Genomic DNA, 72,089 nt, shown 5'->3' with positions numbered 1-72,089 from the left:
TTATCGTTTCTCCATGTAGTAGTTCAACTTTGATAAGTTACTTAAGATTTCTTTTCCCTGTTTGCCTTCTCAAGATTCTCTTGCTTCTTGTATCTGAATGTCAAATTTTCTATTCAACTCTGTTTTTTTCATCAAGAATGCTCAAAAGTCCTCTATTCCACTGAATTTCAATCTCTTGAAACATGATACTCAGTTTTGCTGGGTAGGTGATTCTTGGTTTTAATCCCAGCTCCTTTGACCTCAGGAATATCATATTACAAGCCCTTCAATCCCTCATGTAGAAGCTGCCAGGTCATGAGTTATCCTGATTGTATTTCCACAATATTGAAATTGTTTCTTCCTGGCTGCTTATAATATTTTCTCCTTGATCTGGGAATTCCAGAACCTGGCTATAATATTCCTAGGAGTTTTCTTTTGGGGATCTTTTTCAGGAGGTGATTGGTGGACTCTTTCAACCTCTATTTTGTCCTCTGGTTCTAAAAACATCAGGGCAATTTTCCTTGAGAATTTCTTGAAGGATGATTTCTAGGTTATTTTTTTGATCATAGCTTTCAGGTAGTCCAATAATTTTTAAATTATCTCTCCTGGACCTATATTTCAGGTCAGTGGTTTTTCCCATGAGATATTTCACATTGCCTTCTATTCTTTCATTTGTTTGGATCTGTTTAATAGTATCTTGATTTCTCATAAAGTCACTAGCTTCCATTTGCTCCAATCTAACTCTGAAGGAATGATTCTCTTCAGTGAGCTTTTGAGATTCTTTTTCCATCTGGCAAATTTGGCTTTTTAAGGCATTCTTCTCCTCATTGCCTTTTTGAGCCTCTTTTGCCATCTGAGTTAGTCTATTTTTTTTTTAAAGCAATAGGGGTTAAGTAACTTGCTCAAGGTTACATGGCCAGTTATTTCTGGGTGTGGTGCTGAGTATCCAAGCCCGGATTTGATCCAGGTCATCCCAACACTGGAGCCGGTGCTCTTACTCGCTGAGCCACCTGGCCGCCCCTTAGTCTATTTTTTAAGGTGTTATTTTCTTCAATCAGGTTGTTGACTCTCACTTCATAATTTTCTTGCATCGTTCTCATTTTTCTTCCAAATTTTTCCTCTCTTATTTGATTTTCAAAATCCTTTTTAAGCTCCTCTATGGCCTGTAGCCAGCTCATATTTTTCTTGGAAGCTTTTGGTGCAGGAGTTCTGACTTTGTTGTCTTCCTCCTGTTCCATGCTTTGATCCTTTTTGTCCCCAAAACAGGAATGTAAATTTGGGTTGCTCTGCTTGCTTTGCTTCCTTTGCCTGCTCATGTTGCCACTCAATTGCTTGCCTTTTGGGCTTTTTGCCACAGTAGGACTCTGCTACCAGAATCAATCGCTGGGGTTTTCTCAGTTGCCAAAGGTATTAGTTGGGTGCCCTCTCTGAAGCCTCCACATGCTCTGACAGACTGCTCATGTACCCCAGAACCTCCACCCTAGACTGCAATCCAGATCCAAGCAGGTTAAAACAAGAGTGATTACCCCTCAGACTGGTTGCTTGGTCTCCCTACATTCTGCAGGCTAGGAGCTAAAGCTGCCCCGAGGTGGCAGTCACACAGCCATGGGGCCTCAGCTGCTTCTTGCCCCTGGGGCAAAGGCCAGATCACACTCAGAATTCCCAGGTCCCAAAGTCCATGCTACACTAACCTCTCACTTTGTCCTTGGCATCTATGGGTTAATAATTCTGGAAACCATCACAGCTGCTGGTGATCTGAAGTCCCTCCAGCCAGGGACTGGTCAGGCCTGCCCTGAGGCTAAAGCCTCTTGCTCAACTTGGGCTGGGTCAGCTCCCAGAGCACTGTGCTGGCCACTTGCTGCTGGCCACTTGCTGCCGGCCTGCTGGGCTGTCCTCAGTGGAAGGTTAGCTTCTCTGTGTCATTTTGTGAGTTCTGTAGCTCCAAAATTTGTCTAGAGTCATTTTTTATATGAATTGGGGGAGCTGAGAGGAAGTCCTGTTTCTACTCTGCCATCTTGACTCCCCGCCCGCTCCCCCCGCCAAAAAGATATTATCAGCCCTGTACTGTAGGGAGATAACTTTGGCTGCTGTGGAGAGGGTGTAGTCCCTTACCTGCCTGTGCTCTGCCCAAAGGCAATGTAAATCTTAATCTTTGAAACTTTTTTTTTTTAAGACCAGTCAACCCTAAATCACTGTGGTCTCAGACCTACTTGGTCACTGTTTGGGCCCCAACTGGCTCAGAATAAATGTAAATAACAACTGTTTCTGTTTTGACTAGAAACCCAGAGTCTTCCTCTCCCTTATCTTTTTTTTTTTTTTTTTGAGGCCATTGGTTGCCTAATTTTTCAAAGCCTTAATCATTGAATGGGCATTATCTCAGTCAAACTAAGACCTGTCAAAGACTTTAGCCTGTAAAGGCCAAGGACCCCCATTGCATCCTGGGCCATTTCCAGTTGTCCTGATCCATATCTGGCCACAGGACTCAGATGGCTCTGAGAAACTGAGGCTGGTGACTTTGCACAGCCCTCCCTCACTTATATCCAATTCACTTTCATGTCATGGTATCATCTTCCTGATGTCATGGTTCTCTTCAAGAACAAAGGACAAACAATAAGAGGGTGTAGTAGAGTGGGAAAAGACTTGAGACAGGGAGACAAAATAGTGATGGGGTGATGGGACGTGGACCCCTAAAAGGAAAAGATCATGTCTTTGAAAGCAACCCAGTCCCAGAATTTTCCCATACATTTCAGTAGCCCAGATCACTGGCACTTCCACAGGAGGCATCTAGTCCACCCCACTTAAAAACACTTTTAACTAGCTTACTTGACATTCCTTTCACTTTAAATCTTGGCTGTCCACCAGACTCCTTGCAAATGCCTACCACTCCTTAATCCCATCCAGATTCTTTCACTGTCTTTTTTGTATATAAAAATCAGTGTAAACCTCATCAAACTGCAGATTCACTAGGAGTCTAGCCCACTGCTATTGGTGTTATAAAAAACCTTACTATTTTGACTGAAAGAAGACTTGAGCACTTGAATTCTTTCTAGGCAGACTCACTCTGTACCCTGATATTTCAGAATTCCAGCAACCCCAAATCATATCAATGGGAAGCTCTTATAATAGTCTAGGCAAGAGGAGAAAAGGGCATGAAATAGAGTGGTGGCTATAAATCAAAAGAAAGGGATGTGTGTAAGAAATGACAAAATTTGGCAACTAATTGGATATGTGGAGTGAGTCTGAGTAAAGATAAGGATGGTGCTGAGGTGTCCAACCTAGGTGATTGGGAACGATAGTAGATCCCCTGATTGTAATAGGGAAGAAGAGTGTTTTTCCTTAGAGGGTAGGGTGATGGTGAAAATATCAAGTTTTGTCATAGAGATACTGAGCTTGAATTTTAAAAGTCCAAAGGACATTTGGTGATGTGAGACTAGAACTCAGGAGAGATACTAAGACTGAATATAAAAATCTGGGAGTTATCTGCATAGAGATGATCATTGAACCATAGGACATGATGCCATCATGAAGAGAGAAATTATAGAGAGAAAAGAAAATGAGGCCTAGGTGTGACATGTATGATCCAGCAAAGGAGAGTGAGAAAGGAGCAGGCAAAATGTGTAGGAGGAGGAGAGAGTGTCCAAGTGGAGAGGGTGGCTAACCATGGCAAATGCTTTTGTTGTTGTTTAGTCTTTCATATATAACTCTCCTATTTGGGGTTTTCTTGGCAAAAGATACAGGAGCAGTTTCCTGCTGCAGCTCATTTTACAGATCTGAAACTGAGACAAACAAGGTTAAGTAACTTGCCCAGGGTCACATAGTCTGAGGTCAGATGATTCTTAAGGTCAGATCCCTGGCACTCTATTTATTGCTCAACCTAACTGCCCCCAACCACAACCCTCCCCGGCAAATGCTACAGAGATAGATAAGGATGAGGATGGAGAAGAAGCCATTACATCTAGCAATTAAAAGTCAGTGGATGACTTTGGAGAGAGCAGTTTCAGTTAAGTGCTGATGTTGGGGGGGGGGGCAGATTACTGTTGATGTTACAGAGGGCTTAGAGGAGATGGAAGGGAAGTACCTTGTACTGATGGCTTTTTCAAGGGTTTGGTTGAGAAAGGAAGATGCAGGATGTTAGCTAGCAAGAATTTACAGAGGGCTTTTTAAAACCTGGGGAGACTTGAATATGTTAGGGAAAGATTGAAGATTAGAGAGAAGAAGGATTTGATAGTGGGATCAATCTCCCAAAAAAGACTAGAGGGGATGGAATTAAGGGTACATGTAGATGGGTTTGCCTTGATGAGATTAGAGCCAATTCATCATCAGACACTGAAGTAAAGGCAGAAATAATAGGGGATGATAATACAGGGTTATAGATGAGGAAGAGAGGAGAAGAGGGAGCTCACATCAAATGACTTCTGTTTTCTATGCAGAGTATAGGCAATATCTCAGCTGAGAGAGGAGTTATTATGGGAGGCTGAGTTCAGAAGGAAAGGGTTGGAATAGCTACTGTGCTGAACAGGATAGAAAATCAGTTAGGGAGTTGTAAAAGAATTGCCTTATTTCATTTCCACTGAGATTAGACAAACTACATTTTAGTAAATTGAGTCAGTGCCCTTGAGTGACTTTCTCTGGCTTTGTTCAACAGCACCAGAGTAGTGATGGAGGGGGATGGTAGGAATACTACATGTTGGAGCTTGGCCAGGCATGAGTGGCAATAAGTCTAGGAATTTAGGGATCTGAAGGTAGAAGGCAGTAAAAAGTTGAATTGATTCACTAAATGGTAGATTAAGAAGATTATGAAGGAAAGGGAGTGTAGCCAGAGAACAGGAAATACACTGAGCAGCAAAGGTATTGGAGGTTTGGGAGGAGTAGGAAATGGGGAGGGGTGGAATGAGAAGAGATCTTTGTTAGATAAAGGGATTTCAGAGGTCTTGATCAAAGAAGCAGAACAGGTTAGGGTAATAGAAAGACCAAAGGTATGTAGCTGAAGTGGAGTGGACATGGGAAATAAGTAGCCTGAGGAATTGTGAACTCTGTTCCATCCAGGCTAGTCTATGGGTAATACTTTTCTACAAATTTTGCTAATTCATATCTTTTCTTTGCCCACAGCAAGGATATAAAGTTTGTTAAATTGAATCAAATTCCCCTACTATAAAATGCCTCTCCCTTTATTTCCTCAACCTGTTCACTTCCTTAAAAGCTCAGTTTAAGGGAGTATGCAGTTGGAGTCAGAGGATGAGGGATAGTGAGGCAACATTTTGTTCATCTAAAAGTAGAGGTGGTTAGGTGTGCTGAGACAGAGAACTTCCCAAATTTTATCAAGCCTGATGATTACTATGCATTCCTGGTGACTGTAGTGAACACAAATGACAGTGGAAAGCAAGTAGAAAGCCCTAATATCAATTATGATGTCATGGCCTCAAACTGAAGACTTTAAGAACATAGTGGGTGTTTTTTTTTTTTAATTACTGCTGCCTGGTGAAGCAAGTACACTGGTACAATCAGTTCTGTTCTAATTCATATTTTGAAAATACACACTTGTTCCTATGGGATCGATGTGTTAGGGAATATTTTAGCATAATCAGATTTGGAGTTTGCTTCTGCCCAATCTCTTCTTCAAGAAACTGCAGAAAACCGGACCACTTCACAATAACTCACAAGCTGAAACCTAGGCCCACTTCCACAGGCAAACATCAGGTCTTAGTCAAGGCAAAGTGACTTATTTGCTATATATCTTCTGGTGCTGTAGGAACTATGGCTGGAGAAGGGTTATTCATCACTATTTCTACCCCTACCCACTTCTGACCTGGCCTCTGGCTAGGGTATAAGGGCCTGACCAGCTTGCTAATGCAGCCCAGGGGCCCAGGTCAAGCATAAACACAGAGCCTCTGAGGAGCAACCACTATTTGTTGTAATGGTTATGTATTACCTAACCACTTAACATGTGTAAAACTGTGCTGCTCTTTATTTTTATTAGGTTTCATTTTCTTTCATGTGTCACTGATGAAGTTTTTGAGCATTGTGTCCCAGTTCCACTTTCCCCAAAAACTCTTTTTTCTTTTCATGGTGTGATGTTTTTGGGGGAATGACTGTCAGGTTATAGATAACTTAATGAACAGTTAGGTAAAGAACCAGGCACATACATCTTTCCTCTCAAAATCCTCCCCTCTTCTAAATTCCCTCATTATTATTATTATTATTATATTATTTTAAAGCAATTGGGATTAAATAACTTGCTCAAAATTACACGGCCAGGTGTTTCTGGGTGGGTGCTAAGTGTCTGAGCCCGGATTCAATCCCAGGTCATTCTGACTCTGGGGCCAGTGCTCTTACTCGCTGTGCTACCTGGCTGCCCCTAAATTCCCTTATTATTATTGAAGATACTACCATCCTCTCACCCATGACTCTTCGCTTTCCCTCATCCCACCCTGCCCTTTTTTTGTAATTTGTCACCAAGTCCTATGGATTCTACCATGACAAGATGTTGAGTATGTCTCCTTTCCTCCCCTAACATAGCCACCACCCTAGTGCAAATCTTTATTACCTCATGCCTGGAATATTGCAATAACCTGATGCTTGACTGACCGGCCTCAATTCTCTCTTCCTTCCAATCCATCCTCTGCTCAGCTGCCAAAGTGATTTTCCCCAAAAGCAGGTCTGACTCTATCATCCCCCTATTCAATAAACCCCAGTGGCTCCCCATTACCTACAAAAATAAAATATACAATCCTCTAATTGACCTTTAAATCCCTTCACAACCTGATTTTTTTTTTTACCTTTCCAGTTTTCTTATACCTTACTCCATGATTGAGTACCACTGGTTTCTTTGCTTTTTCTTGATCATGAGACCCCATACTCTGTACATTTTAATATAGACATCCTAGGTGATGGATTTTATTGCTGGCTCCTTTCTTGAATTTTCTTACATGTGAGTTGCTAGACATCACTACTGCTTATTTCTCCAACATTCTAGCTATATGGCTACATGTAGTCCATTTTCTTCTTTACCTTTATTTTATATTTTAAAGAAAAAACCAGAGGAGCTGGGTTCAGATTCTCCCTTGGACCTTTAATATTTCTGTGAATTTGTACAAGTCACTGAACCTTGCTGGGATTCAGTTTCCTCATCTACAAAACAAGGGTGGTAGATGGCCTCAGAGATCCTTTTTAGCACTTTATAGTATTATCATTTTATCATACCTTTTAATAAGATCTGCAAGTCTATAAGCAAATTTATTCTTACCAGTCCTTGTGAGGTATACACTATTCCTGGCTAATCTCCTCTCATTCCTATATTTTAAGCCATGATCTCTAACTCTAAATCCTCTCCTCATATACTATTTTCTTAACCAGGTATTCACTAAAATCAACAATAAGATATTCACTAAAATGAGCTTTATGCCAGGCATCGTGCTAAGCCTGAAGTATGCAAAGAATGGTAAAAACAAAACAAAAAAAAAGTCCCTGTCCTCAAAAAGTTTACCTCCTAATGAAGGAGACAACATGAAAACAAACTGCTTACTATATATATGTATGTATGGAGAGAGAGAGAGAGAGAGAGAGAGAGAGAGAGAGAGAGAGAGAGAGAGAGAGAGAGAGAGAGAGAGAGAGAGAGAGAGAGAGAGAGAGAGAGAGAGAGAGAGAAAGAGAGAGACAGAGAGAGAGACAGAGACAGAGTGTAGTGGCAAGAACCCCAGCATCCCCAGGCTGGCTGCCAACACAGGTTCTTGGATCTGCTTTGATAAAGGAAAGCAACTCAAAATGGGTTAACAAGCTTACTTTAATCAGTCAAATATGTATCGTTTACCTAGTTCAGGGGAAAAAGGTCAGTACCCCGAACTTCAGAATACACAGACAGAATTATCAAGACAGAGAAACAGATCAAGTAGACAGTTTCCAAATTGTCCAACCATTACATCCATACCAAATCAACATCTGGGTTTCAACATCTGGGTTTTTCAAAGCCGAGGGGGGGCTCTCAACAACGGCTTCCCAGAATCCAGATCAAATCACAGAACACTTCTCAAAGTGAGCCCCAAAACAAAGCTACACATCAGGGCTTATATAGCCTTCTCCTGGCTCAGAGAATGTAACAACCTTATTGACTCACTGGCCAATCAAGAAGTATCTACTGAAAAACAAGCCTCCCACCCCAGGCTCCAGGTGCACTTTAGCCTAGGGGCAGGGAAGATCTTAAAAATTTACATTCCCATGGCATTTGGCCCCAAGATCTTTCATGCCCATAGCATAGTCAATTTACTTTTGAATTAGCACTAAACATCTCTTAGGTCACATTTTCAAGATACAGAACTGAAGTTACCAAAGTGGCCACTGGGCCTTAAACAAACACAAAGTACATTGCATTACCACCTCAATTCAAAACAAGAGTCCAAACAAAGTTCTCCTGGGCAGAGGGGGGTGTCCTTCCCCTCACACAGCTCCAGCCCCTGCTTCCAAGTACAGAGAGGGGGCTATGCAACAAAACCAACAAGGTGGGGTCCTTGGGAGTCCAAGGCACTTCATCCCACCCACCATAGTCACAAGTCCATCCTCCCCCTGGGTCCCAAACTGTGGGATGCAGCAAGGAAACACATTCAGTGCCCCTGCTTTGTTGCTCAGTTCTTATCGTTTCCTGGGGCTGAATTCCCAACTCCTGGGTTCCTTCTCCTCCCACAGGTGGCAGCCACTCCTGGCTTCTGCCCAGGTCCCGATGCAGGCAGCTCACCATTCCTGCTCTCAGAATGCAGGCTGTTCTTCTCTCCTGCTCCATGGCTCCACAGAATCACAGCTAACACAACTGGGAAACAAACAATTATCCCAGTCCCCATACTTTCCTTTTACTCTGCAGATCCTGTTAGTGATGCCATTTTGTAGCAGCAAGCACCCCAGTGTCCCCAGGCTGGCTGCCAACACAGGTTCTTGGATCTGCTTTGATAAAGGAAAGCAACTCAAAATGGGTTAACAAGCTTACTTTAATCAGTCAAATATGTATCGTTTACCTAGTTTAGGGGAAAAAGGTCAGCACCCCAAACTTCAGAATACACAGACAGAATTATCAAGACAGAGAAACAGATCAAGTAGACAGTTTCCAAACTGTCCAACCATTACACAGAGAGAGAGACAGAGAGAGAGAGAGAATAAATGGGAGGTTTATAAATGGAACCATTTTGCAGTCAAAATCCCTACAGAATTCTAGCATGCTCACAACCCTACCAAAAATTAAAATAATTACTTATCAACAGAGAAAGAAAAGGAGTGCTTGTGTCCTAAGAAATAAAATCTCGTTTTCTTAACATTCTCCCCTTCTGACCAGAAATCAATCATTGATCCTCATGCTTTGCTTGAAGTGGCAGGTTTGTGAGTACTAACTACTTTTTAATCTATTTAAAATGAAACACCATGGCTTCTTTTGCTCCCTCAAATGTCAAATTAACAAGGTTTTAATGAATATACATATTATCATTCTCATTTCTAGATGCAGAAAATGAAACATAAAGGGATTAAGAGATTACCAAGCTACAAAGTGAATGATGACCAGGGTGGGAATATTGCATAGTCTGGCCCCAGTGTACAAACTCTGAACTTGCAAATGACCCATGTACACAACCAGTTCACCCTGCCCCTATTGTGTTCTCTTCTCTTTCCCCACAGCTAAAGTCTCCCATGCCACTGTTTTGAAAGCTGTCTAAAACAAAACAAAACTTGGAACTTTTAAATAATTCCTGGACTTAGTGGAAGAGGAAAAAAAGCTTCAAGGAGCTGACTCCAAGATAGATTCCAGTCAAGGCTGTCTCTGTATTGTGGTTGGCTCCAAAATTTGTTTTACATACTGCCTGACTTTTTGTTTCAACCTCCTTTACTTATACTGCCTGAAATTCTACCAATTGGAAATTAATTTGTGCTAAAAAGTAATCCTCTTTTAATAATCCAAGTCCTTCCAGTTGGGGTACATGACTATCAGGCATGCATATATTAATGTAACTATCCAATGAGATTGCGTTCCTCTTAATACCTTGTTGAAATCCATGACATTTCAGAGACACCTTGATTGGGAGTGAGGTACGTAATTTTGTAAGAGGGAAAAACTTTCAGGGATAGGTCAGTGTTGGGTGGATCACTTCAATGTGAGGCTGAGAAAAACATAACTTGTTCCTCTTGTGCCTGAGTAGAGAAATAATAAGAAATGGGAGTGGGTAAAGAAAAGAAGATAGAAGGAGTAGAAAGATGTTGAGGATTAACTTTGTCAGTTTCTTAATTTTGTCTAAGGTCAGCCAACCAATCCTATGGCTAGAAAAGGAGACAAATCCCTATTTCTTCTGTTCTTAATTCCAACATTATGTGATCCATTGCTTCTGGAAGATAGAATAGAGCCTTTTAGTAATAGTATTATAGTTTAGTGACGGTATAGGCCTTACACATAGGCTTTGTCACCATCTCATTGATAATTCCTAAGTAGAAATGCATCCCAAGTATAAAAAAATTGAGATAACAAAGACTGGGACAAAAACTCATAGGTAGATCAAAGTATGATTGGACTATAGAACCTCTTCAGGGCCTGATCTTTCCTCTTAATCACTAAATACCTTTTTTTTCTTCTGAAAGTAGTCTTTTCTCAGTAAGACTTTTCTCAGTGATAAAAGGGGGCTTAAGTTACGTGGTTACTATTTTTTCATGCATTGATTTGCTTTATAATATCTTTAAACTACGTCTTGGAATGTTTCAAGTTTTTATTGGCAAAAATTTGGGCGTACATTTCAGTCATGAGTGATGAAGTGTGTCTTCCAGGTCATATTAAAGTTGTGCCAATAAAAACTTGGTAACTCATCACCACATATTTTGCTTAGATAATCACTTTTTCAGAACCATTATATCGAAAGAATGTGAATAATGACTTTAAAACATTTCCATTCATACATTTGGAGTTTCTTGACCTATAAACTTAATTATTGTCATACCTACATGCTAAGTTCAGGCACAGTAGAACAAATACTAAATCAATCATAGTTCTTTGGTAAACACTTAGCAATTAACCGTGGTCTGATACTACTAGTTCAAGATTTACCCTCACCACTTTTCCCCAAGAGATGTTAGGTACAAAATATGTTATTTTGTTACTCAATGATGTTCTTATCATGTAATATTCAGTATTTTAGCTCTCTGCATTTTGTATTTTGTCCCTCTCCCAGATTATAAGCTTCTTGAAGGCAGAAATTCTGTCTCATCTAAACTTCGTAGCTACTCTATGTCTATTGCATTATTCTCTACAGAAGTCATTTATTAAATGTTCTATTGTAATGTGCATAATTCTCCTCCTTCTTTCTCTTTCTCTCTCTCTCTGTCTCTGTGTCTGTGTCTGTCTCTCTCTCTGTCTCTCTTTCTCCCCTCTTTTTAGGGTTTGGAGGCTGAAAGTCTAGGTAAATTGTTAACTGCTTCTATATAAGATGAAGCCAAGGACTGAAGATTCTGAAACCAGAAGACCTAATTTCCATGTTGATGGTGTTTCTGTAGATTTGGTCTGAATATTAAACTATTGCTGTTTCTTTTCATTTACAAGTTCATTGATACCTCTACCAGCTCTACACAAGCCTTCAGATCAGATGCTGCTTTTTTGCTAAACAAAATAGCTAGTCCAGAGGGAAGTACTTAAAGGACCTGTGATTTCTTTGTTGTGATTTCATTCAGTAGTAGTTTTGATGTCACAGATTACAATCCCTCGCTGTTGCGTTGATATACTTAGAAAGTTGGTGCTGTCCCAACATTTACCACCTTGGAGCCAACCTGATTTTGAGTCTTTATGAACTTAACCTAGGCGAGTGCTCAAAAAACATACAACACCCCATACCTGAAGCCTTTTCAGCTTGGCAGGGCTTTTTATGATTTGTGGTTCACTGTTATGAAGGCATAACCTTCAGGAACCTAGGGTCACATCCACACCACAATGGGGTCTCTAAGTAGACCTTCTATGAAGGGAAAAATAATATGGAGACAGAAAAATAAAGCTCTTTCCCTCTATAAGTTTGTGGAGAAGTGAAAGAAGAAGAGGAAAGGAAGGACACACAAAGTGAGGTCGTGGGAATAAACAAGTATCTATGTCAAACTAGCATTCAAAGTTCCTCCAAGATAAGCAGCCAGTTTAACTTTTCCTATTTCTCTTTCTATAACATTCTTTCCTGACCTCCAGCCCCTCCTGTCCATCCACATGACCCCTCCCCATCCTTTTCCACCCTATTCCTTCTTTCCAGATAACTCTAACCTTTGGCTAAAGAGCTAAAACCAAATAGTATGGAACTCTAACCACTGGTCTCCACAAGGAAAAGCCAGGGGGTGGGAGGGAGTAGGCTCTCAAAGTGATAACTGCTCATGGGGCTTGCCTCCAGTACAGACACACTTACCCTAATCCCCCAACAATCCTTCACTCCACCCCTTCCTCTCTATATTACAGCACCCTTTCTTCCCTTATGAGGCAAGAATCAACCCCTTAGGGCATTTATAATATAAATTAACTACCATTCAAAGCAACCACATAGATTCCATTAAGAAAATTCTGCCCTCCTCTACCATTCCTCAGATCACGTCATGCCTGAGGCAGGTACCCTTTCAAGCAGGGGCTATATACTTGAGAACAGACCGATGTAATTTATAAGAGCCCTAGTCAACTCCTTTTTATATTTAGGAGTGGCCAGAGTGAGTTACATAGGCTGAGCAGAGTATAAATATATAGAGTACTTAGAAGTTTGCAAAGTGTTTTACAAATATTATCTCCTTTTGTCCTCACAACAATCCTGTGAGGTAGGTGCAATTATTATCCCCATTTTAAAGATGAGGAAAATGAGGCAAATAGAGGTTAAGAAACTTGTCCAGGATCCCACACCTGTTAAGTGTCTGAGGCCTGCTTTGCACTCAGGTGTTACTAACTCCAGGTCCAGTGTTCTTTGTGCTGCACCACATTGCTGTTTATTATGATCTGGATTGCAGACAAAATTCTATTATCTTTCCTCCACAATTTACCTTTTTCTAGATTTTCTTTTTACTCACAAGGACTTTATTATCCTTTTAGTTACCCAGGTTTTTACAACTTTGGCATCATCTTTGAATCTTCACTTTCCCCTGACTGCCCAGCCACATATCCAAACAGTTACACCAAATTTTGTTGATTCTGGCTCCCAGATATGTCCCTTTATCTTTTACTCACATTGCCACCATCTTAAGTGAAGCCCTCATCACCTGTGGCCTTCTATTTGGCCACTCTCCTTCAAGTCTCTCTACATTCCAACCTCTTCTCTGTGCATTGGCCAAAGTGATAATCCCAAAGCACAGGGCTGACCATAGCACTGCCAACTCAATATACTCTGTTGGCTCTCAATTTACTCAAGGATAAAAATATTATTTCACCTTTTTCTTATTCTTTTAAAATGTTTAAATATTTGTGTAGTACTTGTGTTAAATACATTATTATTAGTACAGGAGTGTCTATACAAATATGTATATATAGATATACATATACATGTATGTATATTTACACTTTTGTTTGTCTTTTTCAGTCATGTCTGACTCTTCATGGCTTCTTTTGGGTTTTTTTTGGCAAAGATACCAGAATGGCTTCCAATTTTCTTCTTGGCTCATTTTACAGATGAGGAAACTGAGGCAAACAGGATTAAGTGACTTGCCCAGGGTCATATAGCTAGTGTTTGAGGCTGGATATGAACTCAGGTCTTCTTGACTCAAGTGCTCTATTTACTGTGCCACCCAGATGCTCTAATATATTTGTAGTTGTTCAGTAGTTTTTCAGTTGCTCTTTGTGACCCCATTTCGGGTTTTCTTGGAAAAGATACTGGAGTGGTTTGCCATTCCCTTCTCCAGTTCATTTTACAGATGAGAAAACAGAGACAGACAGGGTTCAGTGATTTGCCCAGGGTCACACAGTTAATCAGTGCCTGAGGCCAGATTTGAACTAAGAAAGATGAAGCTTTCTGATTCCAAGCCCAGTATGCTGCCTTGCTGTCCCCTAATATATCCATATACATATATGTATACCTACACATATTATATATATACTCACACACCTACTAATATATATGAATAGGGCCTGGACCTGTGATTTCACTGGGATTGGGAACTCCCTCTCCTAATACAGGTCTACAACTTGTTTGCATCTTATAGTTACCCCTGGAGCAATGAGATCTTGTGACTTGCTCAGTCACATGGACAGTTTATATAAGTATGTGTGGGTACTGTATTTTGGTCTTCCTGACTTCGACATTGGCTTTTTACTTACTACACTGCATACTGTCTCTACTACATGTGGATAATTGATAAATATACACATAGTGGAGGTGCATCCTGAAATACTTTTTTCTGATAGTCAAAAAAGTTTAGAAACAAGTACGCTAGGTAATAAGAAAAGGAGGACTCCAATAATTCTAAACTAGGAACTACTGCTTGACAAGTACAGAAAGACATGTTCTCTGCATGTACTGAATGTACTGGCAATGGAATAGAACTGATTTTGAGCCATGAACCCTTTACTCTTTCTCTGTGGAGCAAAATGAGCAGGCAGAATAGAGGAAAAGGTCTAGAGGTTAAAATAAAATAATTTTACTCCATCGTTTACAGTTCCTCCACTGGTGTGTAAAACACAGGAAGGCAGTTTTTATGGCAGTTAACTAAAATGTGTTTCTTGAGCAAGCGCTCTAGAAGCCACTTGCTGACTGACCTACTTTTCCCCCCAGCTGAACATGCTGTGCTAAAACTGACACATGGGAATCTAGGGGTGGGCAGTACCATCTTGGAGTTTTAGGGTCTGTCCCCACCAGTTTGGAAGGGGAGAAAGACCACCTCATCCCCTCTTCTGCCACCCTGCTGGAGTTTCAGATGCCCAGCCAAAATGGGAGAAGGGGAACATTCGAGGGGGAGAGAGAAGGGGTGCAATCAGGAGGAGGCAGACCTCAAGCAAGGCTGGATGATAAATTTGAGTAAGGTGGTAGAGAGTGAGAAAAAGTAAACTTTCCCCTTTTTCTGGTTGTCTAGGAGACTGTAGCTAACAAAAAGTTGTCAATAGAATATCAGAGAAAAGTTCCATATGCAGATAAGCTTATAAAAGTCATTACACATAGCATGAATAGTTTATATGGTATTTCCATCAGTCAAAATGTAATAGTCCTTTGGATATTTTAATGCTTCAAGCATCTGTGATTTGTAAGGATTTATCATTCTTTCCTGATACAGATTGCCACATTTCTGTGCTTTAGCATAGCAGTTCTCAGTATAGGCCAGGACCTTCCCACCCTAACCCCCTTGACCCTTTCAGAGGGTTTTCAAAGTCAAAACTATTTTCGTAAAAATATTGGTATTTTAATTTCTAACATAGAAAATATCAACATATTTATAACTCACATAAAAAAGGTTCTTGTAGGAAGTTCCTCAGTAATTTTCAAGGGTGTAAAGGGGTCCTGAGACCAAAATGTTTGAGAACTACTTTCTTAATAGAAAGTCTAAATGTTCTCCATGTGTTGCTGTCCTGAAAGAATTCATTGCCTGGTGGTTAAGCCCCTAATTATGGAACTCAGTAAGATTAGTCTCCAGATAGCCCAGCTTGTATTTAGTACTTTCGGAAATGTGATAAACTTCCCTTTCATTTCCATTTTTTCTCCAAGGTCAAACTCAGATACCATTTTCTCTATGAACATTTCCCTGCCCCTCTGTAGGTGCATATGTTTTCTAGTCCCACAGCTGAAAACAATTTCTTCCACCTTAGGTTTTTTGTAGTATTGTAAAGGGGTCAGAGGGGCTCTGCTGGTGTGTCCTCAGGTGGAGATGCTGGGAAGCTTGCTACTGGGAAGAGTCTTGATAATGTGTTGATGGAAGTGCCTTGAAGAGACTACAGACTATGTGTAGAGATTCTGAAACTGGTTCCACTTGTGTGATCATGTGATCATGAATGGGAAACCTTTTCTGGCTATGTTGTCAGAACTCTGTGGGGCTTCAAAAAGGCTGAAGTCAGACTTTGCCTAACCTCTCTGGCTGCCTTCTGGTAACTTAAATCTTTCATTTATTGCATATGATTAAAAAAAAACCCCAAACAATCATATAAACGGGAAAGACCTTGGGGCCTTCTCCCTTCTGAGGCCACAGACCCTGTCAGACTTTGGCCTCTAAGTTTGTTATTTTCCTTGCTAGGTGAACAGATTGGATCTTTAATTCTGAAAGATCAGGAGGCCTACCTGCAAGTCCAAGTTGTACAACTCGGTCAGTATGTCCCAAAGACCAATGAGTGATCTTGAGTAACCTTTGGGATCTACCACAGGGAAGCCTGAGATGAAGATCTATTAGGTAGTCATACCACATGGGGCAGTGAACTTGGTGTGACCAAAATAATGAAGATACTGAAGAATGTATGTTCAAGGTACTGGGAGAAATGTTTGTACTTTGTTCTTGCTTTTATAGCATTGAAGTAAATATCCTTTTGCATAAACAATTTGATGTTAAGTGGTTAAATGGAACTGGGGCTCTGCTTCCTGGTACCCAACACCAATGGGGAGGGGAAGGAAATAGTGGGGGTTCAAGCTGATGATTCTAGACAAGAAACTCCCCCCAAGAGTGGGATAGGATGGAGGGAAATATAGTTAGTCTTTTACAACATGACTACTATGGAAATATTTTGCATAACTACACATGTATAACCTATATTGAATTGCTTGTCTTCCCAGTGGGGGGCAGGGTGAGGAGGAAAGAAGGAGAGAATCTGGAACTCAAAATCTTAAAAACAAATGTTAAAAAGTAGTTGTTCCATGCAACTGGGAAATAAGATATACAGGCAATGGGGTATAGAAATCCATCTTGCCCTCAAGTAAGGGGGAAGGGGGTATAGAAAGGAATGGGGGTGATATATGAGAGGGCAGACTGGGAGAAAGAGTAATCAGTATGCTTGCCATCTTGGGGTGGCAGGTAGGGGACAGATAGGGAGAAAATTTGGAACTCAAAATCTTGTGGAAATGAATGCTGAAAACTAAAAACAAATAAATAAATAAATAAAATCTGAAGTGGTGTGGGGGGAATAAATAAATAAACTCTTCCCCAAAAAGTCATACTCGTTACAATATTTTGCCTGGTTCTCTTCTGCCTGTATTATGTTCTATCTTGTATACTACGGAGTACACAGACTCCCTGGTGCTCTGGCTAGAGCACCCCTCATGGACTACTGAGTCTATTATCTCTTATGAACATTTTCAACTTTGGCGATTACCTTGTGAGTCTAAAAGTTTGGGAGCTCACGTGTACTCACAGGACAGGACACTCCTGTGTCCAGTCAGAACTGGCTATATTTTGAAACAAGCCTCTGATAACTACTCCAGAGCTTTGGTTGGCAGGAGGATGAGTCCAATTCCTGACCTTGCTTGCCTGAAGGAATCTGTATATACAGGGATCTGTGAAGGAATCTCCATAGTTTCAGAATCAAGGTGAAGATGAAATGCAGATTCCTTTACTAAGAGCTCAAATTTTTTTGAAGTGGTTATACAAAATATTTGCAAATTATAAGTGTAAATCCTAATAAAAAAACAATCCTTCAGTAATGAGTTATCTTGAGGAAGTTGCCTGTCTCTAATAAAAAAAAAAATGCAGTATAAAAAACCCCCCCAAACTACTTGGCTTTATTATAATTCCACAAGGGATGGATGGATGGATCTCATGGAAGAACTGTAGCACTGTTCTGGACTACTGCTGTAGTAAGACATGCTAGCTTTTTTGGCAGTGGAGGGGTGCTTTTAAAATTGGTATCCATAACATCATTATGAGGAGGGAGGGACAGGGACAGGAGAAGGGAAGGGAGATGAAAAGAAAATGAGCATTTATATACCATCTCCTATGTACCAGGCATTGTGATAAGCACTTTACAAATCTTATCTCATTTGATCATCACAAACGACCCTTCCAGGTAGCTGCCATTATTATCCCTATCTTACAACTGAGGAAACTACAGGTATCTCTTCCACATCTGGACTTTCCCCATCACAGTTTCAATGAATTGTTGGAGGGCATTGTAAATTAAATGGGATTTTTGCAGGAGTTTTTCGGAAGCCACAGATGGTAGGCAAAGGACAACAGATGACACAGAACCTATGACCACATACTTAACCCAAATTTGACAATAAGATACTGCAAATGCCCCATAAAAGGGGAAAAAAAATTCAGACTTCTTCTCTGGTACAAAAATTTTATGCAGATTTTTCATATTACCAGGGGTGTCACACCCCTTACTTGGTGGTATGGATGGGATAGCTGTAAAGCAGACAGAAGTTAAATGTCTTGCCCAGGGTCACACATTTAGTATGTGCCTGAAGCTGGATTTTATTCAGTTCTTCTGAGAACACATCCAGTGCTCTATCCATTGCACCACCTACTTGACTCTAGGTAGGAATATTATTATTATTATTATTTTTGGTAAAAAAGTCTGTCTATTACAAAGTCATCTTTTCTGTCTCTGCTTTATAAAGTAAGCGATGCTGGAGGGCATCTAGTGGAATCCTTCCTCCAGGGATGAGTGCAAAAGGGGAGCCCATGGATCGGGGATGTCCCTTCAGTGAGTAGACGGAGGGAGCTGCTGGAGGCCTCCCGTCTGTTTCAGACAGACAGACACACACATACAGAAAAGGATTATTGCCAGCTTGGGTACTTTCACAATGTGATTTTTGTATTTCGAAAACTTGAATTGTCCCCTGGGTGTGAGAGAGACAGAGGGGGGAGCGTCCGATCAGCGGCCGCTGCTGTTCACCAGGCCATGAAACTCCTCCCAGGCCTTGATGCTGTTGGTGTGTGTTTTGTATTCCATTATGGCGTTGGGAGGTAGGTTGAGCACTCGACGGAGCGTGTCCCGGATATGGGCCGTGGTTGCTTGGTCACTGGGCAGTCTTGTTCCATATTGAAATAATGTCCTCCTGGAAACGGACAGAGACAACTGCCCCGCAGATCTCCTCGCCCACCATGAACTGCTCCCCTAGCATGGCCAGTATGAGATTTTCCCAGCACCTGGACGCTAAGCCCTTGCGGAGGCGGATAATCCACGTGCCACCATTTTTGTTTGCATCATCCTCCCACATGGATTTGATGCCCTCTTTGAAGAGATGGAAGTCACTATGGCCTGTCACTTCCCCGGGAAGTACCATGTGGCTATAAAACCTCCAGAACTGCTCAACGGAGGTGAACGTGCCGATCTGCTTAATGTTCTGCTCGTAGCTCTGTGAGCTGATCGGCCGGCCTGGCATCCTCCGGGAGTACCAGAAAGTGTGGTTGTACTGCAGGGGGTGTTCTGAAGGCCCAGGGACAACAGCCGTCTTTCTGTGTGCTGTTTTCTTCATTCTGGTCATGGTCCCCACTGTCATCATCCTTCAAGGCGTCAAACTTGCTGTTCATCCTCTCACCCTCGCCTCCACCGTTGTGTCACTCCGATAGGAATATTATTAAATAAAAAATAATAATATGAAATAAGACTGGAAAGGTAACTGGGATCCAAATTACAGATGGCTTTAAAAGCCAGACTGGGGGCTATTACTTTATCCTAGAGATACTAGAGAACCTCTGAAGACTTTTGAGAAGGATAGTATTGTGGTCAGATCTCTATTTTATATCAATTTGCAATTGTGTGAAGGATATATTGGGGAGAGGGTAGAAACAGGAAAGACCAATTAGAAGGCTAGATAGACCAGGAGAGAGGTAATGAGAGCCTGAATTAGGTTAAAGGTTGTATTACTGAAGGGAAGGGGGTAAATGTGGAAGATGCCATAGAGATAAGACTGATAAAATGGGGGTAAATGAGACAATATTGGGGGAAAGTTTGGAAAAAGAAAACTCAAGGATGACGCCAATGTTGCAAACCTGAGTAGCTGGAAGGGTGATGGTGCGCTCCATTGAAAAAATGGACCTTTAGAGGAGAAATGGCTTCAAAAGGGAAGACAGTGAGTTTGAGTTCAGACATAAGATCATAGATCTAGGAATAGATAGGGCCTTAGAAATCATCTAATTTAAACCTTTCCTTTTACAAATGAGGAAAACGAGGACCAGAGTGATAAAATGATTTTATCAGTGTCGTAAGGGTAGTCACTGGCAGAGCTGGAGTTTGGGATGGCTCTTAGATGTCCATGTGATGTCCACAGGGCAGCTGATAATGTGGGATTGGGGTTCAAGAGAGAGAGAGAGAGAGAGATTAGGCTGTAAAACATAGATTTGGGATTAATCTGCAGAGAGATGATAATTGAATCCATGGTAACAGATGGGAGGAGACAGAAGAGGAAGAGAGAACTGTAGGGAATGCCTTTTACACATTGGCTGGAGGAAGATGTCTAGCAAAAGATATTGAGAAAGAAAGCTCATACAGATAGAAGTACAATTAAGAGAAAACAGTGCTATAGATATTGACTAAGTACTTGCTAGGTTCAGATGGAAAGATGAATGAGACTGCCTCTATCTTTAAGGAATTTATAAGTCCAGATATCAAAGTTCCTATACTTTACTCATAAGAGAATCTCTTACAACCTTAGTCATAGCTTGTTTATACTTATTTCCCCACAATTCTATCAGTCTTAGTTATCTGGTTTCCAAGAGCTCAGTAGATTTGAAGTAAATTTAAATGGGCATGACAGTAGGGAGAAGAGACACAGATTTAAAACAAAAACAACCAAAAAAGGTCTACGTGCAGAAGAAAAGAATTTGACTCACAAAGTGCCACAGCTATCTAGCACAAACAACCTTCATCTTCATGGACATTATTGTTTTATAATATATTGACTAGTTGCTGTTCATATTGACATTCAGTTGTTTTTCAGTCGTGTCTGACCCTTTGTGACCCCCATTTGGAGTTTTCTTGGCAGATACTGGAGTGGTTTGCCATTTCCTTCTCCAACTTACAGGTGAGGAAACTGAGACAGAGTTAAGTGATTTGCCCCAGTGTCACACAGCTAGTAAATGTCTGAGGCCAGATTTGAACTCAGGAACTCAGGAAGCTGACTTAACACCTAGCACTGTACAATTTAGTGGCCTTCCATTCATATTGATAATTGAGTCATTAAGAAAACGTTTTATTATATTTGATATCCTGTGTTTAGCAGGCCGTGAAGCACGTAAGACATTTTACAAAGATTTCTGTTCAGATGGCTAACTAAAAGAATTCTGATGCTTAAAAAGGTAACCTCAGTTATCCAGACAACTCAGACCCAGAACATTATTCTCTGAAGACTCCAGATAACTGTAGTCTAACTATAGATAGGCATGTCTGTGATTTCATCCTTTATAATATGAAAAACATACACAAATACACACAGAAGCATGATTTAGTGACCTATGAGATTTTGTGGAGCTTTTTTCTGAAAATCTTGATGGAAATTTATTTACATCACAGTTTCAGGCTTCCCAAAATATCTTGTTTTTATTTCATAATCTGAATGCCAGTGATTGGAATTAGAATGTAACTTATATTTAATTTAAGATGTGAGTATGCTACAGAGACAATGTATATGACTCAATACAAAAGGTGAATAAATTTACTCTTAAGAGTAATAGTTATATCTTTGTCAACAGGAAATGCAGACTTTAGAATGACCAAATTTCCATTTGCTTGAGGCAGTCGGCATTTTAACCAACTCAGAAGCAAAACCAAAGCGACAATCTTCTCAAAATATACAGTGTAGATTTCCTTTCAACTAGGAAACTCTAACCAGCAATTTTTTTGAACTGGACCTGTGATTTAATCAATGTTCTAAATTCCAGGTGAGGAAAATCCCTTCACCTACAAAGTTTAACAATGGTCTGTAATTTACTGGTTTAGAGAACTCCCCCAGGACTGAGGTGACCAGGCAGCTCATGTTAATCAAAGGCAGGCTTGAATATTCTTGAATCTAAGGCCAGCCTCTCTCCAGTAGTCCACAGAGTCTCTCTATCAGCAACCCACACAAGTATTTTTTTAGGAAATATTTTAATACAATGGAAGTAGTGATACTCAGGAGAATAAACAGAAAACTAGAATTGTAGGAGCTAAGACTCTAGTCAGGGCTCTGCTGCTATTTTTTTCAATTAACTAAGATTAATTAATTGCTAGCTATCTCAGTTTCCTTATCTGGAAAAGATGCTAAAAGGAGCTTAGTTGAACAACTGAGTTCACATTCCAAAGGAAAAGTAAAATTGTGGTCACTTGTCCTGATAATGACTTGGACAATCCCTTAATTGAGGTCTCCATTTTGCGTTTGATCAGTTTACAGGCTTTTTCCCTACTACATACTTAGAAAATGGGTTTGTATGTAATGGGGAGAATGGTCAGTAATGGCCAGACCTAGAAACATTCTCTGAGCTGGGCCCCTCTATTCCACATTATCACACACACACTTTTAGAAGAAGGCTTGTTGTTGTTGTTTAGTCATTCAGTGTTCAACTCTTTGTGACCCCTGTGGACCACAGTGTCCATGAAATTTTATCGCCATACACTGGAATGATTTGCCATTTCATTCTTCAGTGGATTAAGGCAAACAGAGATTAAGTGACTTGTCCAGGGTCATACAGTTAGTGTCTGAGGCTGTATTTGAATTCAGGACTTCCTGACTCTAGTCCCTGTACTCTATCCGCTAAGCTATCTAGCTATCTCCCAGAGGCAGGATTTGAACGGAGATTTTCTGACCTGGAGTCATTATACTTTCCACTGTAACATTCTCCCTCTGAAGACAAAAGCTATCCCATGTCACTATCTCTGATATTGAAGGGCCTCTAATTTCAGGGTGCTTTTTCAGAATTCCTTGAGTATATAAGGTTTCATTTTGTGTCACAATGGACCTTAAGAGGGAAATGGGCTGCTTAAGATCAGAATCCCAAAGGTAATTTTCAGCTGCAGTAAAACTTCATTAATATGGATTTAATTAATTCTTACTCTAGGATCATTTGAATAGAAGTTAGGCAGTGGTTTGGAATTATTTATTAAGAAAGGGTTTGCTAAACAAAATATTATTATTAAGTGTAAAGTGGGGAGTCTTTAATTGATTAATCTAAAAATATTTATTAATCACCAACTATGTGCCAGACTTGGCTAGGGGCTGGGAATATGAATTAAAAAACTGAACCTGTCTGTACCATTAAGGGGCTCTCATTCTAACTGGGGCAAACAACATGTACAATGAGTCAGCACAAACACATACAAAGTAAACACAAAATAGTATGAGAATAAAATGTTTTTAAGTACCCTCAAACACTTTAGGATATCCATCTATACACATGTATTATAAATTATAAATATAATAATTATACAATATATAATATATTAACATTATATATAACATGTATAAAATATATAATAATTATAAAAAAATAATAATAAGCCATGCTTCTTTCTTTTGTTTTTGGAGGGGGGAAGGCAGGGCAATTGGGATTAAGTGACTTGCCCAAGGTCACACAGCTAGTAAGTGTTAAGTGTCTGAGGCTGGATTTGAACTCAGATCCTCCTGACTCCAGGGCGGGTGCACCACCTAGCTGCCCCAATCATGTTTATTTCTTAATCAAAGCAGATCCTTCAAGTACTTCTAAAGAGGAAGCAATATGTCAACTTACTATCAACCAATCAATAAGCATTTATTAAACACCTATTAAATATGTACCAGACACTGTGGTGGCAATGAGGCTAAAAAACCAAAATAAAGCAGTTTCTGTTGTGAAGAAGCAACATGTTCTCATATACACAATATTGATAGAGTCAAAGTAATTTTGGGGGAGTAGCTCAGTAGCAGCTGGGGGCTGAGGGCGGGGGAGGGGTGGCAGGAAAGCCTTCCTAATGAATGTGGTACCTGAGCAGGGTAACCCTAGAACTTTGAGGGAGAGATGAAGCTGGTTTTGTTTGGAGAGAATAAGCTGAGAGCCTTCCTAAGGCTGACTCACTACAGGGACAGCTGCCCAGAGCATACTCACTACATAGTGATCATTTACTTTGGTTCTGTCTTAAGATACTTTTAAGGAAAAAGTTCCAATCTTTTAATGTGATTAGTATCTTATTGAAACCAAGAATTCTTGCTCTTTTCTAACTGTGGTGGGGAGGAAAAAGGAATAGCCGGATTTAGCTTAGCTTCCAGTAGAGTCTAACTAATTCTGTGAGCATTCAGGAAAATTTTGGTGGTGATGATAAGGCACTTTTTTCAGTTATTAAAATCTGATAGGAATAGTCAACTGAGAAATACACACTCAGCATAGATTAAATGCATGAACAATGGGTGAACTTGCCTACTTAAAAAAAAAATAGGCTGCGAACATTTAGTTCTCTGATTATTTCCAATGGCTTTGAGCCATGAAAATGGACTTTCCGACTCTATGAAACAAATGAAAATGTGCAGTGAATTTTCTGCTGAACAGTAAGTTCAAGAATACATGGAAAACTACTTGGAAACTACAGGATGAATGTATAATTAATTACAACAGATAAAAGATCTTGAAAACACTAAAATGAGCCTGTTAAACATAAATACAGGATGAAACCATAGGAGAAAAGGAGAATTGTTACAGTATTATCACAGCTTAGTTCATATTTCCTATTCAGAAGCCCATCCTCCAAACATAACTTATTTTGCACAGTTCCAGTTTCTGACTCCTTGTTCATTCTATGGCCTAAAAAGGAAAGATATGAATTTTAATACTAACTTGAACCATCATTCTTGTTCTATTGCTATAGGAAATTTACCTAACATTAGTTTTCTTTGTATGTTTCATCCAAGAAGAATATTTATATTGTGTTTTATATACGGTATCACATATATTATACAATGAATATGTTATACAGTGAATATATTATGTGATAAAGAATATTTATTAGTCATCTACCTAGCTGTAGGGTTGTAAAGAAAAGGTTTACAAAAATAATAAATCAATCAACAAATATTTACTTAGTGTCATGTTCTCCCATTAATTTTGTCCCATGGAATTCACCCAATGTGCCAATGGTATTCTCTCTTTTTTAAAAAATGAATTTGTAGTTCTATCTTTTGTTTTTACATTTCTTATATTCTGTGTGTTTCTACTCTTCCATATAAGAAAGAATTTCCCTTGTGTCCTCTTAATGCTAAGTGTCAATATTGTGTATATGTTGATATAAGAACATGTACAGGTGTTTGGAGGGGTTTGGGGGAGACCTCCCTGCTTTTACTCTGTCATCTTTTGTTGACAGTTTTAAAAAGCATTTGATTTTGTAGAACAAATCACTACCTTAGATGCTTTACTCCAGAAAGGTCTCTCCCATGTATATGTCAAAATACTACAAGATACTTTGAAGGATGATAACTTTGTTAGATGACCTTCTAATTATTTATATTACTAAGACATAAAATAGGGGGATGTATGCTTGCCAAAGGTATTCATCATTGCCATGATAGGGGTTCAGGCTGGAATATAAGTCAAAGGTGATTCTCTATAAGTGATGCCTTCCATATGCTCTTGTTTGTAGATGACATTATGGTGATTATGACAGCAACATTACAAACTTCCAAAATGAGATCCAGAGTCACTCAAAAGTGTTTGGCCTAGTTATCTACACAGGAAAATCCAAGTGAATGAAGAAAGTCTACTGTTCAGATTATGTTATATAGTTCAGAGGTATTAAATTCAGCCCCTGGGTGGCCTGTAAAACTTTGGGCAGGAACTTGATTAAAACATAACTGGGAAATGTTTAATAAAATAAATAAAAGTGCAATACAACATAGATAATGTTCATTTGTGGCTCTCTAAGTCAATATGGGCCTGTGGGGATGTTTCTATTTGAGGTTAGCACCAACGACTTAGGTGAATATACAAACTATAGAATTCATTCACGAATATGTATAGCTTAGACATTGCAAATGGAACAATAATTGGATCAAAATTGAACAGGATGAGATCTGGTTGAATTGTCTTTGGGAAAATGCAAAAGTCTTTTAAGGACCCAAAGCTTCTCTGTGAAACAAAAGGTCATCGTTTTAATACTATTATTCCTGCAGTGATGTGTATGGCTGTGAGATATGAAATATAAGTCTATGAAGAATTAAACTTGAGGATAATTGTAGTTATTTTTCTTTAAAACTAAAGGGATTCACTTTTATAAATATGTGAAAGTTATGAAAAATTAGGCACACACACACTCAAAGAGTAGTGGGCAAGGGAGAAAGAGGAAAAAAGGGTCAGCGAGACGAGAGAAAAAGAAAGAGACATAACCAGAGAACATGAAGAAATTTCTAAATGATGAATATGACTATAAAAAGTATAGCTGGATAATCAGAATGATTACTTTTGGGCCTTTTGTAAACCCCATTTTTCAGTCCAGGGAAAGGGATAAATGGGAGTATATTTGAAATTTAGACATTCTACTCTTTGAACTCTCACACAAGCAAAAGTCACCTTCATACAGAAAAAATTTTTAATAAATGTATTTGCAAGGAAGATTCACTTTTAGCTTAGAATGTTAGAATGTCCCTAATTCACTAGCTACTCACTTGAATCTAATAAATAGCTCTAAATAGGAGTAGGTGTCAGATGTGATTCAAGTTTTTATTCCATGTTAAAGTACCCATTAGCTTTTCTAGTACAAAATTTGATCATAATGAGCCCAATTAAGTTTTTTTTTTCTCCCAAGGTGAAGGGTCTCCAGCTCTTTCAATGAAGATGTATTGCAGTAGAGGCCATTAAGACTATAAAAGCTATTCTGGAACAAAATTCAAGGTCTTTCAAGGTGAGAGGTTCTGAGCAAAAAGAGATCTACAGATTCATTTTAATGAAAATTTGCTGAGAGTTTCTTTCTAAGTGAATAGAACATTAGAATTTTCAAAGAAAAACCAACAAATACCACTTTATACCAACACTGCAAAAATATAAGCACCCAACAACAGAGACTGAGAGCCAAAGAATGAACACCTGCCAACTGCTACCCACTGGGGTTGGACTCTCCTCACAATTCAGTTATTGACTATTGTTGGGGTACCCCCAGCATTCCCAGGAGAATTTCCCTGGTTGGTAACCCATTGCTGCTGCCTCTCTATTACTTCCTGGAAGGCACAGATAGAATAGATCATTTCAGAAAGCACTGCACAAAGGCCTGATCGCCCTATTCAGGGAGATCCAGCTCTATTGACTAAATCTTGCTCTACTCTTCATGAATTTGGGGTCACATTATTCCATTTTTGCAAAGTTCCCTCTGCTTCAGAGTCATGACAGTGGAGGGTAAGTCACATAATTTATGGTCAGAGTCTGTTAGTACTGGCACAATTTTACCACCCTGGGCAGGTCATAGATACTCTGGGGTTCAAGGATGCAGGTTTTTAGAATCATTGGTCCTTATAGCTAGAAAAGACATATGGGTTCTTTTGGAAGACAGAACAGTGCAGTGGTGTGAAGAGTAGATGGGCAGAAAGAGGACCAGGACTTGAAACTGAGAGAAATTATTATTTCTCTCTCATTTTAAGAGTCAGTTATTAAAATTTGGGAGACTCCAGTTTTTCCCCCTGCCTTTTTCCCTCGTTCAATCTCTCAAAGGCAGGGCTAATGGAAGACAGGATTAACACTCTCCTCATTTTGGGTATTGCTGCTCCTCCAACTAGAACAGACTTCTAATCCAAGGTGAAACTCACTTCTATACTCATTCTTGGCTGGAGGATAAATTCGTTGAATAGACTGCCCAAGCTGGGGGTAATTTAGAAGTAAATGAAATTATCAAAGTTTATTAGAACAGGTTTATTCTCTCATTGTAATATTCATTTTCATTAATTGTTAACCAATTAGAGTTCATTGCCACTCTTAGGAACACCCCTCTTCCAAGGGCATATTAGCCATGAACCTGCTGTCATGATTGTCTTTGGCATTCAAGAGTGCCATAGACCTTCTTTTATAAAAATGGTAGCATCATTTTTCTTTTTAAAAAATTTTTTTAATCAAATGCTTTATTAACTTCCAGTTTACATCATCCATTTCCCCAAGATTTTGAGTTACAAATTTTCTCCCCATATTTCCCCTACCCACCACCCCAAAATAGTTATCCCACTGGATATCCCCTCCTCCAATCTTCTCTCTCCCAAATCTTCTCCTATACCCCCTCCAACTTTCCAGTAGGGCACGGTAGATCTTTATGCCCCAGTGCCTGTATATCTTATTTCCCATTTACATGTAAAATAATATTAATAATGCTATATATACATATTTTTAAACATTTGATTTTAAAACTTTGAATTCCAGATTCATTCCCTTCCTCCCTTGTCACCCACCCTTACTAGGAAGATAAACAATTCAGTATAGGTTGTATATGTGTAGCTATGCAAAACATTTCCATAGTGGATATATTGTAAAAGACTGACTGTATTTCCCTCCCTCCTATCCCACCTCCCACTTGTTCTGTTCTCTACTTTGATCCCGTCCCTTTTCTTTCTTTTTTTTTTTTTTTAAAGCAATTGGGGTTAAGTAACTTGCTCAAGGTTACACAGCCAGTTATTTCTGGGTGTGGTGCTAAGTATCTGAGCCCGGATTCGATCCCCCAGGTCATCCTAACACTGGGGGCCGATGCTCTTACTCACTGAGCCACCTGGCCACCCCAATCCCGTCCCTTTTCAAAAGTGGGTGCTTCCAACTTCCCTCCCTCCCAGCCTGCCCTCCCTTCCATCATCCCCCCTCTCATCAACTTCCCCCCTACTCTCTTGTAGGGTGAAATACCCTATTTAGTGTATATGTCATTCCCTCCCTAAGCCAAATTCAATGAGAATAAGGTTGACCCATTGCCTTTTGCCTTCCTGTTCTTCCCCTCCATTGTAACCATTTTTCCTTGCCTCTTCTATATGAGATAGTTTACCCCATTCTGTCCCTCCTCATCTCCTCTCATTATATTCCTCTCTCACCTCTTAATTTCACCTTTTAAGCATTATCCCTTCTTATTAAATTGGTCCTGTGCCCTCTACTTGTGTATACCTGTAAACATATATACACACATTCACATATGTATTCATATGCCCATATACCCTCCTGTATAGACATATACACATTTCTATTCCCTTCAACTATTCTCATACCGAGAAAAATTTCATAAGTTACAATGATCATTTTTCCATGTAGGGATATAAATAGTTCAACTTTGATAAGTTCCTTATGATTTCTTTTCCCTGTTTACCTTCTCATACTTCTCTTGCTTCTTGTATCTGAATGTCAAATTTTCTATTCAACTCTGGTTTTTTCATCAAGAATGCTTCAAAGTCTTCTATTTCATTAATGACCATATTTCCCCTGAAACATGATATTCAGTTTTGCTGGGTAGGTGATTCTTGGTTTTAATCCCAGCTCCTTTGACCCCTGGAATATCATATTCCAAGCCCTTCGATCCCTCAGTGTAGGAGCTGCCAGGTCCTGTGTTATCCTGATTGTGTTTTCACAATATTCAAATTGTTTCTTCCTGATTGCTTATAATATTTTCTCCTTGATCTGGGAATTCCAGAATCTGGCTATAATATTCCTAGGAGTTTTCTTTTTGGGATCTTTTTTAGGAGGTGATTGGTGGATTCTTTCAACCTCTATTTTGCCCTCTGGTTCTAAAACATCAGGGCAATTTTCCTTGAGAATTTCTTGAAGGATGATTTCTAGGTTCTTTTTTTGATCATGGCTTTCAGGTAGTCCAATAATTTTTAAATATCTCTCCTGGATCTATTTTCCAGGTCAGTGGTTTTCCCAATGAGATATTTCACACTGCCTTCTATTTTTTCATTTGTTTGGGTCTGTTTAATAGTATCTTGATTTCTCACAAAGTCACTAGCTTCCATTTGCTCCAATCTAATTCTGAAGGAATGATTCTCTTCAGTGAGCTTTTGAGATTCTTTTTCCATCTGGCAAATTCGACTTTTTAAGGCATTTTTCTCCTCACTGCCTTTTTGAGCCTCTTTTGCCATTTGAGTTAGTCTATTTTTTAAGGTGTTATTTTCTTCAATCAGGTTGTTGATTCTCATTTCAAAATTTTCTTGCACTGTTCTTATTTCTCTTCCCAATTTTTCCTTCACTTCTCTTATTTGATTTTCAAAATCCTTCTTAAGGTCCTCTATGGCCTGTAACCAGCTTGTATTTTTCTTGGAAGCCTTTGGTACAGGAATTATGACTTTGCTGTCTTCCTCCTGTTCCATGCTTTGATTCTTTTTGTCCCCAAAATAGGAGTGTAAATTTGGGTTGCTCTGCTTGTTTTGCTTCCCTTGTTTGCTCATGTTGTCACTCAATTACTTGACTTTTGGGCTTTTTGCCACAGTAGAACTCTCCTACCAGAAACGGGAGCTTTATCCCAAATGCTGGGGTTTTCTCAGCTGCTGAAGTTATTAGTTGTGTGCCCTCTCTGAAGCCTCTACACACTCTGGAAAGCTGGTTGCACACCCCAGGACCTCGACCCTAGACCACAATCCAGATCCAACCAGGTTAAAGCAAGAGTGATTACCCCTCAGACTGGTTGCTAGGTCCCCCTACAATCTGTAGGCCAGGAGCTGAAGCTGCCACGTGGCTGTGGCTGCACAGCTGCTGTGCCTCAGCTGCTTCTTGCACTGGGGGCAAAGGCCGATCGCACTCCCAAACTACTGGATCCCAAAGTCCACACTACACTGACCTCTCACTTTGTCCTTAGCAGGTATGTGTTGATAATTCTGGAAACTGCCACAGCTGCTGGTGATCTGAAGTCCCTCCAGTCAGTGGCTGGTGAGGCCCACCCTGAGGCTAAAACTTCTTGCTCAACTGGGGCTGGGGTCTGCTCCCAGGGCACTGTGCTGGCCACTTCCTGCCGGCCTGCCGAGCTGTCCTCAGTGGGAGGTTAGCTTTTCTGTGTTATTTTGTGGGTTCTATACCTCCAAAGTTTCTTCAGTCACCTTTTACACAAATAGGAGAAGGTAGAAGATGGAGCCCCACAGAAGTCCTGTTTCTACTCTTCCATCTTGACTCTACCCCCACACTAGCATCATTTAAAAAAAAACTTATTTTTTTGGGGGGGTATCATTAATAAAATGGCTAATTACCCAGAAATTATGTTTCTCCAACTTTTTATATCACAAATCCTGACTTAGTTACTTATTAACTGTGTGACTCAGGACAAGTCATTTAACTTTTGGGGACCTTGATGTCTTCATCTGTAAAATCAGGGAGTTAGACCAGAGAACATCTAAAGTTTCTTCAAACTCTAAAGTGTATGATTTTGACCAGAGCTATCAAACACTTGAACCATGGTTGGTTCAAGTTGCTAGGAGTTGTCCAAACCAGATTGAAATGTAACTGGGAAATATTTAACAAAATCAGGGAAAATGCAATAAAATATAGATAACTTTACATTTTAAAACTAAGTCAATATGTGTCTCACAGGAATCCTTATGTACAGATGAGTGGTTCCTGTTTCTATCTGAGTTTGAAACCACTGGTTTGGGCCAACCTTTTTGAGCAAAATTACTCCTTTTTTAAAGAGTCTAACAAGATAGCAACTGTATTATTAGTGCAGTTTGACTGAGGAAATACATAATGGGAGAAAGATATTATGAACTGAATGTTTTAAGTGAATTGTTAATTTTTAATCATAATAACATCTACACAGAGTTGGAAAATATTTCATACATATATGTGTGATATGTTATGTATTCAGTTTATAGAAGGCATGTTTGTTCATTTATAATAATGAGTCATTTAAGGAAATGGACTTCTTGAAATGACTATATGGCTCCTCCCAGAAGCCACCATCTAGAAGTTAGAAACTCATGGTTAATTGAGGCAGTATGGTATATCTGAAAGAGTGCACGGCTTAAGGCAGGATGTGATAGGAGTCATAACAGACGTACAGAAAAAATAAGATTTTCTTTCATTCCCACTGCAATTTAGTTATTTAGTATGAAATGAGTCAGGTGAGGTACAAGTATAGCAGGTATCCTCATATTTTGTCAATTGACTCACAATTAGACTTTATTAGACACCTACAGGAAAGGCACCACCCAGTGGCTTGGAAAATAATAAAATTTATAAATATGCTCAAAGTTCATTGACCACTCCCTGTGTTTGAAAACAAGAGACAGACTCATCGAATAGATGTTATTCTGAATGGATGTAGAGTTGACATTTAATTCCTTTATTATTAGAAAATAGGTTTATTTCTTGTGAAAATTCATTGGTTTACCAATATCCAATTTTACATTTTTATTTCTTTAAAAAAAAATCTTAATTGATCTTCTGTTTTTACATGACCTTCATTTCTTAACATATCCCTCCTCTCCTCTTTGATTCAGTAAGACATTCCTTGCAGCAAAACTAACCAAATCTAACACAAGTCTGATGTGATGTTCCACACCCATAGCCCCCACTCCAGCAAGGAAGGGAGGGAGGTATATTTTTTTTATCTCTTCTCCTGGGCCAAGCTTGCTTGGTCATCATAATGGTGCAATTTTCAATTTTGTACTCACACTCTATATTTGGTCATTTCCATCAGCATGTATCATGTCCCCATCATAGAAAATGGGTAGCTCTATGAGGTATAGATACATCAGGAGACTTGACCTATGCATACTTAGACTGCCTAATATAGAAACACCTTTCTTCCTAGTTCTACTACCACAAAGGTTGAGAGTGCACTCCTTTGATTGTCTGGTAGCCAGAACAGGCTTCTGACTTGAAAACTGGCCGCACAGACATTTTCTCTCTTTTTCCTATGTTTTTTTTTCCTCCTCCTATCTCCAGAAGGTGAAGACTACACTCATGGGCACTAAGAATTGAACCAGGAGAGGGGATGTCTTATGCCCTTTCTATTTTACCCCAGCTCTCAGAAATGGGCCTGGGAGTGTTTCTGTTTAGTTTTGTTTGTCCGTTTCAGTTTTAGGTTCTGGCGTTGATCCCCACAGGAACTGAGACTTCAAGCCATGGCAACCTTGGAGTCAGGATGCCAGGAGGGATGTTGCAGCCAGTCCATTTGGCAGGGATGCCTGGAGAAGCCAGGGTGCTTGTGACTTAAGCCTAGGAGGGGTTTTGGACTGAAACTGGATCTGGGCTATATAGAAACTGAGCTAAATTGTTTGTATCTTTGTTATTATGCATTTTGAAATAAACAATCCTTTGTAGAGTATAATCTGATAGTGGTTACACAGGGGACTGCATTTGGGGAAATATCATTGGTAGTGACTGGAGCCTTTTCAGAGAGACTAAACATTCTCCAGCCCTCTCTTAAGGGTATTGAAGAATCCTGGGGGAGGGGTGAAATGGAACATACTTGACCTTTAGGAAATGGGGATCAAGGAAGTTAGTGTTACATGTGAAGCCTTGTCTAGGATAAAATTTGACCCTTCACTTTTGAGGGAGATTCTCTGTCCTGGATGTTGAATTTTTGAGACACTCTGGATTGTAAGATCCTAGAGAAATTTGACAATTTTTTATTTAGGCTATAAATGTACAGTCAAGTTTTTATTCAATGTGTGTTCCCTCATAAGACAATTCCATTGGTATAAATTTGCAAACTCCTCATTTGTTGATTGCTGGACTGTTAAATAATGATTCTTTCTGTGTTGTTGAATTCTGTATAAGTGTCAATATATTAATGCCTGATACTGATATTCTGATGTGTTCTGCTTTATTGAGTTGTGTATAAATACTTATATTATTAAGTTTAATGTGAGACATCTAAAATTATTAGATTGCTATTCTCCAGCAGAAATGTTCATATAGTCTGTTTGCATTTAGACAGATATATTGTTTGCCTTCCATGCATGTAGAATTCTCTACAACTTCTTAGTGTGAGATGCATTTGCCTAAAATCCACAAGTAGCTGACTTTCTTTGCTACTTTCCTTACAGAGCCTACTTGTTTTTTTGTTCTGATGGGTAAATTTGCAATCCCATTAAGTTTTTCCTGGCAACAGCAAGGATCCATGAGGGAAATTTAGGGTACTGTTTGGAATAGGGACCCAGAGGAAATTTCCTGGACCTTTATGGGTACTGTTTACGGTGCAGAGGAACCCCTAGGGAATCTGGGTGTGCTCTGTGAAGAAAAGGACACCTTTTTGTCCAGATCTCATTTGGATGGCCTTATGTAATGAGAGAATCACTGGAAGAGGTTCCACCCAGGACAATTTTCTCATCTGAGAATGGGGTGATGCTTAGTCAGCTCTCAGTCCCAGATTCTTATAGAGAGTACTCCATGTAGTTTAGAAAGCTCATTGTGGACCAGGTTTCTACCTGACATGTAGTCCAATTTTCTTTGCTTTCATTGCTTTTTCTTTTGCTTGTAGGATGAGAAAGGCCCTATAATGCTAAGGCTAAGCAGAGATATTTGGTCTACTTTGTAAAAAAAAAATGCTTCTCATTTTGTTGAATTGAAAAAACTTCATCTTTGAGGATAATTTGATGTTTCCTCTGTCCACGTGGGATTGTATATTGACTGTTTTGAGATTTTACTGTATAATATTAGGGAAGCAAATGAATGGGCATTGCTTATGCTTTCTCAGAGACCATAGAGAACTGTTCTGAATTTGGAAAAAGGATTACATGAAAAAAATGCATCCTGGCCTTCTTTCTAGGGATGGAAAATTTTTAATAGGAAGAAATATGTAGAGAGGCTTGACATGAGCTTGCCCAGATCCCCTAACACAGAGGCATGCTGCTTCCCTGAGTTGTAATACAACATAGGAGGGAGTGTCCTTCTTTGATAGACTCTGCAGACAGAAAAGGTTGTAGTCTTGAAAACTGCCCAGATTGGGGATAGTCTCTTTTTTCCTGTTCATTGTCTTTCCTATTTCACACACAGGGTAAAGATCACACCTAGCTCACTCACGACGTGGTTACCATGAACTAAACCAGGTCATGCAATGCCTAGCCCTTCCCCCCCCCCTTTTAGCAGTAGCTCTGAGAAAAGGGTCTTGGGGGTATTTGTTTCTATTTGGTTTTATTTGTCCTCAGTTTTAGGTGCTGGCAGTGATTCCTGTAGGACCTGGGTCTTCAAGCCATGATAAACTTGGAACCAGGATTCCAGGAGGGATGTTACAGCCAGTTTTCCTAGCAGGGAAGCCTGGAAATGCCAGGGTGCTTGGGTCTCAAGCCTAAGGGGAATTTTGGACTTGGAAATGGGACTGTGCTCTATAGGAACTAGGCAAAGATGTTTGCATATTTGTAATTATAATTTGAAGTAAATATTCCTATATAAAAGAAAATCTGGTAGTGGTTACATGGAATTGGGCTAGAGGGAACTATCCTTACTCTTGGGGTCTAAATCATTGGCAGGGGCTGGAGCTATTTGTAGAAAAATTAGACACTCCCCAATCCTCTTAAGAGTACTGGAGAACTCTGAGGGATGGGTGAAATGTAACATATCTGCTCTTCAAGCAGTGAGAGCCAGGGTAGTCAGTGTTAAAGATGAATGCTCCTATGATATGACTTATAGAACTTATTGCATTGCTTTATAGAGAAATGTATGTCACAGTGAAAGGTACTATGATCTAATGGATAGAAGGCAAGCCTTGGAGTCAGGAAGATGAGTTCTAATCCAATTCTCTAAAATAATAAATTACAGATGAATTACTAACCTGTAATCAATGGAGGTTCCACAGTGAAATTTCCTTCCATCAATGAAATCATAGGAGAGGATCCCTCCTTGTACAAATACTGTAAATGCTAATGTTACATTTATGCTGTGGCCCCACTATCAAGTCCAGGACTGTGATATTTACTCTGAGGGTTCTGGGGTACCTTTTCTTTGCTCTTGGTTCAAGCCCCCACAATCTCTCTTTCCCCCCATCAAATTTTATGGGGCCAGTGACAAATAGGTCAGTTTCATTTGACCACTTAACATTAGTTGGCTTTGGCAAGGAGATATTTATTCCATAGATATAGGAAGAGCAATCAAACATTTCCCTTCAATACCTCAGAGACATAATTCCCCTTATGTCATCTCAGGTGGATATAGATAGAGGTGGAGTTAAAGCTCATGATTTAGTTCAGTTTCTCCATAGCATAGGTCTACCAAGTCACATCCAAATGTAGCATAGCTTCTGGATGAATCCTTTCACTGGGCTAGAGTCCTGAAAGTCACTCCCGACAATAATTCCTTACACATTTGGACATTAATGTTCCAATGGCTGCCAAACAATCTGAATTCTTACTCCTAGATTCCTGTGGGTCATGGTTCGAACCAAGGTTGGAGACTCCACTCTTTTTACCCAGAACAGAAAAGAATGATGAAAAGGCCAAGGATCCAGGACTGTTTTTTTGGGGGGACTTATGAACTTTGGGGACTAGAGGGTCCATGGTCCTTATCCTTACAGCATGGTTCAGAGAAGCAGTAAGTGAAGGAGTCACCTTATTTCCTTTCCAGAGAGGAAGACAGTTTAGAAACATCAGGAACTGACTCAGATTCTTTGGAAGATACTGATGGTTCTGTCTATGCAGTCAATGGGAAAAAGATCCCTCTCAACCATGTGGTGGGCCAACCAGGACAGAATAGCATATTCAATCCTGAATAATAGCATATTCACTTCCCCCATATATCAGCACAGAAACAACTCCTTAGTCAACTCCAAGTGGAGATGCCATCTTAACAAAGTGAACTGGTCTGTATGTTCACTAGGCCCACATCAGACTAATCACAGCAAAGGTAGGTTTAATATACAGAAAAGAATAGAACAAGACACAGAGAAAGGGAGCATTCACATGTCACATGACTATTTTACTAAATTCCAGACACTATGCTAGAAACTGGGAGATGGGAAGGGAGAAAAGAGGAGGGGAAGTGGAGAGTGAGAAAGGCGATACAAATATGAACATTCCAGCTCCTGCCATTAAGGAGCTTATAACTTGGTGGGATAGGTAAACCAAGTCAACAAATAAATATAGTGTAAGGCAAGATATGGTGATACCATAGGAGAAGCTAGGTGGCAGAGTGGATAGAATGCCAAACCTAAAATTAGGACAACTCATTTTCCTGAGTTCAAATTTGTCCCACTTACTAGCTGTGTGACCTTCAGCAAGTCATTTAACCCTATTTGCCCCAGTTCCTCATCTGTAAAAATGAGCTGGAGAGGCGTGGAGCCAAGGTGACAGAGAAAAGACAGGGACTTGCCTGAGTCCTCCAAAATTCCCCTCTAAACAGTTTCAAATAATACCTCAAAATTAATTCTGGAGCAGCTGAATCCACAAAAGAAGAGGTTGAAACAATTTTCCACGCTAAGACAACTCATAAGGTTGGCAGAAAAGTTCTGTCACACTGGAGTAAAGTAAGAGTGCAATCCAGAGCAGGCAAGTCTCAGCAAGCCCTTGGGGCCAATTGAATCAGCAGCAGCAGTTGTGGGAGCTCTCAGCCTGTAGACAGTAAAGTGGTTAGACAATTGGTCTGAAGGAGATTACAGGAATCCCTTTGTTGGCACTGGGTGCAGGACTCTGTTGTATTACCTATATTTGGATCCCGGGTGCAGTCCTGGAATGCATTTCAAGGGCAATGAGAAGGACTAGCCCACCAAAGCTGCAGCCACTGGGGAACAGGGAACCTGGTTACAGCTCCAGAGTAGAAAAGATTGCCTGTGGTCATTCACAGACTAGAGCACAGTCCAGGAGAAAAGTAAATATACCTTTCCTTAGATCATATCACCTTGAACATACTGAAAACTTACAGACTCCCAGAACTAACTTTGAAAACATCTGCACAAAAAACCCTGAAGTATGGGACAATACCCCCTTCATCCTGTAAGCAGAGCCTAACTTTAACATTAAGTTAAAAGTTGAGAAATAGGCTGGAAAAAGAGCAAACAACAAAAAAGAACCTGACCATAGAAAGTTACTGTGGTGAGAGGGAAGATGAAAACATAAGTTCAGAAGAAGACAACAAAGTCAAAACTGCTACATCCAAAGTCTCAAAGAAAAATGTGAATTGATATCAGGGCCCCAAAGAATTCCTGGAAGAGTTAAAAAAGGATTTTAAAAATCAAAGGAGGGGTACAGGAAAAATTGGGAAAATAAATGAGAGTGATACAAGAAAATCATGAAAAAAGAGTCAACAACTTTGTAAAGGAGGCACAAAAAATACTGAAGAAAGTAACCTTAAAAAACAGAAAAGACCAAATGGTAAAAGAGGCACAAAAATTCACTAAAGAGAAGAACTCCTTAAAAAGTAGAAGTGGTTAAATGAAAAAGGAGGTGCAAAAGATCAATGAATAAAATAATTCCTTAAAAATTAGGATTGGTAACACTAAAACTAGTTGTGTGACATTGGGCAAATCACTTAACCCCAATTGCCCTACCTTCCCCTCTCCAAAGAAAAATTAGGATTGGGCAAGAAGAAGCTAATGATTCCATGAGACATCAAGAAATAGTAAGATAAAATCAAAAGAACAAAAAGATAGAAAAAAAATGTGAAATATCTCATTGGAAAGACAACTAACCCAGAAAATAGATCTAGGAGAGATAATTTAAAAATTATTGGACAATCTGAAAACCATGATGAAAAAAAGAGCCTAGACATCATCTTTAAAGAAATTATCAAGGAAAGCTACCCTGATATTCTAGAACTAGAGCATAAAATAGAAATGGAAAGAATCTACCAATCACCTCCTGAAAGAGATCTCAAAATGAAAACTTCCAGGAATATTATTGTCAAATTCCAGAATGCCAGGCCCAAGGAGAAAATATTGCAAGTAGCCAGAAAGAAACAATTCAACTATGAAGCTGTAGTAAGGATAACACTAGATTTAGCAGCTTCTATGTTAAAGATCAAAGTGCTTAGAATATGACATTCTGGAGGACAAAAGATCTAGAATCCCCTACCTAGCAAAGCTGAGTATAATCCTTCTGGGAAAAAATGGGTATCAATGAAAAAAGGACTTCCAAGAATTTCTGGGGAAAAGACCAGAGCTAAATAGAAAATCTGACTTTCAAATACAAGACTCAAGAGAAGCATATAAAAGTAAAAAAGGAAAGATAAATCATAAGAGATTCAATAAGGTTAAACTGTTTACATTCCTACATGGGAAGACAATACTTCTAACTCCTAAGAACTTTCTTAATTAGGGCAGTTAGAAGGAGTATATATAGACAGAAGGCATGGGTGTGAGTTGAATATGAAGAGATTATATTTAAAAATAAAAATAAAGGATGAGAAAGAGGGATAAACTGAGAGAAAAAAAGGGAGAGGCAGAATAGACTAAATTATCTCACAAAAAAAGAGGCAAGAAAGAGCTTTTATGGAGAAGGGGAAAATGGGAGGGGTGGGTGGCAGGGGAAGTGCTTGAACCTTATTCTCATTGGAATTGGCTCAGAGAACACTCATTTGAGTGCAGAGCTCTGTCTTACCCTATAGGAAGGTATCAGGGGAAGGAAGGGGGCTGATAGAAAGGAGGGCAGATTGGGAGATGCAGTAGTCAGAAGCAAAACACTTTTGAGGATAGAAAGGGTGAAAGGAGAAAGAGTGTAGGATAAACAGGAGGAAATATGATGGACGTAAATGCACAGTAACCATAAGTGTGAAAAAATTTTCACAGGAAATTTCTCTGATAAAGGCCTCATTTTTCCAATATATTGAGAACTGAGTCAAATCTATAAAAATGAGACATTCTCCAATTGATAAACGCTCAAAAGATATGAACAGAAAGTTTTCAGATGAAGTAATCAAAGCTATCTATAGTCATATGAAAAAATGCTCTAAATCACTTTTGTGTGTGTGTGTGTGTGTGTAGGAAAATCTTTATTTGATTTTGGGCAGCCTCTTATTTTTTGACCTTTGGAGCAGCAGCTGCTTTCTGGGCAGGTGCCTTCTGGGCAGGTCCCTTTGGAGCAGGTCCCTTCTTGGCTGAGGCCTTCTGGCCAGAGGCTTTCTGGCCCTTCTGGCCTTTCTGGCCGGGGGCTGCTTTCTGGCCCTCAGCCTTCTTTGAGGGGATCTTCTTGGCAGAGACCTTAGTATCAAGTGCCTTCTGGGTGGCTCCCTTCTTGGGAGACCCCTTCTGGGTGGATGCCTTCTGGAGCTTCTTCACTTCATGCTTGATAATTCTATTTCTCATTTTCTTGGCCTTCGTGACTTTGTACTGGTCAAAATCTGTCATCTTGGCTTTCCGTTCTCTGGCTTTGATCTTCTTGACCCATCGTGTGGCTTTCCATTTTGTATTGATCTTTTCTTTCTCCCACGCAGACCGGACATACTTCTGACGGGCTCTGTGTGGGAACTTGAGCACGAAGTCTGTGAGTTGCATACACTTAAATGGCATGGCCTGTCTCCTCACACCGCTGCAGGGGCCATCAACCAAAGCCTGGTTCTGATCGATCATGTCCATGAGGGCCACCAGCTTGCCGGCGTGCGGCCCAAAGGAGAGGCCATGAGGCTGATCTCCACATAGCGCTTGAACACCATGTTGGCCGAATGAGAGCTCTAAATCACTTTTTGATTAAAGAAATGTAAATTAAAACAATTTTTTTTGTTTTTTCCTTTCTTTAAATTTTTTTTGTCTTTATTAAATTTTTTATTTACTTCTAGTTTACAAGATTCAGTTCCACAATCCCTTGAGTTTCAAATTTCTCCCTCTCCCTCTCCTCCCCCTGCTCCCCAGTCCCCCCCAATAGCAGCATGCAATCAAGCATAGGATCTACAAATACTTTCACATTAAACATTAGTCAGGTTATAAAGAAGGATTGTAACGGATGGAATGAACACTGGGAAAGAGGAAACAAAAACAAACAATAAAAAGAAAGAGAGCAGGTAGTTTGCTTCAATTTGCATTCAAACATTGTTCTTTCTAGTTCTTTCTCTGAATGTAGTCATCTCTCTCCATCATGAGTCTTTTATAACCCTGCATTGCTGAGAAGAGTCCAGTCTATCAAAGTTGGTCTTCACACATACATTGTGTCCGTAATTGTGTACAAATTTCTCCTGGTTCTGCTCTTCTCACTCAGCATCAGTTCATATAAGCCTCTCCAGGTAAATATGAAGTCCATCTGCTCCTCATTTCTTATAAAACAATAGAAATTAAAACAAAATTAAAATACCCCATACCTATTAGATTGGCTAACACTATAGAAAAGGAAAATGACAAATATTGGAGGGGAAAATTGAGATGCTAATGCACTGTTGGTGAAGTTGTGAACTGATTCAACCATTCTTGAGAGCAATTTGGAACTATGCCCAAAGGGCTATAAAAACCATGCATATTCTTTGACCCCTGAAATACCACTACTACATCTGTATCCCAAAAGAGATTAAAAAAAACAAGAAGGGGTGGCTAGGTGGTGCAGTGAATAGAGCACTGGTCCTGGAGTCAGGAGGGCCTGAATTCAAATCTGGCCTCAGATACTTAACACAAAAAACTAGCTGTGTGACCTTGGGGAAGTCATTTAACCCCAACTACCCTCCAAAAAAGGCAAAAAAAAATATTAGCCTTGGGGCGGCTAGGTGGTACAGTGAGTAAAGCGCTGGCCACAGAGTCAGGAGGACCTGAGTTCGGTTACAGCCTTAGACACTTAACATTCACACAAAAAAACTAGCCATGTAACCTTGGGCAAGTTACTTAACCCCAATTGCCCTACAAAAGGCAAAAAAAAAACCCCAAAAACCCAAGAAGGAAAAGGATTTGTACAAAAAATATTTATAGCAGCTCTTTTTGTGGTGGTAAAGAACTGGAAATTGAGGGGAATACCCATCAATTGGGGAATGACTAAACAAGTTGTAGTATATGATTATCATAGAATATTAATGTACCATGAGGAATGATGAGCAAGATGCTCTCAGAAAAACCTGGAAAGACTTATACGAACTGATCAAAGTGAAGTGAGTAGAACCAGGAGAACATTTTACACAGTAACAGCAATATTGTACAATGATCAACTGTGAGTGACTTGGCTATTTTAAGTAATACAAAGAAGATCCAAGACAAATCTGAAGGACTTATGATAAAAAAATACTATCAATCTCCAGAGAAAGAATTGATAGAGTCTGATTGAAGATCAAAGCATACTTTTTAAAACTTTCATTTTCTTTTTTCATTGTCTGTGTTTTCTTTCACAACATGATGTAATAGTTATGCAAATGGGAAGCTCTTTCCCATTCATTAATAGGCCTATGTGACCTGCTTAAGTCATATGGAAGCCTAAGTCACATGAGTTTGAGTCACATGAAGCCTGTAGTGGGAGAAGCTTGCTGAACAGGTGGAGCAGGAAGGGTGGAGCAGAGCCCAGAGGAAGTTGGTCAGAGCAGCTAGAGCTGAGGGAGAGAGAGAGAGAGGAAGTAAGCAGCAAGCTGTGTTCATTTGTGGGAAAGTCCTACCAGGGGGAAGTCTTGGGAATGATGGTGCCCCCTGCATTGTTATTGTGTATAGATTTCTTTGTTGCTATGATAGATTTGACTTTCTGGTGTTGGGATTCAACTTTCTGGTGTTTGAATAAATGTTTTGGTTCTGTCTTTCATGTGGAGAATCTGTTATATTTTGTGATTCAGAATTACACTGGCATATTCATAGATGCCTTAGGCACTGGAATGTTATGTTGGTGCTGACATGACATTATATAGAAATATATTTTAGAGGACTGCACATGCAAAACCTATATCAAATTGCTTGCCTTCTCAATGAGGGGAAAAAGGGAGGGTGGGGGAGGGAATTTGGAACTCAAAATTTTACAAAATGAATGTTAAAAATTGTTTTATATGTAATTGGGAAAAATAAAATAGCAAATAAATAAATGTTAATTAAAAAATGAACTGGAGAAGGAAATGAAAAACCACTCCAATATCTTTGCCAAAAAATCCTAAATGGGGTCACGAATAGGTCATGACTGAACAACCACCACATCAAATTGGAGAAACACAAAAGACTGTACAGTACTAGAGGAAGTAGAAATCATATCTGTTTGGGATTGGAGGAAGAGAAGGAGGCAATCAGGGAAAGCATCATGAAGGAAGCAACATTTGAGCTGAATCCTGAAGGATAGGTTTTCTTTTCCTATTTTTAATTTTAAGAATTTAATTTAAACTTAAGTAGTTTAATCCTGCAGAAAATATCTGTCTTATAGTGAAAGTCATCTGCCATCTATAGAGCCATCTGAAAGAATTGGGTCACCTCAGTTTAAATATCTGAGTCTGAATTTTTCACATTAATATCCCATTTTGGTGAAAGATTTGGTGGAAGATTTCTTCAAATAAAACAATGTTATTTGTTATATAAAGGGAGTTAAACAAGTGAGTCCCTAATCAATCTGATGAGCTCACAGGGAGTAAACCTTTGTCTGAGATAATTAAAGCTCCTCCCCACAGGTTTTGATCATTTTTGATTTCCTCAAGAATCAATGCAACTCCTGATTGGTTTTCTGTAACTAGGGCTGCCCCTCCAAGTGACTGACCAAATGGGACGTAGGAGCATGGACTCTTTTCGGGGGACTACCCCTTTGAGCAAGTATAAAAAGTATAAATTTTATACTTTTTCTCTTGTCCTTGCTAAGCTTAGCTGTGATTTAGATCTTGAAGAGGGGAGAGGCAGACTAGGGGGTGTTTTGGGAAGCAGCAAAAGCAGTAAGAATGAGAATGTCTAGTGACCAGAATTGCTTTCTCTCTCAGGGTAAGTTAAAGTAATAATAGCTCACATTTATGTATCACTTTGAAGTTTATAAAGTACTTTACAAATGTTATCTCATTTGATCCTAAAAACAATCACATGAAGTGGGCAATGTTACTATGCCAATTTTACAGATCAGGAAACTAAGGCATCCAGAGGTTAAGTGACTTGTCCAAGATTACACAGTTAGTAAGTAAACAAATAAATACAAACGTAGTGAAAGGATGTTAAGTTTCTGAGATCCATGGGTGGGATCCCATAGAGTCTTTTACATTGCCACTAGTAAACTACCCAACATTCTCCACTGCTATGGCCTGATTTCCTCATATAGGCATGTTCTCTGTCTTCTTTCTTCCAGTGTGGTATGGTTAGTTAATTGGTTAAATTATTGGTAGTAACCCTAGATTAATCTAATAGTTTAGGTGAGACTAGACCATCTTCCTCGAACATTACTGCAGATATTATGCAAAGTAAAAGTACTAGACAAAGAGTAAAGGGAGTCTTGGGTATTGGTCCTGCCTTATCATCTACTAGTTGAAGTCACACAGTTTCTCTTGTCTTACTTCCTTCATCTATAAGTGAGAGAATTAGGCAACGTTATTTATATTTAGTTCATTTCTAAAATTCCATGATTTATCCCTTTATGGCAAGACTCCTTGAGCTTTCTAAGGTGATACCTAGTTAATCTGATCAACTAATCAATTACAACGGGTTAATGGGAGATAGCTGAAAGGGAGTGTCCCAGACAATATAGATGAAGCAAGTAGACCTCTCCTAGATATAATGACCCCCCCCCCTTTTTTTTCTTTTTGGAGCAGGGAAGGCAGGGCAATTGGGATTAAGTGACTTGCCCAAGGTCACATGGCTAGTAAGTGTTGAATGTCTGAGGCCAGATTTGAACTCAGGTCCTCCTGACTCCAGGGCTTGTGCTCTATTCACTGTGCCACTTAGCCACCCCTATAATGACCCTTTTAAATCTAATCTAGAGGAAAGGTTCTAGCAGTAGAAATCTTAGACCCAAGAGAAAGAGGGGAGAAAGCCACCATGGCAAGATAGTGGTGGTGGGATTATTTCAGGGGTGGGTAGGACTTTGCAGCAGGGCTTCTCAAATTTTAGCATATGGCATTGTATACTTCATCTCTATCTATGGCCATCCCTCCAAGCCACTTAACATTTATGCTACTTTAAAAACAAAAAAAGAAATACTTTTTTACTTAAGTATTGCTAAAGAAAGATGTATGAAAGATGAGTAAAAAGCTAAAATGGAAGGAACAGAGGGCAAATTGTAGAACAGGAGAGGAAAAGAAAAAATGACTGCTTTATCCATTACAGTGTTCAAACACTGTTTTGATCTTGTTCTCCTGTTGTTTTTTTTTAAGCAATTGGGGTTAAGTACAAGGTTACACGGCCAGTTTTTTGTTCTCCTGTTTTAAAAGAAAGAAAAATTAATTGGAATTCCTAAGAAGCAGAAATAAAAGTTCAAATTTATTTCTAAGATATCTTGTTAGTGATAATTCTTCCGTTTCCAATAGACCAATCAAGCACATTGGATTCTAGCTAATTAAGTTACTTAACTATTGGGTAACAGGGGAAGTATAGGCAGCATTTTCAAAGATCCATATCTTTTACATAACCCTTTCTCCGAGACCAGGCCACTCAGCTTTCTACACTGTTCCTGTAGCTTTCATCTAAAAAAGCATATAACTGGCCCTCATAAAAACAACTCCCCCATTGCCATGAGAAGACAAAATTACATTAGCTAGTTCAAACCAGCCAAAAACCACCAGTAGAAGTTAGAACTTGGGCCCTTTGGGGTTAACAAGTCTCTCATTTGAACAATGTGGTGAGAACATTTGCTTTTAATGATACACTTACCACTAACTTTAAATCTCCAAACAGTGCTGAGTGATTTACATAAGTATATATTATGTATGTATGTAGCATAGGCATGCTATTGTCATCTTGTTTAGATTATGAACAAAACTTAAAAAATTATTAAAGTTTCTCAAGGTCTCAGATTCTTCCCTTTTCTTTCCTACAGATTTCTGAGACTGGAACACCTGTGTTATGTGTGTATGTATATAGAAGAAGGGAAGGAAGAGAAGGAGATAGTGAGGGATGGGGGATGGTGGAGAGAGAGAGAAATAAAGAAGGAAAGACAGACTTTGAGGAAACAACAATGTGGTATTTTAGAAAAACTGGCCTTACAGTTGGAAAGGCATGGGTTTAAGTCTTATTTCTTTCTTTTTTTGTCTTTTTGGATGGAGAAAGGCAGGGAAATTGGGGTTAAGTGAATTGCCCAAGGTCACACAGCTAGTAAGTGTTAAGTGTCTGAGGCCAGAATTGAACTCAGGTCCTCCTGACTCCAGGGCCAAAGCTCTCTTTACTGCACCACCTAGCTGCCCTTTTAAGTCTCATTTCTGATACTCACTGGCTGTGACCTTGGGCAAGTCACTTAAATTCTCCGTGCCTCAAGCAACTTTTTAAGACTACAAAGTTGTAAAACAGTTGGTGATCTATATTATTAGCAATGAAGCTTTCTTTATTGGGAGTTCTCTGTACTAATAAAATCAGCTGAAACAGGTCAAGGTCAGCAAAGATGAATCTCATGAAAGAGCCTGGGATGTACCTAACAATAGGTCCGGAGGTACCAGGGGCAAGAGTTTTTCTAGGCAAGGGGGGTGGCAGATACTGAAAGTCAATAGGAAGAAAAATCAATTTCTAGAGCAGAAGACAAGGTTGAGTAGGTGTGTGTGTGTGTGGGGTAAATTGGATGTACTAAAGGTAGGAAAAAATTGAATCTAGAAAAATTAACTAATGTAGATAAAGTCAGACAGGTACTGCCTAATCAAGGAGCTCTTAACCTTCATTGTGTCATGGATCCCTCTGGCAGTCTGGTGGTCTATGAACTCCTTCTCAGGATCATGTTTTTAAATGGAAATCAAAACTAACGTTACAGTGGAAATATCAATTACATTGAAATAGAGTTATCAAAATATTTTTTAAAAGTAAGTTCCCAGATCCTAAGTTAAGAACTCCTGGTAAGCAGACAGGATCAAGAGTCTGGAAGTCAAAGAGAAGAGAACTATGAACACAAGACACTAAGGTAAGCACTGATCTAAGGACAGAGATTTGTTTGCTTTATAGTCTATCATCACTACTGTCCTAATCATCATTGCCATCATCACCATTATTTTGTACTCTCTGCTTGGTGAGGACAGCCGAAAGCCCACAAGTATTAAATTAGAACCAGAAAAAAAAAATTGGAACCTGCTCATAAATGGGACAGGAATGGAGCTACTGGGATTGTCTCACAACTTGGCCTTAAAGAGAAATTACAAAGACATAGAAGTAATGACTGATGTAAACTTATTATTACTGAGGGACTTAACATAGTATTTGGAACTAGAGTATACACATATGAGACAGCTTGTAAACAAGTCAACTAATACCAAAAATCCAGTAAAAATTGATACGTAAATCCTAGAGGATGCAAAGGAAATGAGGGACCAGAATATATTGGGATATTAATAAATAAATAAATATTCAGGAAAGATCTTTTGTTAGGGCAGAGTTTTGAGATGGTCTTAAAAGAAAGAACCGATAATGGATATGAGATAGACATTTTCCACATGTTTTATTATGGGCTTGGGGAGGGGGTACACTGAAAGAAGTGACCTATTTTAACTCATTATAATGAAATCCTGAAGAACTTCATTAAATTAAATGCAGACAAAAAGGGGTCACTAAGGTTTGCCAAATTGCCAAACCACTGGAATTTCTCTTCTCAATAGTTCTCTTTAGAGGGAGTAATCCCCTATTCTTGCAGTTTTGGGTAAAAATATTTTTTTAGTTCATGTCTTCCAAGTAATCACAAAATTTCCAAGGTTTTTATTTCCATCTTTAATTCCCAATGATCTATTTGTATTTTCCAGAAAAACAAAATTTTCTTTACTTCAGTGTTTTTATCTTTCTCATGCATTTATAGTTACACTATTTGACCCTTACATAGCTCTCTAGTTTTCTTCTCATAGGGTAAATAGCTAAACTTTTAACAGTTTGGTTTTTACCTTTTGGTAAAAACAAACAAACAAAAACCCCATAATATCAAGGACCTCTGATTTTTTTTTCAGTGTTAGAACTCCTAGTATGGGAACTCCTTTTACCAAATCAGATTGCAACTCATTTATAACTTAAAATTTTAGAGAGTTGCCTAAGGCTCAGAGAGGTTAGTTGATTTGCCCATGATCACACAACTATTAAGTGTGAGAGACAGTATTTGCATTCAAGTGTTCTTGACTCTCAAGCTGTCCAAGAAAAAAAAATTGTATTTATTTATAAGACAGAGCAAATATATTTAGACCTAAATGATTCCAAACCGTGTGACTAGTAAAGCATTTTCCTTCAATGGTATTAATATTCTGGCTAATGGTCACATTTTGTTAATTTTTCATAATTGCAGGGTGGCTAGGTAGCACAGTGAATAGAACACCTGCCCTGGAGTCAGGAGGACCTGAGTTCAAATCTGGCCTCAGACACTTAACACAAAAACTAGCCATGTGACCTTGGGCAAGTCACTTAACCCAAAATTGCCCTCCAAAAAGCAAAAAGAAAATTTTTTTTTTTTCATAATTGTTATAGGCACAAGCTTAACTTTAGGTGGAAGGGTTGACATGTGTTCAATGTTTAACAAAATGCAAAGTAGTAGGAAATTCCCAACGAAGTTATGTAAGTACATTTGATTGAACTTTTCCTCCCTGCGATGGCTTGGATAACTTACACATTTCACACCTTGAAAAGGGCAATTTTCTTGTCCTCTTATACTGAACAAGGAACACTCCTAGTTTCTTAGGCTAACACTGGACACTTTGTTGTTAAACTCGACCGGTTACATTTATATGAAATTCAGACGGGTCTGAATAGCCAGGGTATGAGACCTTTCCTGACCAAGGATATCTCACTCTCTTACATCTTTGGGCTTTACATCTGAACAAATGTTAATTATCCCAGATGTTTGTGGTCAGATAGCTCATGCAGCATGGTAATGACTTAAGAACAAGATGCCAAACTCATAGACTAAAACACAAAGTAGACCTCTCCTATTTCCTATCTTTCTGGTATACTCTAACTGCCGTTTAGCTTTTTCAGCTACTAAGTGCATAAAATACATATAACAAACCTTCCTGACTTTTCGTGTCAATGTGGCTTGGCCAACAAATAATCCAGGAGCCCTTTTAAGGAAGTTACCAAGTGATTTCATTCGTTATTTTGGAAGCAAAGACTGTTGCAAAGCATGAAGGATATTTGGTTAACTCTTGGCTAAGAAGAGCGAAAAATTCACATAGACAGAATAATTTGCAGTTTGAAAAAGTTCTGTGAGGTAGGTAGTACCAGAGTCATTCTTAGTTTGAAGATCCAGATATTGAGGTTAAGGGACTTGCCCCAATCAGACAGCTAGTACATCTCAGAGCCAGGCCTTGAACTGAGATCTTCCCAATTCCAAAGCTAATACTCTTCTCCTTATACCATACGGCCTCTGATTCTTATATTATATAAATTTTAGAATTTATAAAGTGCTTTCATATACATTATCTCACAACAGCTTTGTCAGGTAGGTAGGGCAAAGATTAATTATTTCCATTTTACAGATGAAGAAACTCAAGATATACATATATAGTTATCAGGTAATATCTTATTAGCTGTGCTTCATTCCCTACTTGGGCCAGGTATACCTTGCCTTAGCCTGTGGGTTCAGGCCACCCACACACTCAGATGAATTTTCCACTGTACCCTTGGATTAAAAGGTCTTTGTCTAAGTATTAGACTACATCCTTACTGTTGGTGTCTTGCACATGTATTTGTTGCTGTTATTGTTGAGTTGTTTCAGGCATATCTGACTCTTTGTGACCTCATTTGGGGTTTTCTTGGCAAATATGCTGGAGTAGTTGGCTATTTCCTCCAGTTCATTTCAGAGGTGAGGAAAAGAGACAAATGGGGTTAAGTATTAATGCCTAGTATTACATAGCTAATTAGTGTCTGAAGTTGGATTTGAACTCAGGTCCTCTTGACTCCAGGGCATTCTCTATCCACTACCCCACCTAGAAGCCCTGTGCATACAGTAGTAAGTAGTAATTGTGTGTTGAATTGAATGCAATTGATACCTATTGCCTATTATACAGACTATACTATTAACAATGAATAATAATAATAGACTACTAATTAGTCTATTATTATACAGACTGGAATAGAGCCTAACCTCTTTTTGCTTAGACCATTTCCTGGATCTTTCTGTTCTCTAGTCTTCTAGCCTGGGATCATGATTCTTGCTGTTTGATCCATAGCTTTTGGACCATATCTGCTTAGATACACAATATCTAATTATTTCTCCCTGCCTTAGCTAATTTTCTTGAACTCGATCTCTTTCCTGTATAGATTTATGGTATGTTCACTTTTCTCCATCTTGGCTGAGCTCTGTGAACTTGAGTTTTGAACTGTATTACCTGATACCCCAACTCCTGTCTGGCCTACATTCACGTCTGCCCCCATCCCACCCCCTTCCAGGTCAGCCTTAATTTCTTGCTAGGCAATTCCAGTGTGACAGCAAATACTATGGCTTTGTCTAAACTTTGGTTCCCATCCTGGAAGTCAGGCCTCCTGAGAAAACCATTACTCACTCTCCCTAGAGGCAAGAATCCAACAGAAAATTCACCATAGCTTTGCCCTTGGGGGTGGAGGGGAGAATTCCAAGAAATAAAACTAAGTGAATTGTGATGTTGAAAAATTATGAGATCATAGAATCTGGGAAGGATCTTTGAGGTCACTTAGCCCAACACCTTCATTTTGCAAATGAGGCAACAAATGCTACTCTGAGATATTGAGTTACTTGCTCAAAGTCTCATAGTTAATAAGTGACTTGAACCATGCTTTGGATTCAGGTCCTCAGACACCCAGCAGAGGGATCTTCATCTATAGAAGAGACTGAACCTGGCCTGGTAATGCCTACCAGCTCTGCATGTGATGATGAAGCAGATAAAAGCACTTTTTTTTTTTCTAAGCAATCGGGATTAAGTAACTTGCTCAAGGTTACACGGCCAGTTATTTCTGGGTGTGGTGCTGAGTATCTGAGCCCGGATTTGATCCAGGTCATCCCGACACTGGAGCTGGTACCCTTACTTGCTGAGCCACCTGGCCACCCCTAAGCAATTGGGGTTAAGTAACTTGCTCAAGGTTACACGGCCAGGTGTTTCTGGGTGGGTGCTAAGTGTCTGAGCTCAGGATTGGATCTCCTGGTCTTCTCAACACTGGAGCTGGTGCTCTTACTCGCTGTGCTACCTGGCCGCCCCGATAAAAGCACTTTTGCTCTTTAAGAGTATTTGGATTCCATTGACTTAAGGCTAAAGACTACAACTGTAATTTATTTATTTTTTTTGCTTTTTATTTTTGGAGGGCAATTGGGGTTAAGTGACTTGCCTAAGGTCACACGTGTGATTTAATTTTTTAAGAGAAATAACCAAGTCCTTGAGGCTGCTGCTTTTTCCCTTTGAAGAACTGCCAAGGAATTAAAATTCTTTTCTGAAACACATCTCACTCAGAAGCCAGCATTTCTGTCCCCTTACTCCTTAAGGCTGACACCAATATCTGAACCTCCAAAGGGTATCAACTAGTGCTTCAGACTAGGATATCTCTCAGTTTTCTGTAGAAGCTTGGGAACCCTTACTATCCATACCAAAACCTACCAGAGCCAGACATTCCTGGGACGTCCATATCTTCAAAATGTGACACAAGAACACCAGAGCCCTGCAATTATGGCCCCAGACTAACCATGATCATTCTAGAAACCATCTTGGAGATGCCAAGGTCCACTGAGATTCCTTCCAGGGTGACACTGAACAGATCCAACTTCAGGATCAGTGACCCTCACCTTTCCCTAGGTGGATATGGGTATGTCCAAGTGTCGTTACACTTAAGAAAAGGGCCTAATATTATGTAGATTGATTCTGATCAACTCATATTGATGAACACCTAGAAAACAGAGTTTTGGGTGACAGCCAGAGTTCATATATCACTTTAAGACTTGCAAAAGCAGGGCGGCCAGGTAGCACAGCGAGTAAGAGCACAGGCTCCAGTGTTGAGAACACCTGGAGATCGAATCCCGGGCTCAGACACTTAGCACCCACCCAGAAACACCTGGCCGTGTAACCTTGAGCAAGTTACTTAACCCCAATTGCTTTAAAAAAAAAAAAAGACTTGCAAAAGTACTGTAGGCATGTCATTTCATTTGATGTATTCATGACAATGCTATGAAGTAGGTTCATTATTTTCACTCCCATTTTACAGATCAGGAAACAGAGACTAAGATTTAATGTCTTATCAAGGGTCATATGGCTTGTAAGGATCTAAGGGGGAATTTGAACTATGGCCTTCCTGACTCCAAGTCTAACACTCTATCCACTGTGCCAGTTAGCTAAATGGAAAATTACTTGTAATTGTTAATGAAAGGGGAACAAAGCAGTTTCTGCTGGTCCATGCTTGTCTCAATGAAAAAGACATTTTTTTCCTTTTAGGTACCAGCAACTTGCCCTGATCTAAGTAAAGCTGATGAAGGAGGATCTGGTTCCATCATTAGCATTGGTGTCTATAAACCTGATGCAGAGGGAATCATACTTGCTGAGGAAACAGCATAGCATGTGCTACCACCCAGTTAGTAACACTGATGTGGCAGAGGGGGTCTTCATCTACAGAAAAGACTGAGCCCAACCTGGCAATGCCAACTAGCCCTACATATGGTGGTGAAGCAGATAAAGTACTTACTCTCACTCTGTAAGAAACTGAATAGGACACGGCAGCTGCACCTCCGATAGCAAATGGCTTAGAGAAGGGGGGAAATCCCTTCTGTTCTTCTGAGTCAGTAACAGGATTTTATTTCAGTTCCAAACCTGTCCTGACCCCCTCCAAGTCTCCTGCCAAACTGGATTGGATGGGACATCTGTGAGCTTTGATTAAAAGGCTCCTGACATCAAAGAAGAACAGAGGGAGATGGTCTAGACTTTGAACCTAATGTACCTTTATGCGATTTGGTAGAAGTATGTATATAGTGTTTAGCCCAACTATATAAGCCCAAACACTTACATAGTATAGCCTACTATGCAGGCACCCTGGGAGGTAGATGCTTATTACCCCCATTTTACAGTTGAGGAAACAGAGGTTTAAGTGCCTTGACCAACATCACATAGCTAGTAAGTGTCTGAGGCTGGATTTGAATTCAGGTCTTCCTGACTCCAGACCTAGAGCTCTATCCATTGCAAGAAAAGGGTGAAGATAGCCCCTGGTAAAAACTACTTTGTTCCTTATTCCTTTCAACTCTCTGTTTCTCCTTCAGTCAGATGGTATCCACTTGTCTCAATATTTGAACTCAAATCTACTCACTTTCTGATACCTTTCTGTCCCTGGTCAGGAAGCACATAGCAATGTTACCTCAGCATATTGAGATTATGTGTCAGTATCAAGCTTAATTCTTTATGCAGGTGCCTTGTTACAACAGTCAGGTCCCTTATTTCCCAGACTTTTTGCCCGAGTTCCCAATTCCTTTATTCTCTAGGTTTCTGATCCCTCTTTCTCAGTCTCCTGGACTCTTGACCTTTCCTTAACTTGACCAAACCCATTATGTCCATTCCCTGGTTTTGCAGTCTCATCTATAATTTGACCAGTGGTTTACCAAACTTTTTTGCCCTGTCAGCCAGCCTCACTCCTGTTTAGTGGAGTTTTGAGTCCTGACTCCTTCTGGCTATCACAGAATTCTTGCCACCCTCCCTGTTCTTAGGCTATGAGGTACCAGTTGGAGAATTGACTTACCAAGCCAAGGATTGCAAAGGAGCATCTGGTTATAAGGGGAAGAGTGGTTGCTAAGCTACAGGGAGAGTGGGGACTCTCAAGGTAGAAAATGGAAGGTCTGTAAGTGTCATTTGAGAGAGAAAGAATAAGTGGGACACGCACTGGGGAGAGGAATTTGTTCTATTGCCTGCTTAGTGACTAAGTTGAGAAGAAAAAACATTTCCATTGACCGATATATAACCATGCTCCACAGGGAAGGGACGCTGGTGGGAAATGTCTGGGGAATGAGGGAGGGACTGAGTCAGGGATGATTGATTATACAAGGCTGAGGGATTATCAAAGAGAGAACTTGGGAGAGGTAGCGGGAATGTTTGTGGGATGAGGGTAGGAAGTAATACTATTACTTTAATACCAATATTGATATAGTGTTCTAAAGTTTACAAGATAGAGTTCTAGTATGTCTGAATATGTATTGCTGTACAACAGTATTTTGGCAAGTTTATTTATTATAATTTTAAAGAATGCAATGGCTATTGATCTGACCATGGTGCTCTACAGTCTGTCTTGTCCCAAGGCAGGAGGATAAATTAGGTCTTGTATAGTCCTGTCATTTTATGAAAATTGGTATATTTCAGTGTATACAGTATAGTTTAATATAGTGCAGTATAGTATAGTGTAGTATAGACTATTGTTACTCTCAGTCCCCAATTTCATTGGTAGCCTGGGCCCCCAGAGAATAACCACTATGTCTTTCCTTAGGGTTCTTGGCTGATATCAGACAGTTAGCTTTTAGAAACAGTTATTTTCTACAATGATACAGCCAATATAAAACAACCTCCCAAAAATCTATGACAGATTCTTCAGCAAGTACATAGAGTCCAGGAGAAACTGTGCTTAAGCTTAGAATATTATAGCAAAAGACATCCTTTTGCTTGAGTCCTCAAGATGCCTCGCTCAGGTATGGTGTAACATTTGTCCTGGGTTCTTTTGCAGATCCTTGAATCCCCTTTTCCTCATCATTTAACATCTATGTGAAGCTCTAAATACAGACACTATTTGCTAGCCACTGCCATCCTGGGAATGCTGCTAGGAGGCTGATGAAAAGTTCAAATTCTTTCATCTGAAGCTCATAAGATTTTCCAGGCTGGAGGATGCTCTCATCTTTTTCCTCTAAGTGGGTCTCTCTCAGGGGGACACCTGGAAACTTCTACCACTAAGTCCTAGTTTACTATAATCCCCACAGGGGATGACCAAGTCTCTAAACTAGTCTTAACAGACTATCAAACCTAGCCTTTGTTGAAAAAGATAGCTTGACTATGCCCAAAGAATTATACAATTTTGCATACCCCTTGACCCAGAAATATCACTATTAGGCCTATATCCCAAAGAGATCAAAGAAAAAGGAAAAGGACTCACATGAAAAAAAAATTATATCAACTCTTTTTGTGGTGGCAAACAACTAGCCCATCAACTGGGGAATGGCTAAACAAGTTATGATCTATAATTTGTTATAAACAAGTTATGATATATAATTTGTGCTATAAAAATGATAAGCAGGATTCTTTCACAAAAAATTTCAGGAAGATTTATATGAACTGATACAAAGTGAAGTAAGCAGAGCCAGTAGAACATTGTCCTGTTACTATAATAGCAATATTGTAAGGATGTTCAACTGTGAAAGATTTGATACATTATGGTTTTTTCTGAGAAGGGATCTCTAGGTTTCACTAGACTTCCAATATGGATCATGGCACAAAAAGGTTAAGACATTCTGGGATAGCTGATTTCTAAGGTGTCTAACATTCTATGACTCTACTACATGATATAAAGTATACAATATATTTGATCCAGACAATGATCCAAAACAATTCCAAAGGATTCATGGTAAAAAATGCTATTCACCTCCAGAGAAAGAACTGATGAACTCTAAGAGCAAATGAAAGCATACTTTCTAAAACTTTCTTTATATTTCTTGTTTTGCATATGTGTGTTTTCTTTTGCAATATGACTAACATGGAAAAAGTTTTGCATGACTTCACATGTATAATCTACACTATATTGCTTGATTTCTAAAGGGGTGGGGGAGAGGTGAGAGGGAGGGAGAGAATTTGGAACTAAAAATTTTAAAAAGCGAATGTTAAAAATTTTTAAATATGTAATTGGGAAATATTTAATGAAATAAATAAAATGTATTACAAACAAATAGTAAATTGAGAAACAATTGAAAAGTAACAAAAAAAAGCAAAAAGGAAAAAGATGTCCTGGCCTTGTTCATATCTAGTTTATACCTCTGATTATCTCATCTGAGAAGTATTCTCATTTGACAAAGGTAACAGGACTTAGCTATGTTGTCAGTAACTATAAGTGTAGTGAAGTGATTTGATTGATTATTCAATCAATCCCCATTCTTACACTTTCATACCCAGTAATTTTGACCTCCAAGTATCTGATAATTTAGAAGATAATTAGAGGCCTCTGTCAGTGCCCTGATGTCAATGACACCAAACTGAGGCTTTAAGATAAGGAATTGGGATGAGGTAAGTTCTATGAATGCTAAAAGACCAGCTATTTAAGTAAGTGGTAAGTAAGTCAGTAAAATAAGTAAGTAAGTAAGTCAGTAAAGGGAGCATAGATATGGGAGTCAGGAATCAGTAACTGAGAAGACATTAGGGGACCAGGAAATCAGAAAGATGCTCCTGAAAAGGCATAAGGGCAGTCCAAGGTCCAAAAGGAGTAAAAGATCAGAAGCTAGGGAAACTAGTACAGTGCAGAAGGGCCATGGTAGAACAAGAATAAGAAGAGGAACACATCAATCAATGAATCTTAATTAGTGAAGCAAGTATGTGCCTGCTTCTGTTTGTTTTTTCTCCAACTTCTGTGGGGTAGCAGCTAAGCCTGATGGTTTAAATGGCCCTAGGCTCTACTGGTAGGAATAAGCAGCTGGTCACACTGGGCTAAGAGTGCACATAGGGCAGTTTTTAGTTTGAACCTCCTGATAGACACCAAGGGAGGTTTGACTTCATCTATTTAAAAAAATAAGTCCATGTGGAAGAGTTAATATGGCTCTCTTTATATCTTGAAATTCTCACAATTTAATATTCAGGTTTTTGTTAGAGAGTTGGCACTGACTCCATTTTCCTTTTGAAAACAAAGTTATCTGCCAGCTCATATGTAAAATATTATCCAGAAGTCAACTATGAAAGTCAGAGATGGGGAATTTTAAAAAACCAGAAGGATGCATTCAACAAAGTCTTAACTCTAATGGCTCACTGGGGGCATGGAGGTAGCAGTGGGGACTGGCCTAACGAAGTTTGCTTGAAGGATGATGAATTTTTGGGCTGCAGAAATTCTCAAAGACCATTTACTAAGTCTTAGAGGAATTTTAATCTCTTGGTACAACCACACTGACAAAACCACTGATCTTTTAAATATTGAGCTGTATGAGGGACTGTGTATATGTATGTGTGTATATACATATATTTATGCATATACATACATATCTATTTATACTTCGACACACTTAGATATGTATATATAACAAAAGTCCCTAGTAATCCATCTGAGAACTCTGATTCTGGAACACTTTTCTAGTGTTCTCAGGTTCAGTATGGAGCGTGAATACAGTTATGCAAATCATGGCCTGCTTCTCTTACCCCTAGTAAAATAATCTCTGCTTACAGATTATGCAGAACATAGTTAAGCATTTAATTAAAACTTAAAAACAATGTAAATAACAAGGAAGAATTAATAATAGCATCATTCTTTCCCCTGCTCCACCAGTATTCAAATGTCTGCAACCTCTTCAAGGTACCAAGCCAATTAAATTCTAATCCCTATCAAATCACCTAGCATTTCAGGGGAGGGACAAAATCATGTCTGATTCACAAGTTAGTAATAAGGAAGGGTTCAGTGCTCTCTGTCTCATGGAGATCTGAGGAAAACTTTTGTATCAGGATAAAAATCAAAGTCTCTTACTAGGGCTCTATGATTTGATCTTCCCCATATGAAATAGATACTATTATTACTCTATTTTATAACTGAGTGAACTAAGGCTCAGGACACTTAAGGAGTTGCCCAGTGTCTCATAGCTAGTAAGTATCTAAGGCAGGATTCAAATCCAGGTCCTCTTCATCCTAATTCAAGCATTTAATATACCAGGTCAAACTACCGTTCAGCATTCAGATTAGAACCATATGCAATATACCACACACATAGGTCAAATGGAATATATTAATATCATAGACTGAGCTTGTATATGCAGTAAATTAGTGAAATGTATGTAATGTGTATTTTATATCTACCCTTAACCTTATGACTTTGAGTCAGATTTTTTTCAATTTATTTATTTTTAGTTTCCAACATTCCCTTCCATAAGTTTTAAATGTTCTCCCCCTCCCTCCCCAAGACGGCATGCACTATGATATGAACTCTACACATAAATTGCCATTAAACACATTTTCATATTAGTCATGTTGCATAGAAGAATTATAACGAATGAGAGAAACCAGGAGAAAGAAAAAAAAAGCAAAACAAAATAAAACAAAAAAGAAAATAGTCTTCTTTGCTGTGCGCTCTGATTCCATAGTTCTTTCTTGGGATGTGGATGGCATTTTCCATCATGGGCCCTTTGGAATTGTTTTAGGCCCTTGCATTGCTGAGAACAGCTAAATCTATCAAAATCAGTCACCACACACTGTGGCTGTTACTGTATACAATGTTCTCCTGGTTCTGATCACTTCACTTAGCATCAGTTTATAAAAGTCCAGGATTTTCTGAAGTCTGCCTGTTCATCATTTCTTATAGCACAATAGTATTCCATTACATTCATATACCACAACTTGGTCAGTCATTCTCCAATTGATGGGCATCCCCTCAATTTTCAATTCTTGACCACCTCAAAAAGAGCTGTTATACGGGGCAGCCAGGTAGCACAGCAAGTGAGAGCACTGGCTCCAGTGTCGGGATGACTTGGAGATCGAATCCTGGGCTCAGACCACACCCAGAAATAACTGGCTGTGTAACCTTGAGCAAGTTACTTAACCCTGATTGCTTTAAAAAAAAAAGGCTGTTTTAAATATTTTTGTACATGTGGGTCCTTTTCCCATTTTTATAATCTCTTTGGGATATAGCCCTAGAAATGCTATTGCTAGGTCAAAGGGTATGCACCTTTTTATAGCCCTTTGGGCATAGTTCCAAATTGCTCTCCAGAATGGTTGGATCAGCTCACAGCTCCACGAACAATGAATTAGTGTTCCAACTTTCCCATATGCTCTCCAACATTTATTGTTTTCCTGTTTTGTCATGTTAGCCAATCTGATAGGTGTGATGTGGTAACTTTGAGTCAGATTTTGAGAGACTTAGTAATAAAAGCATAACTCTTCACAAATTCCCAATAGTAGCCACTCAATGGTAGAAAAATCTTTAGTTCTCAAAAATTTCTCATATTTTGGCCAGAATGAGTGCTTGTTTTCTCAGGGTAAGTATTCACTCCTTTTGGAAACACCAAGTTACCCTCACACTTGATAGAGGTTCTACAGCATTGATATTTGGAGCAAATTCAGCAAACTTTCCTCATGTTCTTCCAACACATTTCGAAACACAATGGAATCATTCCAATACTTCCAAATAATTCATGTCATCAACTACTTTTTCTCTGGGCAACTGAAAAGCAACAGGGCCCTCAGAAAATCCCTACAAGGTTCTGTTCATACAATTTCATTGTGGAGATAAAGGTCATTGTTTCTTTATTGTCTTCAAACAATCAGCAAGTATATATTAAGCATTTGCTATGCACCAAGTGCTATGATAGGTACTGGGGAAACAAAACCAAAACCAAAATATTACCTGCCTTTAAGAAGCTTACATTCAGGAGACACGAGTTACCTATACAAGTATATACAGAATATATAGCTAATGGGGCTTTGGAACATTCTTAGAGTACCTAGATGGGGTCAGCATAAATAAGTTGCTGGAGGACATGCTTCTGAAAGCTTAGAGAAGTGGTGCAAATGTTGAGAACCGGCATTTGCTTACTACATGGCTGAGGCCAGCCTTTTTCCCTTTGCTGCATGTGTGACCAGAACTGTCTCCATTTAAAAAACTAACTTGTAGAACATTGTTAAGGCTTTTTCCTACATTCACATCCTAGGGTAAGGAACTCCACTTACAATGTACAGTAAAGAGGAAATGACTAGAGGCTGCCTCTCTTCTTTTTCCCCACCCCCCATAATTTTGGCTCTGTGGCCTTGAAAATATAAGCCTGAGTAGTTTGGCCTTTTTCTCTGTCCTTTAGCATTCTTGGGGATGGAAGTGGCATATCCAACAGTCAGTTCAAACCACAGGGATCCTAGAATCCAGTAATTTAGGCTGGATGTAACAATCATTCTAGCAGTGGAGGCAAGGGCACAGGGATGTTAGCTCTGAGGGGCTTTGGACTTGAACTTGATGGTACTAATGCCATGGAGGAAATGAACTAAACTGTAAAATGTAATTCCTCTTCCCTCCCCAGCAACTAAGGTGGTGTGTGTGCGCATGTGTGCATGTGTGCTATAGCCCTGAGGTATGGGAGAAAAATGTATATTTTTTTCTAGCTATATCTTTCTTTTTTTTTTCTTTTTGGAGGGCATTTGGGGTTAAGTGACTTGCCCAAGGTGACACGGCTAGTTTTTGTGCTAAGTGTCTGAGGCCGGATTTGAACTTGGGTCGTCCTGACTCCAGGGCTAGTACTCTATTCACTGTGCCACCTAGCAGCCCCCCTAGCTATATTTTTGAAACAAATGTACCTTTGTAAAAGTTACTCTGATGTTAAGTAGTTAAATAGAACTTGGATGCTAATCATAGGGTTCCTAAAATGGAGGAGCACAATCAGTGGGGGCTCAAGTTGATAGAGGAGAAACCCCCCAAACTCCTTAGGGTACAGAAGAACTCTAGAATTTAATAGACTTTGGTCCTGAGAGAGTGGGCTCAGAGGCCTGTGTTATGTATACAAACTAAATGCAAGGTAGTATTAGGAGGAAAGGACTGAGCACCTGGGAGGGTCAGAAAAGCTTTTATGTAGGAGCTAGGATTTAAGCTGAGTACTAAAAGAAACAAAGGAATTGAAAAGATCTCAGAGATAGGAAGGAAAACATTCTGGGGAGGCCTGGAGACAGGAGGTGGAGTGTGACCATTAGCAAGAAGGCCAGTTTGGATGGCCTAGCCTTAGGTGCATTTTTCTGTGTGTTCTTCAGTGCTATTTCTCCTCCATCTTGCAACATATCTGATAGAATTATAGTGGTGGGGCTATTATCCTTGATGGTGAAAAGAACTGGTTATAAAAAATCTTTTCAGAGTGTCTCCATCTTTTGTTATTCTTATGTCAGTTTCATCCTTGGAATGATTTTGCTTAGTTGAGTTTCTCTTCAAGCTTTCTTTATACTTATTTTCCTCTTTACTGTTCCTTGCTGTTTTATGAGGTAATACTGCTTATAATCTTCTCAATCCTACATAAGGTTTTGTAAACCTATTTATATTCTAAACTGATGTTGCTTTTGGCTATCAAATCTCTCTGCTTGGCAAAGAGATCAAATGTCTACTGCCTAGGATGGTTTCTAGACTTTTCGTTTCCTTGTTGTAGCAATTGATTTAGGTCAGCTCAACTTCTGTTTGAAATTGTTATCTGTGTCAGTATTGTCATAAGGTACCCATTATGGAAAATTATGATATTTTGGGGATTCCTTCAAGTCCTGGCTAGAATCTGGTATTAGAGTAATGCTGGAGTAGCAGGGACAGATGAGGAGATGTTGGAGACTCATGGCAAGCCCTGGATGGTTTGCCTTTAACTGCATATAATCCATGCAAATACAGATTACACAATTCATGATTATTAGTAGATTCCCTGCCTATTTCTTATGTGTCCACATTTCTTATTAAATATTTCCATTATAATAAATGGAATTTTCCAACATAAAAATACTTTGAGTTACTTGTCAACGTTTGAAGAATCAGTTTCCTGAATTTTCTCTAAAAATAAGATTTATCATAAACCTAAAATTAAGTATTAATATTACCACTTATACTTGCTTTGCCATTATTTACATTTAGATAAATCCCAAAGCATAAAATATCATAACTTTGGAATCATAAATTCCCTGGATATCTCCATTAGAATACTTCATATACCCATTATTTCCCCTTTATTTTTCCTTTTACATGGTTATTGTGTATATTTTCTAGTTCTATGTGTTTTCACTTTGCGGTATTTCATAAAGGTCTCTCCATATTTCTTTATATTCCTTATACTCATCAATCTTAATTGTGTTTCATTATGTTCCATTACATTTATAAAGGCAAGGAAATTTATTAAGTGTTTACAATGTGACAGGTGCTGTGTTAAGGGTAGAGTGGCAATATCTGAGGAGTTAAAAGGGCAGCTGGGAGAGGAATGACTTGTGACTGACATGGCCTGTCCCCCAAATTAAGGCTCTGGAAAGAACTCACTAATAGAAGAAATGGGCTGGCATAACCCAGGGATGTTCCAGGTAAAAAAACCTAATGGATATGTTTCATTACAAATGAGATGAAGAATACTGAGCCCTTACCATCTTCCATGTCTCTACCTCCTTAGATCCTCCAAGTTTTATCATGTGTCCAGTCTCTATGCTCAGTGGTCTCTTAGCACAGTAACCTGAGGACCTCTTACCTTGAAATCTGGAGCTCTAATGTCTCCTAAAGAGTTCAGGGTCTTTCCATCTGTCCTACAGGTTAACTTTGTATAATGCCCTCCCCCCACTTCTTTAGAGTATGAGATCCTTGAGAGCAGGTACTACCTGGCTTCTTCTCTTTGTATCCCAGCACTAGGTATAGTACTTGGTACATAGTAAGTGCTCAATAAATGCTCATTCATTCTTTCATAATAAAGCTTAATTAAATATTTCTCTATTATTGCATAGTTTGGTTACTTCTCATTTTTTTTTGCCTTCATACACAATACCAAAATAAATATTTGAACAGATTGTTCTTTTTTTCTCTTTGATAATTTTTCTGGGGTATATTCTGGATGATGGAATCACTAAACCAATGGGTATGGTTAAAAAAAAATAACTTTTACTGTATAATGCCAGATTGCTTTATGAAAAGATTCTACTAGTTTGCAATTCCATCACCAACAGAGTACAGTTGTTTTTCCACAACTCTGTTAGCGTGAAGCTTCATTGCTTTTAATTATCTTTTATGAATTTGATGGGCATTGGGATACATCTCAAAGTTGTTTTAGTTTGTCATTCTTTGATTATTAGCGAGGAGGAGCATTTTTTCAAATTGATTATTAATAATGTGCTTTTTTTTTTTGAAAACTGTCTTTCATATCCTGTATCCAAAGAGATCTGGAAGTTATCTTTGTAGATTTCTAATAGTTCCTTATGTATTTTAAACAGCAAGCTTTCAATACTTAAATATTTGTCATAATCCCTCTCCCTCAAAAAAACAATTTTGTTCACTTTCCTGTATTTTCAATAATTTTTTTAGTTTTTATTCAGAAGGAGGAAAGTTTTAGATTCTACAGTATAGACTGGAAACAATAGAGCCTCCCCCAAGTATACTTTTGAACTTCATTCTGCTAACCAAGCTGTCATGGGCATATGCCAACCAACATAATTATTAACATGTAAATCATCTCATAAACTCTATAGCAACACAGATTTTGGAAGACTGTAAAATAATGGAAATGTTAACTACTAAAGCTAAATTTTAACTTGTTACTATTTCTATGTGTGGTATTACTAGATATTAGTATAATTAATACATGACATACTATTATAATACTATATTATATACTATTAAGTAGTAGTATACATCACTACTATTAGAAAGCATAATTTTTTGGGCATTATTTTACTATATCAATAATGTGCTATTACTAAACAACCACAAATATTGTTTTTTACTTGCATTGTAAGTTAATTCTGACATAACAAAATAAAAAGGAGAACCCCCCCCTCCCCACCGTAGCCCTCCAAATAAAAGTCTCACCAAAGGGGAAGAATCTAGGTCTGGGTAGGAATAATCTGTGTTTGAGAAAATGAAATTACTTTTGCTAGCTAACTACACAAACAAGACCAAGAATGTGGTTTCCTAACCTTTAAAAATGCTGCTCTCCAAATATCAGATATTTTTTGATGTGAAAAACAAAGGAATTGTTATACCATATCAGCCAGTTGATATAATTTCAGAGCTGTGAAAGATTCAGATAGTTTGGAGAAACCAGTTAAATGATTTTTGCCCATCAAAATAGATGATCTAGTCACTATTATGAATATCACAAGTTGGCATAGCTTGTGATGCCATCAGAACATAGTGAAATATACTTTCTTGTTTTGGAGAAAGTTTAGATGGAGCCTACTGAGTGCAGGGCTGGAGGGCAGAAATCAGTCTAGATCAATACCAACAAAGGATAGATTTCTGAGTGAGGGTTTCATAGTCATATTGTTTTTTTCCTTCTCCTTCTCTTCCTCTTCCCCAACTTTTTACCTGCGTCTTCCCCAGTCCATCATATGCTTTAGCACTGGGCAGAAAAGACAAATGATCAGAGCTTAATGCTCTCTCGTTTTTCGTTTGAACTATCTTCAATTTGTTTCACATCCATTTACTTTCTTAAACTGGATCCTTCAGTCTGCTTTTTAAACAATGCCTTGAAATCTAAAGTATATGAAAAAAATCAGGGTTTTTTTTTGGGGGGGAAGACAATTTTTAAAATAAATCTATTTCTCTTCATTATAAAAAAACTGATGGGGCGACTAAGTGGCACAGTGAATAGAGCACCAGCCCTGGAGTCAGGAGTAGCTAAGTTCAAATTCGGCCTCAGACACTTAACACTTACTAAGTGACCTTGGGCAAGTCACTTAACTCCAATTGCCCTGCCTTCCTTCTTCCAAAAAGCAAAAACAAAACAAACAAAAAACAACCAAGGTGACTAGCTTAGAAATGTTTCCTGGAAATATTTATTTCCATCCATATCCAAGTCAAATGCTTTTTTGTATCTGGTTTTATACCATCTCTCTTATAAATTTTATGTGGTTTCCATTAGAAGACCCTGAAGGATATGGTAGGATAAAATAAATCTGTTTAGTAATCTTGAATCTCAATATATTCAGATTATTTTCTGTTGACCAGTTTCAACATCCTACATTTAATTTTGTACCGAGGAGCAGTTGGTCAGGAGCAGTACAAAAAAGAAATATGAATCTCCCTCTGCCACAGGTCTGAGTTTATTTGCCATGGACCAGAAATCATAAAGCTGATGGCCTATAGCCTTCTGTGATGAATGGATACTGCTGGTTTGCCAGAATGCCTAGACCCAGAAAGAGGTCTAGGTTAAGAATTTACAAAACCCTTGGGCCTTCTTCCGTTTCTCTTTAGGGGTTTATTTTAACCTCTCAGAAATGTCACTTTTGTCAACTATGGGTATTTTGAGATTTAAAGTTCTTACTGGTTTGCATTGGGACAGGGAAAATTGAAGCAAAGCTAAGAGCCCAGGCTAGGCACAAAGTGGGCCAGGCTTGGGGCAATACCCAGAAGAAAACAGCTGAGGTAGTCAGCAACTGAGAAATGGAGTAGTGGTGATCAAAAGTAGCCAAACAAGGTGAAATAGCAAGAAGGAATTTTGAGACTGGGCAGGCAATTTTCAGCAGAGGCCCCAGGAGAACAGAAATTCAAGGGAAGATAGATGGAACTAGGCATGCATGGATACCAAAGGGCTATGTAGGCTCTCAGGAAACAAAAAAAAAACACAGAAAAAAAAACAACAACAAATAAACTAGGGAGCCTAGCAGGGTGAGACAGTGAAATCAACACCTCAAAAGATCATAGAAGGAACCTTAGAAATCATCTCACCCAACCATCCTCAGATGAGCAGAGGTGAAGCTATTTATCCAAAATCACATAATTAGTATTGTAAGCAGCAGTGATTGGATCTCAACCCTGATCTTCTAAGTCCAAAGCAAGAACTTTTCTCATGATGTCGATTACAAATAGTCCAAGTAGCCAAGGGACATTCTTGTGGACTGAGGGATATCTGGGTTCAGAAACTGGAAAAAGAGGTTAGAAATAATAATCAGGAGAATTTGACTAGGTCCAAGTTCTGCCCAATCAGGAAGCTCCTGAGCCTGTTAGAGTATTAAGCAGTGCAGGATGTGGGCTATACAGAATCCAGTGGAAGGGGGTACATTTGGCTGGAAGAAAATAAGAGTGAGTAAAGGAAGGGCAGATCCTGGTAGTACAATTCCTATTACAAGGGAGTGGTTCCAGTCTTTCCTTTGGTTGACTATCACCTGCATCACGTCTTTAGAATTGGTTTCTAAGACAAGAGACAATTTATTTACTTTCCTTGGGATAAAGCATTATTGCCATTTGAAGGGATGAGCTCTTTTTTTTCACGAAAAAGTTTAGATTATGAGTATCTTATTCAATCTGGCAGAAGACTAAGGTAGATTTAGTTCATATAATTGTTCTTTTTAAAAACATTTTATTTTTTTCTAATAACGAGCAACAATTTTTAACATTCTTTTAAAAAAATGTTGAGTTCTAAATTCGCTTCCTCTCTCCTCTCCCCCATCATTGAGAAGGCAAGCAATTTGAGATAGTTTATACATTACGGTCATATAAAACATATTTACATATTAGTCATGTTGTGAAAGAAAACACAAACCAAAAAGAAAGTGAAAAAAAAAAGTATGTTTTGATCTACATACTCCATCAGTTCTTTCTCTGGAGATTGATAGCATTTTTTTTTATCATGAATTTTTTGGTTTTTGATCAGTTTGCAGGCTTTTTCTCTACTACTTGCTTAGAAAATGGGTATGTATGTAATGGGGAGAACGGTCAGTGATGACCAGGCCTAGAAACATTCTCTGAGCTGGGCCCCTCTATTCCACATTATCACACACACTTTTAGAAGAAGGCTTGTTGTTGTTGGTTAGTCATTCAGTCGTGTTCAATTCTTTGTGACTCCCGATTTGCACCAAAACAGAGAAGGTTTCTCTTTTGCTGCTTTTGGCTGGTAGTAAGATTTACTCAGAGTTTACCTCTGTATTTTCATCTAAAGCACAGTGCTTTGTACATAGTAGGTACCTGAGTTTAATTGAAGACATTCTCTTGTACAAGTATTTCTAGCACAGGCTTAGAGCTTTCTGAATGTGATTTTTATTATTGTTCAATATCACTAGATATTGGCTTTTGCCAATAGCAAGCCTTATGATACAATACATTTTTTTTTTCAGAAGGGAAAGTCTCACTAGTTTGGCTTTAGACCACCCAGAATTCATAGTAATCTTCAATCTCTTTTGCTAAGACAAGTGAGTCCCTCTGTCTGCTTCACTACCATGTATGGGGCTGGTGATATCTACCTTGTGTTCTACTCAGCTCATAAGCTGTTAGGAAAGAGAAAATCCATAGGAAATGAAGGCCCATCAAGCTGAGGTAAGGTAAAACAACGATGTCAGTACCTCAGAGTGAGAGACTGTTAAAGCTGGCAGGGGCCTTATAAAAATCCCTTTATCTTACCATTACTTCCTGTCTCTCCATACTCTTCCTAAGTCCATTCTCTGACTTCACTACAACCTCCAGTTGTGCCTACCCTCCCAGCTTGTTTACAGACCATCATCCCAGCTATGATGTCACCTTCCTCCCCTTGACATCTTGATCCTTTAATTAATCAGTTCAACTTACACTATGGTCTCCATTAGACTGTAAGCTCCTTGGGAGGAGGGACTGCTTTTTGCCTTTGTAACCTCAGTGCTCAGCATAATGCCTAGCACATAGCTTGCATTTATAAATGCTTACTGACGTGACTGGACTCATGATTGCCTTTCATCCTTTCCAGGTCCCAGTTCTACATTATTTCCATCCGCCCTCTTTACTCATGAAAGTATGCTGTAGAATGCTATTGAAGGAATTAATATCCCTGGAGGATGTCTTATAACTATGCTGATAACCTGGCTGCCTCAGTTTCCTTAATCTGTAAAATGGAGATAACTATAGCACCTACCTTCCAATGTTGTTGTGAGGATAAAATTAAATAATATTTGTGAAGTACTTTGCAAAAAAAAAAATTTGTACTCCACAATTGCTGTTATTGTTATTATATGTTTTAGTGGAAGGAAACAGAGGGTTAATAATTCAAAATTGCAGAAATCAGATGAATTATATGGTATAGCAGGAAGAACACTGGACATCTAGTTAGAGGGCTTAGCTTCAAATCTCACCTATACTATTTACTACTTGTATGACCTTGGGCAGGTTCCTCAACCTCTCTGAACGACATTGCCTTCATCTGGAAAATGAAGGATTTATATTAATTAGGTGAATGACTTCTAGCTCTAATCCTATGATCTTCCCTGCCTGTAATGGGAATGCAAATTTGGAAGATCTTCCCTGCCCCTAGGCTAAAGTGCACCTGAAGCCTGGGATGGGAGGCTTGTTTGTCAGTAGATACTTCTTGATTGGCCAGTGAGTCAATAAGGTTGTTACATTCTCTGAGCCAGGAGAAGGCTATATAAGCCCTGATGTGAGGCTTTGTTTTGGGGGCTCACTTTGAGAAGTGTTCTGTGATTTGATCTGTATTCTGAAAAGCCATTGTCCAGGCTCCCCCCCCCCGCTTTGAAAAACCCAGATGTTGACTGGGTATGGATGTAATGGTTGGACAGTTTGGAAATCTGTCTACTTGATCTGTTTCTGTCTTGATAATTCTGCCTGTATATTCTGAAGTTCGGGGTGCTGACCTTTTCCCCTGAACAATGTAAACGATATATGTCTGACTGATTAAAGTAAGCTTGTTAACCCATTTTGAGTTGCTTTCCTTTAACAAAGCAGATCCAAGAACCTGTGGTAGCAGCAAACCCTGAGGATGTGCTTGGGGTGCTTGCTGCTACACTGCCCCAAGGGGGATTGCATCCATTTTATGCTATATAGCTCAAAATCAGACAGATGGTTATCAGTCAAAAAACTCCCTTATTACTAATGGTCCTCAGACTCCTCTCTTTCCTGTATAAAACAGATGTCATCCTTCCTCCCCACTTCCCTGCATAAACATATTAGAGAGTCTCATTAACTCTTAAATAACTGGTCTAGTTAATGAATAGAGCTTGATGTATCAGTCACTATAACTAAATCCTACTTGTAACCAGGATACCTTGTCTATTCCTCTTGCTACTTCTTTTTTCTTCTCTCTCCTCTGTCAGTAGGTCTGAGTTCTTGTTTTCTTTACAGTTATGTTTCATAGTTGTGTTACTATTTTTTCTTTGCAAATGTACAGTACTTCAGCTGACTTAAGGGTTAAGATGGCTTTTATGGGCTAGTTTAGGAATTTAGTCACTATTTATAACATTTTCTATGTTATAAGTAGTGACTTAAAAACTGTAGAAGCAGCATGTTACCGGAGGAAGAAGAATGGTTCCAGAAGTGAAGACTGTTGTGGGAGGCGGAAGGGGTTTGGGAGGTGTCAGATCCTACCTTGGAAGTTTAATGCTTGTGTGACTCTGAGCAAGTCATTTAACTGCCCTGAGTCTTAATTTTCTTACTTATAATAAAATGAGGAACTAGGACTAAGGGGATCTCTGAGGTCTCTTCAAGCTCTAGGTCTTATGAACTAATATTTGGTATATACGCAGTTAGTAAGTTGGGGAATCCTCGTAGGCATGTGTGTGTAGGAAGACACTGTTAATGAAATTTAATTATTGAAGCATTATTCACTCAGTGGTTGTGATATTTTGCAAGACTGCCCTAAATTAAGTGAAGGATGTTCACATTATCCAAGTGAAGTTCACGTGACTGATGTGGCTTATGTAGCCACAGATTCTATATGCATGTGTGTGTGTGTGTTTGTGTGTAAAAATACAGGCATAAATAGCAGTGTGACCTTGGGCAAGTCATTTAACCCCAATTGCCCTCCCCAAAAAAGGGCAAAAAAAAATACAGGCATATACACACATGCATTCATGTATATAATTCTCTTAGAAGCTCAAAAGGACAAATTTAAAAAACTGTCTGATCCAGCTCTCATTCAATTCGACTAGAATTGGCTTCACTCCCATACCTTACCTTATGCTGTCTGTATTAGTGTTCAGTTGACTGAGGAGGGTGTTTTAATTGTTACAAAATTTGCACAAATATTTATAGTCATCTTGAAAATTTAGGGTGACTCACAGGCAAAAAAGATTTGAAAACACTTTCATGTGATTGTTTACTCTAACTCAGTCCGTTTTGCATCTGTGGCTCTGCTTGGTCCCAAATCCAAAGAACATGAAACCCCTCTTAGTTTAAACTGATCACCAGAAATCCTCATCATGCTGCTTGACTCAGTCTTGGATGTACTTAGCACCTTCTCAACTCCCCCAGTCTCTTTCCCCCTCTGATTGGAGAGCTGGTACCCAAAGCACTCAATCTATCCAAAACCTTTGTTTGTAGAAGGCAAAAGGTAGACTTGGCAACTCACTCACTCTACCTTGCACCTGTAGCTCTGCTTGGTCTCAACTCCACGGAAGAAGATACTCCATTGAGTACTCCCATTGCCCAAGTCCCCATTTCCAACTTCCTTTTGTGTATTGTATTTCCCCATCAGACTGTAAGCTCCTTGAAGGCAGGTACCATCTTTCTTTCTCTTATTTGTATTACTAGTGCTTAGTACATTGCCTGACATATAGTAGGTATTTAACAAAATGTTTACTGATTGTAGGACTGTTGTAATTATAAAAACCTAGCTGCTTGACTTCCATTAAAAGTATTTTTAAACATTCATATTAAGACAGTTTGATTTAATATCAGAGTTAATAGAATGTTAGAGTTAGACACAACCTTAGGAAGTATGTACATAGTCACATATGTCCAAGGACATCTAGTCCAATCCATAACTGAACAAATATTTCCTTCACAACATCCCTGAGAAGTGGCCATCTAACCACTGCTTGAAGATTTCCAATGAGGGGCCCTGACTTCCTCTGGGGAAGACCATTCAATTTAACTGTTAGAAGGTTTTTCCTGACAACAAACCTTAATTTGCCTCTTTGCAACTTCTACCCATGGCAACATGTTCTCATCCCATGTAGAACAAGACAAATCTTTTCCCTTGTCAGCAGCCTTTCAAATACTTGAAGACAGTAATCATGTCCACCCCTCAACTTCTGCCTACCCTTCTCTCCACCAAAAACCCCAAATCCACCTCTTTTCCCTGCTAACCATGTCTAGTTCTTTCAACTCATTTATATGGCATAGTTTGGAGGTTCTACCCTATCTAGGTTGCCTTCCTTTACACACTTTAGTTTTTCAATGCCCTTCCTAAAACATGAAGCCCAGAATTGAACCCAATGTGATCTAGACGCAGAATAGCTCTCTCATTTTGCATGAGAAAACTCAGTCTCTGAAATGATTCCCCAAGGTCACAAAACTAGCTAATTTCAGAGCAGGGACTAAAACCCAGATTTCCTCCCTTCCAGTCCAGTGCTTTCCTCACTATGCCAAGATGTGTTAGGTATGGGATTTCCTTTTATTTTTATAATGATAAGACCTCAGACCTCATTCATTACTTTGAAAATATTTATTACAAGTTTATTCTGAACAAGATACCACACATTTTACTATGTTTCTCATTACAATTAGTCATCTTGCCTACCATGGAGAAGGAGAAAGATAATGGACTGCTATAAGTGATAGAGGTGGGGAGGAGATAAGATCAATAACAAACAAACCCCAAACTTACTACTTGGGTAAATGCAGTCATGAAAATGGATATTTTCTATGAGAACGAATGAAAAATGAAGGGGGGAGTATTTCAAGTACTTATTATCAGTCTCTAAGTTGGCCACCAATCAACAGCTATTAGTTTTAAAAGGTTTATTTTTAAGTTAACAAGCATTTATCTTTTCTCCATCTCACCTCCCTCCCTTAGGCCCTTCCCCCTACCCAAAGAAAAACAAAACCCTCCTAACAAATATGCACAATTAAGGAAAACAATTTTCATGTTGTCCATGTCCAAACATGTGTTTGATTCAACACCCTAAATCTTTCATCTTTCTAATAGTCATTGCTTTTTAGAATCATGGTTGATCTGGCTGATTAGAGTTCAATCAGGCATATAGTTCTTAAGCACCTACTATGTGTCATGCATTGTGTTAAGCACAGGGGATAAAAAAAGTGGTCAAAGACAGTACCTGCCCTTGAGGAGCTCACCAATGAGGGAGACAATAAGCAAACAAATATGTACACACAAGATATAAAAAATAAATGGGAAGTAATTAAAAAAGGGAAGGCACTACACTTAAGAGGGTTTGGAAGGTTTCCCATAGAAGATAAGACTTTAGGTGGGACTTAAAAGTCATGGAGGTCAGTAGGTGGATACAAGGAGGAGAGAGCATATCAGGCATGAGAGTCAGCCAGAGAACATGGCAAGAGCTGAGAGATGGAGGGTTTTGTTCATAGAAGTTCCTACGTCCTTCAATGTTGTTCATTTTACAAAGTTGTTATTATATAAATTGTACTCCTGGTTTTGCTAACCTCACTCTGAATCAATTCATGCAAATCTTACCAGGTTTCTCTGAAACCCTCCATCTCATCATTTTTATGGCACAATAATATTCCATTACATTCATCTGTCATACTTTGTTCAATTATTCCCTGACCAGCACACTTTAGTTTTCATTAGCTGTTTTTTGGGTCCTGAGTATTTTAACTCCTGAGAGGGTTTAGGGGTTGAGGCAGGAGGAGGTTTGGGTCATGCCTGGAGGGAGCTGGAGTTCAGTCA

The 72,089-nt window shown here is 39.0% G+C and overlaps 2 pseudogenes; both read right to left on the bottom strand.

Moving 5' to 3' along the window:
- Positions 1-18,718: 18,718 nt before the first annotated feature.
- LOC138156786 (eukaryotic translation initiation factor 4E type 2 pseudogene) lies at positions 18,719-19,398 on the bottom strand (annotated as a pseudogene).
- Positions 19,399-39,632: 20,234 nt separating this feature from the next.
- On the bottom strand, positions 39,633-40,305 carry LOC138156781 (large ribosomal subunit protein eL14-like; annotated as a pseudogene).
- Positions 40,306-72,089: the final 31,784 nt, after the last annotated feature.

This window comes from Petaurus breviceps, unplaced genomic scaffold, assembly GCF_028583685.1.
Source record: "Petaurus breviceps papuanus isolate PSGF00001 unplaced genomic scaffold, PetGlider_PUasm1.0 110, whole genome shotgun sequence".
NCBI lineage: Eukaryota > Metazoa > Chordata > Mammalia > Diprotodontia > Petauridae > Petaurus > Petaurus breviceps.
Note: the sequence above shows the minus strand (reverse complement) of the source record. Positions and strands in the feature narration are given on the sequence as shown.